General features: G+C 37.8%; 1 long non-coding RNA gene across 1 annotated transcript; it reads left to right on the forward strand.

Annotated features, from left to right (window-relative positions):
- Positions 1-26378: 26378 nt before the first annotated feature.
- LOC139704447 (uncharacterized) lies at positions 26379-40553 on the forward strand. Its single transcript, XR_011706357.1, has 3 exons — positions 26379-26507; positions 28936-28979; positions 40355-40553. It is a non-coding gene; the product is annotated as an uncharacterized lncRNA (long non-coding RNA).
- The last annotated feature ends 31536 nt before the right edge of the window (positions 40554-72089 follow it).

The following is a 72089-nucleotide window of genomic DNA, read 5'->3' on the forward strand; positions in this document are numbered from 1 at the left end:
TTAACATCTTTAGGTTAGCCACCAGGTGTGTTTGAGTGAGGCCCATTATCCTCATTGCATGGTCATTATACTATCTATTCTATTTTATACTTATTTTGTGTGAACAGAGAACCCTAGTTTTGGATATGTGAACAGAGAGCTAGAAAACTAGGGGTTTATTCTAAGACCTATGGAGAGCTAAACTGAAGTTTTGGATTTCAGATTTTGGTTTTGGATTTGAGATACTGCTTCTGCTACATTTAAAAATCCCAGGACTCATGAAGAGAATGAGTTAAAAGCCAGCATCATCAAACTTGTGAGGCCCTAAGAAATTCAAAGGGACCCTGTCTCTAAATAAAAATATTAAAAAAGGGGTGGGAATGTGAATCTGTGGATGAACACCTCTGGGTTGAATTTCTGGTACCAAAAAGAAGACAACATACACATAATAATAATAATAATAATAATAATAATAATAATAATAATTATAATAATAATAATAATAATATAAACAAGCAAGCAAGCAAGCAAACAAACCCTCATGAGTAACAAGCCCTAAAATTAACAGCCTCTCTCATGCATGAACACAATAAATGGATTTGTAGTTCTATCCTGGTAATTATCTCAGTCTTCACTATGAAATCTGGAGACATGCTGGACTCATGGCACATGGAAGCCCACAAATGGCTTTAGAAAGAAGCTGAAAACACCATACAATTATGGAATAAAATGCCCAGGTTTTCAACTGCTGATCTAAGCCTCACTAGATTAGTCAGAGGGAGGTGAAGGCTAAGCTACCACAGAGAGACCACAAGACTCTTGAGAGGACCACGAGGAGTCCCTAGCCATGACTGACAGTTTCCATCATGGCCACTCCTGTCAGCTTTAAGCCCCCTTCCTACACAGACTCAATATAACAAGGCACACTTACCATTTCCTGGCTCTCAGGGTTCTCAGCGTTCTCGCTGTGGTTTGTTTTCAGATTCTGCATAGCACAGACACCTGGGCTCCGGATCCAGAACAGAAGCCTACAAAAAGATTTTTTAAATGGCGGGTTCCAGACACCAAGGGAAGAGAAGTTTGTGGAAGCCCTCCCCCTCATCACTGGCTGCATGAGGATTGGACAGTTCTCACCTAAGGGAGTGATTGGTCAAGGCTTCAGGCACTGCCTCCAACCTGAGCCAAGTGGGCACAGAATCAATGTCTGAATGACAGGCTGCTCCATTCTCATTGTTAACCGACTACAGGTCAGGGCTGAGAATATAGCTTAGTCAGTAAAGTGCTTGTTTTGCTTATATAAGGCCATGGATTCAATCCCCTGCACTACACACATATACTCCCGCCAAAAAAAAATACATTAAGCAATGGACTTTGAGGACTAGGGTTATGGATCAGTGGTAGAGAACTTCCCTAGCATGTATGAGGTACTGGGTTGAACACGAAGCACCGCATTAAAAAGCCACCCAAGAGAGGGATGTGGCTTGAGCAGTAGCACACTCGCCTGGCATGCGGGCAGCCCAGGTTCGATCCTCAGCACCACATACAAACAAAGTAGTTGTGTCCGCCAAAAACTAAAACTAAATATTAAAAAAAGCCAACAAAGAAACTACTAATGATACTGTGTCCATCTACATCGAAAAAATATTCAACAACAAAAAAAGACTTTGTATTGGACTTGTGCACCCTCACTACAGAACTCATAAACACTTTTTATAAATAATATATACATATATGTCTTCAGAAAATGTATAAAATTCTCCTGTGATGTCTTTTCAAGTAACTTATATTACAGGTATGCTTCACAACCTGAAATCCTCCCCACCTCACTTCTTCTTCTTCTTCTTCTTCTTCTTCTTCTTCTTCTTCTTCTTCTTCTTCTTCTTCTTCTTCTTCTTATTATTATTATTATTATTATTATTATTATTATTATTATTATTATTTGAGGCCTGTTAATTGCATTAAATGCCTCTGTATGGGGTTATTTTAAGGCAAAGTTTTCTTCCAATAATAGGACCTCACCCAGAGAGAAATGTATTGACACTTATGACTGTTTATAAGGTTAAAGCAATTTGTGAATAAATATGTATATATATTTTTTATGAAAATGATATCACAATTACATATATATATATATATATATATATATATATATATATATATATATATATATATATTTAATTTTTCTATTCTTTGTCTCATAAAAAAATACAGTTTGAACTTTAAACTCTTTAGCAATGTTCTTATATCCCTTCCCCCAAAAACGTGACTCACAAGTATAATTCAAATTATTGAGACTCATAAATTTTTGATCCTTTATTTTAACTAGTGATGTCTAAAGATTTTCTTTTTATTTTCACCTTTAAATGAATTCCACTTTTTATAGCTTTCTTGTTGTGTAACTGACCTTTAATATTCTGCAATTTTTACCCCCATTCTGATCACTTTGGACTATTCATGTTTTCATGGAGGGGATCTCAAAGTGTTCATGCACAAGGTAGGAAATTGATGTAGTAAGATATAAGACTGGTGATTGCTGAGTATGTAGATTTTGCTATACAAAATAAGTATTGGTGGATGATATGGGGTAGGGAGAAAAAGAGCAATGAAATAAAGAAGAAAAACTTGAACAGTAGAGGGGTTCACATGCTACAAGTCTATAATGATAGCATGAATATAGAGGGTAGTGTTCTTGGAAGCAGCAATAAAATTTGAGGGAAAGAAAAAGGTAATTTTTTGCACAGTTCCCAAGTGAGAGAGCCAGGTGAGTGGGTTCTATGTTCAACTCTTCCCACCTAGGAGTGGAATTTATAGTTCATAAGGTATGTCTCAGTAAGTAGTAAAACACCATTTCTATGTACCTTTACACTTTTTCATGGCTACAAGCTGACTTTGACAATTCCAGTCACATTACATCTTTGCACTTGTTAGCTATTCATTAATTAATTCATTCATTACATTATTTATTTGTTTTTTATTAATTCACTTTTTCTTTAGTTGTCATTGTTTTTACATTACTGGTGATTACATAATTGCATAAATATTCTGAAGGTTGACTTTTGGTTAAATATTGTTTTATGTGTTTATTCATATATTTACTTTTCATTGAAATGTTTTTCCTTTACCAAGCCTGATTTATATTAGACCTCAATCTTCATTTATGAAGACTAGATAAAATCACATTATTCCAAATAACTCAAGGATTTATCATCTTTGCAGAACCCTAATCACCTGCTAAAGTTGACCCAGTCTGGGTCATCTAAAAGCTGTGTCAAAACTCCTCTTTTTTCTTATATACACTTTAATAAAGGATTTCTCTCTCACTTTTATATTTTGGAGAGTAGACTAACTTCCCAAGCAGTAGTTAGTAACCTAGATGAGTTTTCCAACTAGCTCACTATTACTTTTAAATTATTTACATCCTTGACACTAACTGCTGAGAGCCATAGCTAAGTAAGAATGACTCATGGAAATTTCCTTGTCAGCCTACCCCATGTTGCTTAGACGAGGACTCTCCATTGTGGAAATGGGCTTGCCTTGGACCCAGGTCATTTGCAGTGACATTGGATGTATGTTTGAGTAAGCTGACCCTGCTCAAGGACAAGGATGGATCCGGGTTTAGGGAGGATCCTGCTGGATTAGGGTGGGTCCAGGTTTAGGGTGTATCCTTCTGGGAATAGCGAGTATTCTGCTTCCTCAGGCGCCTGCTCCTTGGGTTTAGGGCAGTTCCAGGTTTAAGGAGGACCCTGCTGTGACTAGGGCATATCCTGTTGCCTCAGGCGCCCGATGGCTCCTTGAGTTCCCTTTGAGTTCTCGCGGGATTCAGAGAGTATTTTGGGATGCAGAGCCCAGTGGAAGTGCTTTTTCCCAAGAACATGTGTGTAGAGTGCTGGTGACAGTTCAGGAATAAAGAATTGCTGTTTGAATCTACAAGGCTGTGAGTGGCTCGTGATTTTGTGCCCAGCCAGACTGCGGCAACTAACAGTGTCACTGATTACTTTTTTTAATTTTTGCAAGATCTTTCTCTCTCTCTCTCTCATATGACAAATTGAAATCAGATATGCTTTTTTACTAAGAAACACTCTCAGCCTTTAATAAAATATTCTATAAAGAAAAAGGGTTTCACTGATTTTCTTAGAGCCTCACTAAATTGCTGAGGCTGGCTGAATTTAATCTAATGTTATAGAAGTTTGCAATATATATATATATATATATATATATATATATATATATATATATATAGATAGATAGATAGATATAGATATAGATATAGATATAGATATAGATATATAGATAGATAGAGAGAGAGAGAGAGAGAGAGAGAGAGAGAGAGAGAGAGAGAGAGAGAGTAGTGTTCATTTGACTCTTTCTCTTGGGGACTGTGCCAGAGTTACCTTTTTCTTTCACTTCTACCTTATTTCTGCCTCCAAAGAAACTACCCTTTACCCTCATACTACCATTGATCCACCATTAGACTTTTTAAATCTGAACTCTTGAGCTGGTCATTCTTTCCCTCTTTCCTTCACAGCACTTTTTTCTCTACCCATACCTATTCCACCAATACTTTTTCATAAATACTCACTACTACATATTCAGTATCCACCAAGGTCACATCTTGATCCATCCCTGTTCTGCCTTTTCCATGGATCACTTTGAGATCCCCTCCACCCAGATATCAATAGTCCAGAGTAAGGTCAGGTAAGGGTGTTATATATGCAGGTTTTTAAAAGTCATTTACATAACAATAAGCCTATTAAAATTGGGATGTAGTTTGTCTTAGGTTAAAAAAGAAAATCTACAGACTGCACTGTTATACTGAATTGTTTAAAATTTATTAATCTCAATAATTTGGAAAAAGAAATTCTATAAAAAGGAGAATAAAGGAAAGAACATAACACATAAAATTGACAAATTTGAGGACACACCAAGTGTACATATCAAAGAGTGTCATATATCAGTGCTTTCAAAAGACAAATTAATTTGAAATAAATGTAGTTAATGTGAGATGTAGTAATCATTTATTAATTATTTATAATGGTAGTGTACATGTATATGTACAAAATGCATCTCATATAATTATGAGTATACATTGAAAAAAATGAACTCTACAGTATTTATTTAATTTTTCTGACAACACTATAAATACCTACATCTAGGTTTATGTATTACCAAATGTTCAGGATAGATTTTGTACTTCATAAAGTTTACAACTCACCAACGGACATTTTTTTTCAATTTTTCATTTCTCTGGTTTTATACAAATTATATTTACATGAATTCACTTCTTCATACATATACTTTATATAACAATATACATCATATTCCACCATCATTTTTAACCCCATGATCCCTCCCCTCACCTCCCAACCCCCAAAAGGTCATTTTGATACACAATGATGTATGCTATAAAGTTATAGAAAAAGAGTATATACCTTATAATAATATGAAGAGATAAAGTTTTGTAACTAATACATAGCATAATAATAATAATAATAATAATAATAATAATAATAATAATAATAATAAACTTGCCATTTAGACATTAATAAATTATACACCTAGCACTATTGACATCTTTTCCAAAAAAATTGACATCTTTTCCAAAAAAAATGGGGAGTTATTTGTGGGGAAAATGGTATTCTATGCTTTCTTAATATCAAGAATAAATTATTTTCAGAAGTAATATATATTTCAATATAAAAACAAAATAGAACCAGGTTCCATGGCACACTCTCTAATCCCAATGGATTGTGAGGCTAAGGCAAGATAATCCTGAGTTTAAAGCCAGCCTCAGAATCATAGCAAGGCCCAAAGCAACTATGTGTGACCCAGTCTCTGTGTGTCCCTGATTTAAATTTCCAGTAAGAAACAACAACAACAAAAAGAATACAATGTATTGATGAGGACACAGAACAAATTATCATGAACTAAAGATGGAGTAGAAATTGCTGTTATTTCATCATGAAAACTGTATATATATACTTCTCACCAAGCAGCTTAGACCTGTAGAAATTATAGTATGTGTGTAAAATGACAGTGTACAAGTATGTGATAGCATAAGACTAGAGCTATACTTGTCAATACAGTAGAAATGTGCGGCCTAGGAGGAAAGAGGAGGTGATTCAGAAAAATAAAAATAATAAAGTTTGAGAAAAAATGGTTCTGGAGCCCAGAAAGATTTTTGGTTTAATTAGAGTACAAAATACCACATAAGTATTATACTGAAGTTACATCTGTTAAATACATCACATGTATAATGGATTTCAAGGAAAATATGTGGAACTTATCTGAAACAAAATAAAAATGTACAAAAGCACATAAAATAGCATGTGTGTAAATAAAACTAATCATTAAAAAGACAACTATTTTAACTCAATTTAATATATAATATTTTCCTATCAAAATTTTAGCATGTTTTTCTTTAAATTCAAGAAGAGAGCTGGACCTGTTGGTGCACAATTGTAATCCCAGTGCCTTGGGAGGTGTATTGTGAGCTCAAATCCAGCATCAAAAAAAGTGAGGCCCTAAGCAATTCAGTGAGATACCGTGTCTAAATGTCATACAAAATATGTTTGGGGATGTGGCTCAATTCCCCTGAGTTTAATTCCAAGTACCAAATAAAAGAAAAGAAAAGAAGGGACCGAAAAAATTATCTTAGAAATAAAATATATGTAAAATACCCCAAAACCTTTAATAAAAAAAACAACAAATAATATAGTTATTGTTATGAGACACATTTAATGTATATTATGAAACTATATTGCAATAATACAGACCAATATATCATAATATAAATCAAATCTGAAACCATATGTAGATCAATAGTATTGTTAAGAGCAATAGAAAGGCATATGTTAAATGGACCATATGAAAAATAACATTAGACATGAATGAATGTATCTATCCAACCTAAAGTTAGAATTGGGACATAGAGGCAAAGTTCACTGTTAGAGTGTGTGTGCAGAATGTGCAAGATAGTCAGTTCCAAACTTAGCAACACTATAAAAGCAAATATTAAGAGGGAATGATGTTGAAAATAAAGCAGAATATTAAATGAGACACTCTCCCTCCATCTATAGATAAATTTAAGGAAAAAAAACTACTGTGAGTATCTCTTTGGCAAAATCATGAATGAGTAGAGAGATTTAGATACACTGGATATTAGTCCGGTCTTAAGAAATGTACCACATTTGCGACAAAATTCCCAATTACCATCATCACCTCTAGTGAACAGAAATGTGAGAGAGGGGCTGAAGATGTTGCTCAGTTTTTAGAGTGCTTGCCTTGTATGCACAAGGCCCTGGGTTCAATCTCTAGCACCACAAAAAAAAAAAAAAAAGAAGGAAATATGAAGGAAATGATACAAAAAAAAATGGTAATACATAGGAGCCATAAAATTTTTCACAAGTGTTTCATCAGCTGTGACCAAGACACAAAAATACCCAAATATCAAAGCTGTCAATTTATCTCAAAAAATTCTGCCAGCATATTTTCCCAATAGCTGTTGCTGACAGATGAAGTTCACTCTAGCTTGTATTATAGGTGAAATAGGGAGGAATCCAGTAAACTATTCTAAGTGTGAGTGAGATTTTAGCACTTCCTGAATCCTGCCCAACACTGATACACTAGTAATAAGGCCAGAACTACCAATTCCTCCTAGAAAAAGTTTTTTTTTTTTTTTTTTTTTTTTTTTTTTTTTTTTTTTGTGGGTGTGTGTATGTGTGTATTGAATGTTTCACATTTAACATATTTTGTTTATGTTACTATGTCCCTGATACACTAGTAATAATGCCAAAACTAACAATTGCTCCTAGAAAGTTTTTTTGTGTGTGTGTATGTGTGTGTCAATGTGTGTACTGAATATCTCAACTTTAACATATTTTATTTACCTTACTATGCCCTGAAGTTCCAAACTCTAGAACAAAAGGTGATTGAGCTTATGTAAATCTCTGTAGATTTCAAACAAATGAATTTACATCCTTTTCCCAGCACTTTTATGAACTATGATACCAAACAGCTGTTCAGAAAGGAGCTTAAAAAACAATGATCCCTGTTTATTCCAACAAATCTTTACAGAATAGTCCTACATTGGCTACGTCATATAAACTTTCCTCAGGGATAAAATGCATCAGTCAAAGAGATTTTCTGTAGCCTGGGCAGTATTGTTGAAAAGATTATTATAATAATCTAAAAGAGCGAGGTGTGGTGGCAAATATACTAGAGGCTGGAGAGGCAAGTCAGGAGGATTGTGATTTGAAAGACAGCCTTAACAACATAGAAAGGCTATAAGAAACTTATTGAGATATTAGTGATATATCACCTGTCTCAAAAAAAAAAAAAAAAAAAAAAGGACTGGAGACATAACTCAGTGGTAAGCACCCGTGGAGTTCAATTCCTAGCACCAAACCACACAAAACAAAACAAATATCTGAAAGATAGTAGGGACTCCAGAGTATAGGTGTATATGCATAGATAAAAATTTTGGTTACAATATAAAGTTAATAAAGATACTTTTGAAAAAAATTTCATGGTTCTTTTTTTAAAGAGAGAGAGAGAGAGAGAGAGAGAGAGAGAGAGAGAGAGAGAGAGAGAGAATTTTAATATTTATTTATTCATTTTAGTTTTCGGCAGACACAACATCTTTATTTGTACGTGGTGCTGAGGATAAAACCCAGTGCCACATGAATGCCAGGCAAGTGCACTACCGCTTGAGCCACATTCCCAGCCCCTATAATGGTTCTTAAGAGCTCAAAATAAAAATGCCATATAATCCACTAATAATATTTTTTTTAAGCTGGGTATCATTGTGAATGTCTGTACTCTCAGTGGCTTGGGAGGATGAAAACGGAGGAACTTAAATGCAAGACCAGCCTCAGAAACTTGGCAATGGCCTAAGTGACTCAGTGATATCCTGTCTTATTAAAAAAAATAGGGATATAACACAGTGGTAAAGTGCCTAAATAAGTAAAAATAAATAACAATAACAATTCTTGGTTTAAAAAATGCCCTATAACCCAGTAATTATAATTCTGGGTAAATATCTAAAGAAATTGGAACACTTTTGTTAAAGATATTACTTCACTTCCATTTTTATTGTAGGTTTATTCACAGTATCTAATAAAAGGAATCAAATGAAGTGCCTTTTAGATGCAAGGTATTGATGAAAAGGTTTCTTCCAGCTGCAGATCATCCATCTACTTGCCTTAAAGGCTGCATACGTATAATTCAAACTGCTCCCGAAAAGGCAAGACTCAGATATGGATTCTTCTGAGTACTCCAATAAATTTTGGTACCTCCGGAAAAATTCTATAAGACTTTTCCAAAATTAAGGAATAGGTAAATTTTGGAGTTTGGAATGTGGACAACATACAGTAAATTCTTCAAGGGAGAATCTTAATTCAGACACTGTGATAAGGTGTCTGGTCTGGGGAAGAAAGAGGAAGTAAAATCAGAGTTTGAGATAAAACTAGACTTTGCTTCACTGATTTCTAGGTTATTGATTTAATCCAAACAGATATTGGAAAAGGGTTAAAGCTACTAATTAAAATTTATGTAAAACAGGTATTTAAAAAGTACCAGGAAAGAGCTGAAGGTGTGGCTCAGTGGTACAGTGCTTGCCTAGCATATATGAGGCCGTGAGCTTAATTCTCAGTGCCCAATATAAATAAATTAAATATAAAAAAAAAATTTAAAAAATACCAGGTAAGGATTTAGGGTTGTTGCTCAGTAGTAGAGTACTTGGCTAGTATGCATGAGGCAGTGTGTTTGATACTGGACCCACATTAATAATAATAATAATAATAATAATAATAATAATAAGAAGAAGAAGAAGAAGAAAGATATTTTGTTCATCAACAACTAAGAAAAAAAATATTTTAAACAAGTACAACAGCTCTATGGCCTGTAACCTTCTAATTATCTGTGTTCTAATTAAGCCCTTGCAATTCAACTTTCTTGTTATTTAAATTAAAGTCCAGTTCCACTTTTATTTCCTGCCACACCAGGACAAAGGAGTTTGCTTGAATATTAGGAATGCTTCTAAATGTCACTTTAATAAAGTTGTTTTACATATTTAAAAACTCAGTTGAAAGCAAACTTGGTGGCACAGGCCATAACCCCTGTGGCACAGAAAAATTATACATGAGTATCATGAGTTCAAAGCTACCATCAGCAAAAACAAGGCACTAAGCAACTAAGTGAGACCACCTCTCTAAATAAATACAAAAAAAAAAAAAAGACTGGGGATGTATCTCAGTGCCCCTGAGTTAAATACCTGGTACAAAAAAAAAAGAGAAGAAAAATGAAAAAAATCAATTGAGGACAAATACATTAAAGAAACAAACAAACAAACAAAAAACACCTTAATTTTGGACAAATTAACTACACTATTGTGAGGATGGCCTTAGGCCTGGCCTAAAAAACTCCATTTTAAAAACTTCAGTTTGAAACATGCAGTCTCACCAGGCATGCCTAAAGAAGCCCTGAAGTATTGCCTTCAGACATAAACAAATCACTTCCCCTCACCATAAACAGAGTGAGGCCTCTGGCAGGTTGTCCTCACCTAATAAGAGGGAAGGTTGAGAAGACCAAGGTGCAGACCACCAGACCAGATGTTTCTGGCCCCAGAGTAAATGATGTCATGGCAAAATCTGGTGGTAACTAACAAGGTTTGAAAAAAGGGTAAAAAAGCTGCAAAATTTAGTATAAAGAGTAGAGCAAATGAACAGACGTTCAGCCAGCTCAATAAATGCACTTGAGCTGGGGAGACTGATGAGGACTTGGAATGACATCTCATCACTTCTCATCATTTGTATTATCCTCACCACTCTTAAACTCTACAGCCACACCTTAGTGAGGGGGGGAAAAGTAAAAGACTATATTGTAAGGGTCCTGCGAAACGTCGGAGAAAGAGACCACCAAGTGACCACTCATGCAATTGGCAGAAGGGGGATTTATTGAACCAGCATGCTGGGGCTCCGTGCCCACTCAAGAAGGGAGAGCAGCCCAGAGCCCCGAACAGGGGCTGAGCACTGCTTAAATACACTTTTTGGGGAGGGCAGAGGGCTTTGTATACATCAGAACAAATCATCATGAGGCGCGGGAAAATTGAACAACAACTCCTAAACATGATTAGTTCATTCATTGGCGGGAACAGGTCAGGCTGGAGTGATAGGTCATTCCTAAGGAGGGGGTTACATTTAAACTGATTGGTCCAGGCCCTGCAATGCCTATGTGTGACCACACAGAGCCCTTATTAAACAACCAAATAGTTAGGGGAAATATTTACTGGGCAGTTCCAAGCATTGTCTTAACAGCTATAGAAATTTCAGGTTTTGCAGGTAGCATAGAAACCTAACAATACCTAATCCTTTCCATTTTAACTCAGACCTTGCACCTTAGAAACTTTACAACACCCAGCCTTTTACCCTTTAACTTTTACGCTTTAACTTCAATTTCTTTTACCCTTACATATATGATGTTCTTCTCATGTGATGAAAACTTAATTTCAGTGGGGAGAAACCCAATGGGGAAAATAAAACCAAGAGGCAAGATCTCCCACACACCCAAAATATATACTTCTATGAATAAAAATTTTATCAAAATTACTTTAAAATTTCATTTAACTTTTGTGCTGTGTGGTCTTATGAGAAAGCAAATTTTATTTTAAACTTCTAAGCAATGTCCTAAGGCATTAATATTTTCCCAGAGGGAAAAACAATATAATGCATTAGTATAATTTAAAAATTTCTAGTATTCATAATAAAAATTAAGAAGGAGAGCTTAAATCAATTTAATAACTTAAACCACTATATCCAAAATATTATTATTTTTGAAAATATAAATTGACTAATAAATAAATGTATTTTTCAAGCTTCATCCTAAAACTCACTCTTGACCTCTCAGGGATATCTATGTTCACTAAAGCTATATCCTATGTTTGAGATTCATAAATACCCTGACCTCAGCAAGGTGAAAAAAATGGACAACTCAGTTCTGCATCATAGGTTATGGAATAAATATACCAAACAACATTCTCTTACGGCCAAAGAGCAGGAGAGACTCTGCACTTTGAGACAGAAACCATCTACAACTCAGAAGTGTACAAAAGTGGAAACTGTTTCTCACAGGATTCTGGGCACAGATCCATTTTCATTTTAGATATCATACTTTAACCAAAAGAGGTTGATATCACTGGAGAGAAGACTCTAGGTAATCAGATCATCAGTAACCCAGAAACTAGAGTCTAAACATTTAAAAAAAATTTATTTTGCAGTTTTGTCTTTAGCCTAATGCAGGGTTGTTATTTCAATTTTCTTCTTTAGGATGGGGTACTCTGAGAATATCATCAAACATTAAAGGCATAGAAGTCTACACATATTTCCATATAATTCAATAAAGCCTGTCAAGAGATTAAAGTTTAAATTTAAATTAATAAAAATTTAACCAGTACCTATAAGGCACAATATGTTTTTCATATAACTTCTGTTCCACATGTGATTGAATCCTGGCATTCAGCCCATGTTTAGTGAATTAGATATCTATCACTGAATAAGAAGAAAGCATATAAAAATTATTGTCTCAAGTATGGGCTTATCATCAATTAAGCCTGGGTTCATATGGGATCCTTTTACTGGATTAAGTGATAGTTGGTAAGGTTACTGAACTTCAGAGGGAGATATGGTTGCCAAAAAAAGCACCCTTCTTCTCAGAATCAAATAAATTAAGGTGGGCTCATTCTCATGGAGGTGACAGTGTTATGAAAGTAAAAACAAAGTATTCAAAATGTTTCCTGACTAATACACTTTCATAGTCACAGATTTACATAAGTCACACACACAAATTAAGAGCTCAGATCCAAAATTTGTGAAATATACTCTGCACTTTGGCTACAAGAGGAGTAAAAACTCATTGTCAACTTTATGTGTACAGATAGGGCTAAAGAATTGGTAATATGTTGACACTCGGTATCATTCTGCATTTTGTAATGGATGAGGTTTACATAGCTGTTCAGTGTGAAAGAATATTTGAAAGGTCTCCTGAATATTAAGCAACTTTACTGGAATTCAGGAACAATTCTCTGTGACCCCAAAGCCACAACTCACATCCTCTAGACTACATGAATTATCAGTCTTTCATTATTGTCTTAGAAGTTAGATAGTGGCACAAAAAAGCAGAATATTTTTTTGTACCAAGGACTGGACTCAGAACACTTTATCACAAATCACATGTCCAGCCCATTTGTTTTTAAAGATAAGCCAAGTTCTCACTAAGATGCTTAAGGCCCCACTGAGTTGCTGAGTCTAGCCTTGAACTTAAAATCCTTCTTCCTCAGCCTCTTGAGTCACTGAAATTACAGACATGCATTACAATATTGGCTCTTGTTTCCTGGTTTATGAATAGGCAAAATTGAAATGATAAGAAGAGAAGCAGCTGTTATAATCACCCCTTTATTAATTCTGGCTTAATTCCTAAGGTTTAAATATTGAAACCCATATTTCAATGTATACTGAAGGTAACATTATCTATTATAGTCAACAGTCTGTTGATCTCCATTTTATCCAGACAATTTTTTACTGCCTAAACTTTGATTTAATTTGAAAATGTTACTCAATATGTTTGAACTTCTGGTTTTTCTTCTGGCATTATTAGGATACTAGGTTCAAACCATGCAGCCTAGGGAAAATTATGGTGTGGTTATAGCTAAAGAGAAGACTATATGATAAAATTTTAAACTCATGAAGATGAGGTATTTTCTTTATTTTTATGTAACCTTGGTGAATAAGATACAGAGTACAGAGCCAAACCTTAAATCATACAAAGCAGGCTCTAACTCTAGTTAATAAAGAAAAATATCAAATACAAAAAGTTGTGTTGCAAAATCACATAGTAGTTGGTTTGTTATCAGCAGCACAGGAATGGGTTTCTGCCATATAATAATATCAGTATGACTTCAATACATATGATATCTTTAGATGCAGCCACGCAGCAGTTGATCAATGATAAGTTGCAAGAATGATGAGCTTGTTTAGATACCATCTGGAGATGGGTTTTAGTAATCCTAGACAGGGGGATTGTGTTCTAGTCATATCACAATACAGCATAATTTTTGAGGCCTGTGGATGCAGAGCTCTTACCTCCTTGCTAATAGATATTTGCAGAAGACTTCAGGTGTGTAGATTTTTTGATGATGAAACCTATAAGGGTGGATCATTGGAAAGGCCAAACATGGCTATAGCTACTCTGTTGTTGATGCTTCCAACAGGTTTCTGTGATGATGATGATGATGATGATGATGATGATGATGATGATTAATATTATTATCATTTATTTAAGTAATGAATACCTTGATTAAGAGTATACATTAATTGTCATAAACATTTTCTTCTGAGCATGTGTTCACTATGTAAAATATTGATCATGCACCTTCATTTTCTGGCCTATATATGAAAAGACATATGGAATGATGCAGGATTCTGAGGGCTGGATGCTCTGGGCTACCTGGGAGCTATTGTTACCTCTGCATAAGCATGACTACACTGCCAACTCTTCCTCACATCTCTCAATTGCTAGAGACCAAAATTTTACATCCTGGGTCTCAACACCCACACAGCAACTCGCATAGTCTTTAGGATATTTGCAGGTGAGAGATATCTCAGTCCTGATAGATTAATGGAGATTTTTAGGGGAGTAGTGGCACCTATGGACATGAAGAAGCATACAACACTTTTTTGCCTCAGTCCAATTACAGTGAACTCCTGTGGAGAGCTGTGACATAATGGGATTAGTTCCTTGTAAACAGAAATAAGGATTCGGACTGCACTGTGTGGAAACATGAACCTTGGAAGTTGAACTATCAATGAATTGCTGAAGCCCAGGCTCCAGCCCCTGGCCAAAGAAAAAAGTGGCAGCAATGGCATAGATGATTTGGAGAAGTAGTCAAATGAGTCATGTGCAGCTGCTGTGGTCATGGGATGAATGGTTTCTATAGATCTGACAGCAAAAACTGATGCAAGTGTAGGAGAGACTACCAGAATGAGAAATTGCAAGATAATCAAGAAGTATAGGAATCCAAAGTATATCCAGTAGAGTAAGATGTCTGTATTTTGAAAATACCCATCAACATTTTCCATTGTGATGATTGAGTCTGGGGAGAAGAAGAAGGATAAAGGCCTTCAAGTCCAGTCAATGGATGATGCATAAAATGAAACAACAGCAGCCAATGGCTCCAGCGAACAACTGGCATGGCCAGCCCAGGTATCCAAGTTTACCCCATTTTACCTGTTAATCAGAACTGGTGGACTTAAAAAATAATTTACCCAGGTGGCAAGAGAGCAAGATTATTATTTTTTGTCTGTAAGAATTAGAGATAAACAGCATTCTGTGTTGCACCTTAAGAATGGAGAGGTTAGCATTGCTCCTTACAGTAGAAGTTGTAAAATGCTCAATGCCATGAGGCATTTAAGGACAAAAAAGACCATGTATGTTAGTAGCTGGCCAGGCTTCCAGAGGGCTGTATTTTTAGCAAGTAACCAAGGTCATAAACAATCATATTCAATCTATGTACTCAAGATAAAAAAAAAAAAAAAAAAAAAAAAACATTTATTTGTGAGCATGCTCTTACAATCAGTAAAATGTTGTTGATATGCTTTCTTTGTCTGACCTGCATTAAAAAAAAGTTCTATTTAATAATTTGGGGGGCTGAGCTGAGCGATAGAAGCTAGAGTTTGGTTATGGGCTATTGCTGTCTTCAAAAGTAGCATGCCTACCATCCCAAAAGTTCCTCACATCTTCATTCAACTGCTTGAGCCCCAAACCTTGCTTTTTTGATATAAGCCCCTGCACAACAGCCACAGATGTGAAATCATTTTTAATTTGATACTATCACAGATCCTCTGCTTTATTCAAGGAGTATTGTGTTGTTTTGTAGACATACTCCCAGATAAAATTCATATAGTGGAGATTTAGTATATTATTTATTTTAGATTACACATATGGCCTTAATGTTGTCTCACCCTCACTTTTTTAATGTAGTGTTTCATATTCTCCATTTACAAAACTTTTGTGATACAGATACAGTCCTTTTGTTGCAGTTTCCATAGCATCCTGCATTTTCATCATGACTGAAATGAAATATGGCTGTTTTCAAATTTCTCCTGATAAGAAATTTAAAAAATATTGCTTGTTCTTGATTTTTCAATTCAATTTTCAGCAATTTCCCAAGTTTATTTTAATTCCTTGCTATAAGCTTTAGACTTTTTTCTCAAACATATTATCCCCATTGAATAAAAAGTTCATCAGATGTAAAAAATTTGTTTTTCTTTTTTTTTTTATTCTTTCTTTTCTTTTTTTAAGGGGACAGGAATGAATACTTAACCCAGGGTAGTTCTCCTAAACCCCTATATCATCAGGCTTTTTAAATTGTATTTTATTTTATTTTTAGTTTTCACACAAAGTCTTGCTTAGTTTCTTAGGGCCCTCTCATATTATTTAGGCTGAATTTGAAATTGTGATTCTTCTGCTTAAGTCTCCCAAATTATTAAGATTGCTGACATGAGCCACATATGTGTGTAACCCCCCTCCCCTTTTGAATAAATGTCACTACTTAAAAATGTCACTACTTAAACATAATGATGAATCATGGCTTCTAAAGGAGGTAAGTTTTGCCTTTGTGTCAGGCATATTTGATCTTGATATGTACTTAAAAATTGTGGGCACACAACAAAGCATCTTTGTAAGATCCTGTTTCAAAATAAAGAAAAAGAAAAAGAAAAAATTGAGAATATAGCTCAGGAATATTAATTCCTTCAGTTTAACCACCAGCACTACACTCATATAAACACACACACTCACACACACACACACACACACACACAGTACTTATGGGATTTTGAAAATATTTTTTGACACTGAAAAGCTGTATTAACCTCATCTGTTACAAAAGGCAGAATTAGTGACATAATATCAATAGTCCTTTAGCCTTATCTGTGTACAGAAATTTGGTAATGTGATTTTACTCCTACTCTAGCCAAATGCAGAATGCATTCTACAAACTTTGGGTCAGGGCTCTTCTTTTTTTATGGCTTTTGTAAAGTTGTGGCTATGAAAGAGTACTAGTCAGGTATCTAGTCAGGAAATATTTTTTAATGTTTTTGCTTTTTCTTTTAGAACACTGTCTCCTCAATGAGAACAAGCTCACCTTAATTTATTAGATTCTGAGATATCATGTGAAGAAGATTCAGGGTCCTTTTTCTTTTGGCAGCCAGATCACCCTCTGAAGTTCAGTAATCTTAACAGCTAAACATATGCAGCAAAAATATTGCAGATGAATGCAGTTCAATCCAAATGTGAACTAGTAAGTTTTAGAGTGACTTCTTATACAGTTATAGACAACAATATACCCACTGGAGGGAAAATGTCAGGTTTTAATCATATGTGGTACAGTGAATATCTGGAAAACAGCAGATATCTTATATAAAGTATTTTAATTTCTTTTATTCATATCCCCAGCCCTGATACTTAGTCTTTTCACAATGAAAATGGACCAGCTTGCATTTTGGACTTGATTCTGGGCCCACTCGGCTTAGGTTGGAGTCAGTGCCTGAAGACTTGTCCAATCAGTCCCTTAGGTGCCATTCTTTTAATCATTTTGTAGGCTTTCTGTCATGGATCAAGAGCCCAAATTTCTGTGCTAAGAAGAAGCTGAAAACAAATCACATAGAGAACTCTGAAAACCCTGAAAGCAAGAAAATGATAAGTGTGCCTCGTTATCTTGAGACTGGATAAGTATGTTGTTTGAAGCTGGCAAGAGTGGCAATGGTGGAAAATGAAAATTGTGGCTAGGTACTTGTTGTGAGGGGGCAACAATTGTGATATATGCAGTACAGGAGAGAAATAAAGAATTTCCATGCACTTATGCCCCTTTCAATGCTTTATTCACTCAATTACTCAACACAATTTCACTCTATAGGTTCTTAATCAAGAAAACAACAATTCTTAATGCTAGGTACTGCAATAGACATAATCTATTCAGAGCTAACAATTATAAATTAATTCTAAGCACTGCAAAGCACACGTAATAATGACAGGCTAATTACAGACATTCCCTCTGCATGCTAAGTTCAAAAGTCTCAAGCCTTAGGCTTTATGTCCAGGATATGCACACTCACTCAGACCAGGGTGATCAGGACAAAAACCAAGGCAGGGCTTTCCTGGTATGGAGCAGATGACTGGTTGAGGAGAGAATCATAGGGAGAAGTTGCAGCACTCACCATGGTCCAGACAAGGGCATAGAGTTGGGGAGTGGTGAGTATTATGCAGAGGATCAGGAAATGAAGACAACTAATGGGATGTCAGGTCCTCATCAGGCTATCTATCTCAAGTGCATCTTTGTTTTGGCTGGCTGAATCCCTGTTCATTAGCTGTATTATTTACATAAAATTTTGGGCTTTTTGACCCCCCTTGCAATCTTCTTCAGCTAACACCAGGTTTCTCATTGTCATTTACCCTGGGGTCAGAAACATCTTGTCTGGTGGTCTCCACCCTGACATTTTTGCCTTTCTCTCTTATCAGGCTAGGAGAGCCTGCCAGGGGCTTCACTCTATTTATCAGGTTGAGGGCAAATAACTTGTTTGAGGCCATACTGGAGTGCTCTGTGTCTGTGTGCCTGGTGAGACTGCAGGTTTGAAACTAGAATTTTTAAAATAGAGTTGTGTAGGCTCAGGCCTAAGGTCATCTTCACAGGACTCCTCAGAGGGTCTCTGTGGCAGATAAACCTCCATCCCCAACCCTTACTAGTCTAGTGAAGCTTAGATCAGCAATTAAAAACCTGGACATTTTGTTCGATAATTGTATGGTGTTTTCAGCTTGTCTCTAAAGCCCTTTGTGGGCATCCATGTGCAATGAGTCCAGCATGTTCCCACATTGTTTGGTGAAGACTGGAATAATTATCTGAAGAGAACCCCAACTTCATTTGTTGTTTCCATGCACAAGAGAGATTGTACTTTTAGAGCGTGTTATGGCGGGTTTTTTTTTTTTTTTTTTTGGTGTGTGTGTATGTGTGTGTGTGTGTGTGTGTGTGTGTGTGTGTGTTTGGTACCAGGAATTCAACCCAGGGGAGTTCAGCCACTGAATCACATCCCCAGCCCTTTTTAAATATTTTGATATGGAAACAGGGTCCCTTTGAGTTTCTTAGGGCCTCATTAAGTTGCTGATGCTGGATTTTAACTCAATGCTCCTCATGACTCAAGAGCTTTTTTAATGTAGGGGAAGTAGTATCACAAATTCAGAACAACAATATAAATTCCAGAACTTCAGCTTAGCTCTTCCTAGGTCTGAGAATAAAACTCTAGTTTTCTAGCTCTCTGTTCACATAATCAAATCTAGGGTTCTTTTTTCATAGTGAATTAGTATAAAATAGAAGGGATAGTAAAATTACAGTGTAATCAGGATTATGAACCTCATTCTAACACAGCTGGAGGATAACTGGAAGATATGTTAATCAGCACCATTAAGGCCTATTTCAAATGTAAAAAAACCTTAATGCCCACTTTTGGAAACACCTTCAACAAAGTCCTTTGTCCGGTGGTGAAGTTGCAAGAGGAAAGATGGGTCATGGAAAAGATGAAAATGAACCCATATGGTAGTCAGGATGCCTTTTCTAAAACCTATTTTAAATAATTTTTTTCCATTTCTGCTGAAAAACATATGTAAACTTTTAAGATGGCACACAAAAATGAGTTTATCTGGTATCATTCCCCATCCCACATGGTGGGAGTTCTATTTCAACTTGCTTAATTAAATAGATTTTATTCTTCAAAATTTGTGAGACAAGTACCCAGATGCAATTGGCAAAGTAAGAAATTTTGTTTCATCTCAAAACTCCACTTTCAACATTATCAATGACTATTTTCCCATATTTCATTTCATTTTTCTTCAAGAACTAGAGAACATTTTTAAAAGATTTGATTTATCATCTGTGTAGGAATGGTGGGAAAGCTCCATAAACTCAACAAACAGGATTGTAGAGGCCTGTCACAGAAGAGAAGGGGGAAGGTGGAAGAAGAGAGAGGGAAGGGGGAAGAGAGGGGGATGGGGATGGGGAGAGGGAGAGGGAGAGGGTATTGATATTTATGAGCTCAATGGGGGATGAGGAGGAGCAGGGGGGAGTGGGCTCTTACTTCTTTATTGGCTGAGAGTTCACGCCACTTTGGGGATTTGGAGGTGTGCCATTGTGCCATTAAAAGTTCACGCCATTCAGTGTCATGGACCTGAGCTCCTGGAAGAGAAATGCTCCAGGCACCATCTTTTTTTTTAAGAGAGAAAGAGAGAGAGAGAGAGAGAAGAGAGAGAGAGAGAGAGAGAGAGAGAGAGAGAGAGAGAGAGAGAGAGAATTTTTTTTTATTTTTATTTTTTATTTTTAGTTTTCAGCGGACACAACATCTTTCTTTGTAGGTGGTGCTGAGGATGGAACCTGGGCCACACGCATGCCAGGTGAGTGCTCTATGCCTTGAGCCACATTCCCAGCCCCTCCAGGCACCATCTTTACCAACAATCGGAGCTTTTTACATATGAATAAAGCAGAATAAAATTAGGTGACATTTAAAAGAATTAATCTCTTCTAAATGAGGTAGTGTAGTTTATGTGTCCCAATAAAGGTCCTCAATTCATTTTGTTTTCATATGTAAGACCTTTTTATTAAAATGGCCCTGAACCATAGAAACATTCCAAACATTTCAGTAAACACCTTTCTCTGGTGTGGCAGGAAAATAAAAGTGGGACTAACTTGAATTCAAACTACATGAAAGATCAATCTCTCTCTTTCTTTCCTTTTTTTGTTTTTTGTGGTACTGGGAATTAAACCCAGGGCCTCATGCTTAGAAGGCAAGCACTCTACTAGCTGAGCTATATCCCCAGTCCCATATTTTGGGAGGCAAAACCAGGGATTGAAGTCATGGGCACTCTATCACTGAGCCACATACCTACCCTTATTTTTTTATTTTTACTTAGAGAAAGGTTTTCACTGAGTTGCTTAGCTTCTCACCATTGCTGAGACTGACTTCAAATTCAGGATCCTCCTATCTCAGACTCTGAAGCAGCTGAGATTACAGGCATGCACCACCATGCATGGCCAACTTCCATCTCAAAAACTAAAGTACACAGCAAATTAGGTCACAGGCTGTCAACAAATAGGTACACTTTGTAAAAAACTATTTTTAGTTGTTGATAGACCTTTATTTTGTTTACTTATATGTAATTCTGAGAATTAAAAGAAGTGCCAGACAAGTTAGCTACCACTGAGCTCCAGCCCCAGCCCCCTGGTACATATTTTTTTTTTTTTATGGTGGATACTAGAGATTGAAATTAGGAACACTGGACTACTGAGACTCAGTGTCAGGGTTATTTTTTACTTCATTAAGAGATGAGGTTTCACTGAGTCATTTAGCACCTCACTTTTGCTAAGGCTGTTTTGAAATTTGATGCTTTTGCCTCAGCCTCACCAGCAACTGGGATTACAGGCCTGCACCAACACAGCCAGCCTTTGGTATATTTTCAATACCTATTATAAATAGATTTTAACCAGTAGCCTTAAGTCTTTTCTAATATATGTTTGTATTGAATCCATAACCCAGAAATCAGTGAAACAGGGAATCTAGTTTTATCTCCAAAACTGTTTCATCTATTAGAGTGTCTGAGTTAAGATTACCCATTGAAGAATTTACTGTATATTGTGGTTTCATCTTGACCTCCCATATGTACCTCGTTCTGAATTTTAGAACAGTCTGAAACAAGGTGCCCACAGATACCAAATATCTTGGAGTACTTTAAAAACACCAGTATCTGAGTCTTGCCTTCTAGAGACCAGTTTTAATTTTAAGTGTGTAGTTTCTAAAGGCATTAGTTGAATAATCTGCAGCTGGAAGGCATTTTCTGATAATACCTTTTATCTAAAAGACACTTGTTTCCTTTTATTGGATACTGTGAATTAAGATACAATAAAAATAGAAGTGTAGCAATATCTTCAGCAAAAGGATTTCAATTGCTTTACATATATACGCATATTTTTTTTAAAAATTTATTTTGAATTTAAATTACATGATAGTTCAATCTATCTCTTTCTCTCTTTTATTTTATTTATTTACTTATTTGTGGTACTGAGGATTGAACCCAGGGATTAATCATGGGCATTTTACCAATGTGCTACATACCCAGTCTCCACCACTTTTATTTATTTATTTATTATTGAGACAGGGTTTACTGATATGTTTAGGACTTTGCCAAGTTTTTGAGTCTGGTCTCTAACTTGAGATCCTCTTGTCTCACCCTTCTAAGGCACAGAGAGTACAGGCATGTACAACCTTGTGGTAGTACCCCAAATTATTACTAGTGGATTATGTAGCATATTTATTTTGGGCTTTTAAAGAACCTTAACACTTTTATCAAAAACATATTTATTAAATTTATGCTGTTGCCAACATTTTTTACATGTTTTTGTACCCTGAATCCTTATGTTTATTTATTTATTTTTTAATTTTTGGTTTGGTGCTGAGTATTGAACCTGGGGGTGCTTTCCATTGAGCCACATTCACTGTCTTTTTTATGTTATATTTTGAGACAGGCTCTCACTAAGTTTCTTGGAGCCTTGTTAAGTGAATGAGGCTGTCTTCAAACTAACAATTCTTCTGCCTCATTTTCCTGAACTTCTAGGATTCCAGGCATGTTTCATCACTCATGACAATTTTACATTATTATAATAGCCATTACAACAGCACTGTACAGGCTGCAGGAAATTCATTTGATTTATGAATTAAATCCCTGAGGCAAGTTTATGTGAAGTAGCCAGTGTAAAAGTGTTGTGTAAAGATTCCTTGGGAATAAACAGGGATTTTTTTTCTAACCTCTTTTGTGAATGACTGTTGGAAACCATAGTCCATAAAAGTTCTAGAAAAAAGAATGCAAATTTATTTGTTTGCAGTTTACAGATATTTGCACATGCCCAGTCACCTTTTCGTCTAAAACTTTAAACTTCAGAACATAGTAACTAGAACAAAATTTGTTAAAGTTGAAATAGTGCACAAACAAATTTCTTTTAGGAGCAATTGGTAGTTGTGGAGATATTACTGTGGTCAGCAGAATTGGGCCAGGGCTCTGGAAGGTCTCGCTCAGGGTATTGGTGATTTACTTTATTCTACACTATTACACCCACAATTCAATACTCCCAGCAATAGTAGTTGAGAAAATATGCTGATAATGTCTTGAGCTAAACTGGCACCTTTGATATTTGCCTACTTCTCTGCACTGATCCCAGCTGAGTAATTAACATGGAACCAGAATGTGAATAGGGTATTTCCTGGGCTTATTGTTTTGGGGTCAGCTGCTCCATTAGGTTTGGGGGGGGGGTCTGAAACCAGGCTGGTGCAAGTATTTTTGTATATGTTCCTTTGCTCTGGCTGAGGTCTATCATTTTAAATGACAAAAGATTTAGAGTAATGTGCTTGGACTTATTTTTCATACACTTCACAGTTTACATCAAGAAGAAATGCCGCAGTCTGGCTGGGCACAAATAACTGAGCCACCACAAAGCCTTGTAGGTTCAAACAGCAACTAATTTATTTCAACTCTCACCGGCACTGCACTCATACTTTTTCGCCAATGCCACTCACATAGCCCTTCCAGCAACCCCCCACACTGGAAATCCCCCCTCCGGCACTTCCCCAACCAATGGGAACTCTCTGGGAATCCTCAGGAGAACTCCAAAATAGAGCAAGAACTTCAAATTAGCAGGCGCCCAAGGCAGCAAGAGCCACCCCATTGCCCGACAGTAAAGGTCAAATATTCAATGCAATCAATCTAGCATCACAGCAATTAGATATAGCTTAACTCAAATCATCATCTCAATGGTTCCCTGGCTTAACCTTTCAAACATTCCTTGTCACCTTTCAAACATTCTCTCTGGCAAATGCCAGGCTTCATTCTGACTGGCTGTGGCTCTCAACAAAGAAACAACAGCTAGAATTTATCTCAACACCCCTTTACATACAAAATATAGGTTGTCATTGAATATGTTGGAAGTTTAATCAAGGTTTATTCATTAGAGAACAGGCTGATCTAGAGAGAATGTAAAGTACCACAAAGTCCTATGTTTTCAAAACAGAAAGAAATGTGAGATATATAGGCATTGAGAAGAATTTTTTTTTTAATTTTTTCTTTGTTTATTTTATTTCATTTTTTAAATAGAAAGCAAATAGAGGAAAAAGGAGACCAAGGTGGGAAATATAATTACTGACAGGACTATGAAACATTAAAAAATAGAATCTAGATTTCAGAAAAGAAAGATTTGACATATTGTATTTGGAGATGTGAATGGCATGAGTGTCCATGATAAGAATGTTGTAAGCTTCTGAAAGAAAATTGATATGGTGAAAGAAGCTTATGTAACTCAGATCCTCACTTAAGCCACTTTCTGCCCCCCAAATAAGCCATGCTAGGTAAACCACTGCTTGACTCTACTGCTGAATACTGAATAAAGAAAAGATTGCCAACAAAAGGTTTGCTTCATACCTTCCACCTTTGTCATGTTTGTGTCATTTATGCTATTGTTAATCAATCCAAAATTATACAAACAGTAATGACATTTCAGCCCCTTTGAAATTTGTCAGTGAATTCCTGACCATTTTGATGGAGGCTCACAGCAGGCCTAGCAGGTGCCCTGGAGAAGACTTGGACCTGAATGGCAGCATTAGAATCTTATTTTCCTCCTTCTGAAATTAATCAATATTTTGAGATGACTTTGTGGCTGGAGGCAGAAATCAGGAATCATTTCAGAAGAATTGAGTCAGCTCAGAAATGTGTCAAACCCAGCTGTGCACTTGGCTCAGTAGTTGACTGGTCACAAATATCTGCAGTGGCCTCATGATTGGCAGCCTTGCACAAAGAAAGATCAACTTGGTGCTTGTCAGGTTTCCAGGTAAGTCACATGGATCCCAGGCATTGGGCACTCACTTGCCTTCCTAAAAAACCTGCAAAGCCACTATCCAGTTGTTCATTCTTATGAATTATGTAATGCTGTTTGCTATGAAAGAGTATTAGTCAGGTATCTGGTCAAGAAACATTTGAATGTTTTCGTTTTTGCTTTCAGAACACTGGTACCTCCATGAAAACAAGCCCACAATACTTTTTTAATCATGAGTTATTTGGGGAAAAAACATCAGGGTGTTTTATTGGCAGCCAGATTATACTCTAAAGTTCATTGTATTTACCAACCATCACCTAATCATATGCAGCAAAGATTCCAGATGAACTGAGCCTAAATTGACGACCATCCCAAATATGAGCTAATAAGTTTTAGAATGAGTTAATTAGTGACAGATAATTAGTTAATTTATTCACTATAGGCTGGATGCCAGGTTTCAATCACATGATGTGCAGAGGTTGTATGAAAAACAGCAGTCATCTTATAGACAGTGATTTATTTTTTCTTCATTAAAATTTTGTTGACTCTCTTAGTAAACTGTATTGAACTATAGAAAAATATTTATAGACATATATGCCTTTAATTGTGAAAATATTCTCCCACTACCTTATAAATTTGGTGTGAATATTAGCACAATTATGAAAGCCAAATATCTCAGTCCTGCCTCTAGACATTATGGAAAATATAATTTTTTTAAATAACAAAAAAGAATTCGTTGAATGATTTTAATGGAGGAAAAAATGATTTGTTGAGACACATAAGGAAAATTGACAATATTAAAATCATATTTAGGATAGACTACAAAGAAATCATAATTAATAAAAGAATAAGTGCAAATCATCCAGAAAGATTTTTTAAAATTTGAAAATGCCTTTCCCCCATAAGCCTGCAGAACCATCATTGGATGATGATAGCAGCATAAAATATTTTAGGTTCTAAGGTGGAGACTAAAGAAAAAGAAAAATGTTGATGGCTTCAGAAGTTCTTTTTCTCCTTATAAGTTTTTTTCTTAATTTTTATTACTTTTAATTTGGTGGAGAGATACTGAAAAACTTCCATGGCCCAGGGAGAATTGCCCCACCTCTCCACCTCCTATGCCCTCCACCCATATTTTTTCTTTTTTTTTCCTCAATCCACCTTTGTCCCCTCCTCCACACTGTCCTTTCCCCAGTGACAGGACTTGGCAGCCGTCACTGTTGGGGAGGAGGAGGGAGGGACGGCCTTGCTCCTGAGCCCCCTCCTCTGCTCCAGAGCTGGTGTGGTCCAACTCTCTCATGCTGAGATGAGGAGGAGGAGGGGGAGGGTGGAGCAGGGAGAGGAGGAGGAGGAGGAGGGGAGGAGGAGGAGAAGGAGGAAGAAGAGTGGAGGAGGAGGAGGAGCGGGAGGGGTGGAGCAGGAGGAGTTGCTAACAGGAGGAGATATAACAAGGGAACTTGGCGGCGGCAGCCTCAGCTACAGCTTTGGCAGCGAAGGTCAGCGCCCTGGGCAGCAGGCACCTGAGGGACCTATGACAGGAGCCAGTCACCGCGCCTTCCTCAGGGGCTGCGAAGGCGGGTGGGAGGTAGGCGGGGTCTCCGGGTCCCCACCCCGGGCTGTGAGTGCCCACACGGAGCCCCGAGGAGCCGAGCGCCCCCAAGAGGGCTGTTTCTGGGTGCGGGCACCGCTGCCCGAATGTGCGGAAAAGGGGAGCTGCATCCCAGAGGCGCCATGGAGCTGGGGAGTTGGGGTTTGGGGTGGGGAGGGCGGGAAGCGCGGGGGAGAAGCGGAGTCGCGGGAGAGAAAGGAGGCCTCCAGCGCCTCGGGAGAACTCCGGAGACGAGTCCCGGAGCGCGAGGCGGGGGGAGGCTGCAGCCCCCGGTGCAGGCCAGAGGTGAGCGCCGAGGCGGGGGCGGGGGGGGGGCGCAGGCGCGGCCCCCACTGGAGAAGCGAGCGCCTGCCGCCCAGACTGGTGCGGGGTTGGAGACAGCCTAGGCTCCAGCTCTCCCCAGGGCAGCCAGGGGAGGCAGGACTCGGGAAGTGCTGGGGGTGTGTGAAGGTGAAGCGGAGTGTCAGAGGCAACCCCCGGCTGAGCCTCTAGGAGGAGAAGGAGGAGGAGGGGAGCCCCGCCCCGCAGGCGGCCGCCCTTGTCCGCGCCAGGGGCAGAGACAGGGGCGCCACACTACAGGGCCTGACAGGAGGGAGCTGCAGCGGGCAGGGCGGCGGAGGCTCTGGCAGAGGAGGCCAGTCCGTGGATGGGAGCCAGGCCAGCAGCGGTTGGGGCGGGAGCCTGGGGCGGGGAGCCAGAGCCAGGGGTGGGGAGCCGGAGCCAGGGCCTCAGAGGCGACAATCTCGCTCCCCCATGACTTAACTTTCTGGGTGGACATGTGTGCCAGAGGTGCACTGGGGCCAGCCGGGGCAGGAGGAGTCCACCCATATTTCAGCTCAAAATTGTATTCATGGAGTTCTTGATGTCTAAAAAAATTTGCTTTATGAAAAGAACCAACTACTCTCAACTTTTATTCATTGTAATTAAATTATTCCTTTGTACATGGAATAAAAAAAGAAATTATTAAATTTATTTGAAGACATCCGAATAACATTTGGTTATGCAGTCTGCCTATTTTAATATGACTTGCAAAATTGAAAACTGCAGAGGAATTCAAAGTCAATAGAAAAATCTCTAAACTTTTTTAAGGACATTCATCTCAAAATGTGGTTTTAAATTAGGCACTTCACCATCTGACACAGGAAGAGAAAGATAAGAAACCAAATAAAATACTAGCAAAGTCTGATAGAAACTCTCTTTCCAAAATTAGACTTATTAATCTTCACATGAGAGACTCCATTTTCTACAGAGGGCTTATTTTTTAATATACAAGACCCCCTCTCCTCCCCACTAAACTTAGAAAATTACACTGGTTTCTTGGGGCTTCTGCCCAAGTTTCTTCCTTATGAACCACTGACATTTCTGCAAACCTCCTCTAAATATTGTGAGAGATAGAAGTGGCTTTTTATTTGGAAAAGTAGTTGTGATTTAGGATTATCAGTGAAACCCCTTGGGGCTTTATTGAATCATGTCAACAGCTGTCAGTAATAATATGTACTTTGCTGGCCACAACATAATGTATTGATATGTATAAAACAATGTTATAAACTGGAAAAAAAATATGTTTTTTTATAATTTATATGCAGTCTTATGAATAATACAGAGATCTTTGTGAGCATTATGGTGCTGTAGATAATAAATTTACCCTGTTCTCTGGCCTGCCAAGAGAGTTGTAAAGCAGAATATATTGGTTCACCTTTGTGATAATAAGCAATTTTAGTATGTCAGTTCTAGCTACATTTACTTCTGAGGTCTTAAAGAATAGTGTGCTCTAAATGGTTCTTGGAGTGTTTATACTGGCTCTGACTCTCCTGGGTAATGTTTCAGTGAGTGATAGGATCAGATAACAAGTGGCACTATTTCTCAAGTATTGATATTGTGATATCTCCTGTAGTTTTATTGCCTGGAGTAGCTGATTTTTTCTTAACTGGATCTGTAGTTGTTTGTATGTATTTTTAATATGATTTTTTAAAAGTGGTTTATAGACTTGTGTACATTTTCTAAGTGATATCACCCTTCTTTCTCAGTTATTTTTGCATGGATCAGGAATCAATAAGTCCTTACTGTTCTTGTTTTATCTTCTTGACAAAATACAGACACCCTTATAGGAAATGTTTCTCTTGAAACTGAAATAGCGATCAATTCATGACCTCTTCATGTGTTCCAAATGGTAACAAGACATCTGCATTGGTAGCAAATCATAATTGATTATATAAATTTAATTTAGAGTAACATGTTTACATAAACTTTGTGAGAATAGCCAAGCTTTCTGTGTTTATGAATTTCTCCTACAATAACAGTAAGGGTGGTGATTTTTGCAAAGGAAGAAAAACTCTGATATTCAATCATTCTTTTGGCTGATAACATACAACTGAATTTTCAACATGTTGTAATTTCCTCACAGGATAACAAAGAAGAAATAAATTTATAAGCAGCACTTTATTGAAGGTAATAGCTTTTCTACAAGGGGTGAAACATTTCATTTTGTTCTTATTTTCTTAAAACAGCATAGACTAATTCTGCGAAAGTATTTAAGCACTTTATTTATTTATATACATTTTTGGATGTTGATGGGTCTTTATTTTGTTTATTTTGTTTATATGCAGTGCTTAGATGAAACCCTGTGCCTCAAACATGCTAAGAAAGTGTTATACCATTGAGTCACAATCCCAGCTCCAGGCACAAACACAGGTCTTTCAGGTCTTTCTTGATGTGTAGAATTTCTCACCCATGCCTCTGCTGTCTTGATCTAAGTATCCATACTTTTACTTCACACTGATACAGTGATTTGATGCGCATACACAATACCATTTACTGCAACAAAACAGCATGGTTTATAACTTAAATCAATTTGAAGCATTCAAGCTAATTAGAGTCATAAAGCTATAAGAATAGGGCCTTTTAATCCACTGGTATATTAACCTATTTAAGATGGTTGGGCTTTTTATACAAAAAATCCTGAAGTAGTCCTGAAGAATATTTGGATTGAAACAGGTGAAAAAAAATGGTTGAGGCCCACTGCTCTTTTGTGTTTCACTAGTATTAATGCAGAGACCATTAGGAGCAGCACACTAGCTGAGCTGAATAAAGATGGCCAATTTAAAAGAAAATCAGAATTTATATAATACAGGACCTTTTAGATCACATCAGGTTGACTCCTTTGGAAAGCAACTGTGTAAGCTATGCAGCTCACAAGACATGACATGGATCATCCACATTCCACATGGCTTGTGAGGCCTCTGTTTGGCAGCAGAAGACCCTCAACACTGGCTCCCACAAAAGAGGATCCTGCAGTCCAATATTGGGATTAGAAAATTGTAGTAAACTATGGTGAAAGCAATTTTGAAGACAGATGCCTTCTGTTTGTTTCCAGAAAAAAGACAGTAAGGAAAATATGAGTGAAAAAGTCCTTTTCCATGAACTTCTATTTGTTTTGCTTTATGAGCATACCCTATAGAAGAAAATAGAATTCTGACTGTGAGGGGAAATCTGGACCTTCAGTGATTGTTATAGAAGAATAGGAAATGTTGACACCAAGGGTATGCTATCAAATACTTAGCATAGGACTGCCTACTTCTTTGAGAGAGGCTTTGTGGTAAATAGAAAATGCTGGTAAAATCTTTTCTTTTGGTTTCATGAAGCCTAGAGCTTTATTTGATGTTTGAGATCCATTGTGCTTTGAAATATAATCTTCTTAGCATCCCTGCCATAGGTTTATATGAAAGGTGATTTAGCGTACTGTGGTGGGCTAACATCCATTGCTTCTTTCCATGGGAAATATTTTGTACTAAAAAAAAAATACTCTTTAATAGGGAATTTTATTCATCATTGAGTGGAGGCTTTCTTAAAATGCTTTTATTCAAACACACCCTTTTTGAGAGAGAGAGAGAGAGAGAGAGAGAGAGAGAGAGAGAGAGAGAGATTTTTTAATTTTTTTTTTTTAGTTTTTGGCGGACACAACATCTTTATTTGTATGTGGTGCTGAGGATCGAACCCAGCCCCATGTGCATGCCAGGCGAGCATGCTACTGCTTGAGCCACATCCCCAGCCCACTCAAACACACCTTTTATTTAAAATATAGAAATGACTGGCTTACAAAGCCAGTTATGTAAAAAAAAAATTCAGACACTTTAAAATAAAGTAAACAGATCACTCATATTATATTTTCTACAAAAATATTTCATTTACCATTATATTTAGAAAAATATAAAAGAATCAAATTATTTCACATACATAGAAAAGTTAACCTTAGATAAAACATATATACATTTATACATAGTGTTCTAGAGTGCACATGCACATACATATTCTAAAATATATATAAGATTTCATCGACTTGGAGGAAAATTCCAGGAAGTATCTAGTATTGATATTATTTAATAAACTTTCATGAATAAGTAATTACAAAATCGTGTCTAAACTTGTGAGTAATAGTTTCATATGTGATCTATATCCCAAGAAAATAGGTTTTCAGAGATTTATCAGAGGATAAATAATCTGTCGTTTCTCACAGTCTTATCATGCATTCACTACTTTTCTTATTTTTAGCATGGATTCTCTAGTACATTAAGACTTCTTTCTTCATTTGTATATTTAGTTTTCCACTTCTACCTATTTTGTTTTACTTTGTTAATCACTCTTTGTATTCTGTCTTTCTCTATCTCACTCAAAGAATAAATTTAAATGAGACAATATATTATTTTTTAATAAATGAATATATTTTAGTTGATTCAAAAGTATTTGCTTTTTTCCATAATATGTTACACTTATTCTTGAGTATTACAAACTCCACAATTGAATATATAAAACATTTCAACATATATAAACATGTTTTTTTTTAATTTTTGTATTTAAATATTTTATTTCCTCTGAATTTTCTCACAATCTTTTATAACATAATTTTTAGATTTTATTCTAATTTGTTATAAAATACAGTAGAATGCATTGTAATTCATATTACCCAAATAGAGTACAATATTTCATATCTCTTGTACACAACAGAGGCACACCATTCATGTCTTCATACATGTACTTAGGATAATGACATCCATCTCATTCCATCACTTTCCTATCCCCATGCTCCCTTTCTTTCCCTTCCTCCCCACTGCCTTATCTATAGTTTTTTTTCTATTCCTCCCATGCTTCTCCCTCCTTTCCATTACATATCAGAAATTTTATGTGAGAGAAAACATTCAGCATTTGGTTTGGGGGGATTGGCTTACTCCACTTAGCATAATATTCTTCAGCTCCATCCATTTACTTGCATATGCCATGATTTCATTCTCTTTAATGATGAGCATTATCCTATTTTGTATAAAAAGAACATTTTCTTTATTAATTCATATACTGAAGGGCATCACAGCATACTACAAAAATGCAGCTACAACAATATTTATAGTAGCACAATTTAAAAAAATGATTTTAACTATCAGATTATAAATGCTTTTTCTAAAAATCTGATATAAAGGTATAAAAATGCTACATGGTTTCTATTGAACATTGTGGATGTTGAAGGTGTTGAATATTTTCTTATATATTTATCATCAGACATACTATTATTTCTACTAATAAAATGTTTCTAAAATGAAAATATTAAATGGAGAAGCCAATAAAGTAATAGCCTTGCCTCATAATGTATTAGGTGTAAGACTTTGTGAATATTATAGTATTTTTAGGTGTAAAACCTTAGCTAGATTTCATTTGAATCTTAGCTTTTCTCACTTAGTAACTTTATAAACTATGACATATCACTTAACTCTGGGATTCTCAGTTTGCTTATCTGTCAATTATTAATAATTGCTCTCAGATTTTTCTGGAAAATTTGAACATGCCCAACATTGTTTTCTTTTTTAAAAATATTTATTTATTTATTTTTTAGAGAGAGAGAGAGAATTTTAATTTTAATTTTTTTGTTTTTTTTTTTTAGTCTTTGGTGGACACAACATCTTTGTTTGTATGTGGTGCTGAGGATTGAACCCCGGCTGCACACACTCCAGGAGAGCGCGCTACCTCTTGAGCCACATCCCCAGCCCTGTTTTCTTTACTTATATGTTATAAAAGAATTTTTCAGAGTTCTCTAAAATAAAGTAGCCCTGAAAAAAAGCAAGTGCTCTATACACTGTAGACATGCAGTGGTCATAACTTTTGAGATCAGAACTACATGAAGCTTGGTTTGTATACTCCATCAATTCAAATTTTGTAAACAAGGGACAAGACAATGTTTTTATACCATGAAGAAGACCTCATAGCAGGACAGGTACACACTGCAGTCACTTATCTCCATGAAGTCCCAATATCACATCCACTTATCACATCCACCACATTTGCAAAAAGACATCTCATTACATCAAAACGGGTATATGAGATGTAACCTCACTAAAAGTCTCACCAAGCACAAAAAAATTTGGACACCATACATGGGAGGGAGGAAGCCAGGACCAGATCAAACAGAAACTGCTTGCATTAAGACCTGTAACCACCTTGGTGATGTAGCTGAACACAAAGAAAAATCAAAGCATGAGTATTGGGGTTTAGAGATAAGTGTGCAAAAGGCTTATTTGTTCTAAGGCAAGGAAGCAATGTAAACCATAATTGTAACTATACACTTATAAATCACAATTTTAAACAAAAGGACAGAAAAACAGGCAGAAGTACCGAATTAAAGAACAGGATAGAGTTTTTAACTCATAATAGAAGACTTGACAATCCTTACCAAAGGGGTGAATATGTCCAGAAATTTTCCTTTATGAAGGTAATTTGTGGAAGGAGTGAGTTTTTCGTTTCTGAAGAAAATTTTTGCAGAAATTATAGGATAAGAGAAGGAATAGCAAAAGCACAAAAGTCACAGAAGGAAGCTAGAGTCTAGTAAGATGTTCAGTTATAGGGTTGGGGATATAACTCCGTTGGTAGAGTGCTGGCCTCACATTCACAAGGCCATGGGTTTAATACCCAGTACCACCAAAAAAAAAGTTCAGTTACAAATTTTTATTGTGTTTATCATGATGCCATTTAGAATTATTATTAGTATTATTATTTAAATCAGGAATTGAACCCACAAGTGCTTAACTACTGAGCCAAACCCCAGCTCTTTCTTTTCTTTTTTCTTTCTTTCTTTTTTTTTTTTGAGACTTAATCTTGCAGAATTTCTGAGACTGGCTTTGAGCTTGCAATTCTCATGCCTTAGTCTCTAGAGCCAACCAAGATTACAGGCATTCGCCACCATGCCCAGCTTGGAATTTTTTTTAAGTTATTTTATTTTTATATATCAGGACTTCATCTGACAATGATTGTATTTTCTTTTGCTAATGTTTTGAATAGAATCTGTACCTTATACCACAAATAACCTAAAAACTCACTCTTTATGTAAATATGATATCATCTTGGCGTGAGTGGAATGACTACAGTTCTTGAAGTGACTCCCCAAGTATTGTCAAGCATAATGTCAAATCTTTGATATTGTTCCATAAGAAATTTGGAAAAGAATGTGGCACATTAAATGTATATTCTAAAAAATTAAAAAAGCCTTGAAAAATATGTTCCAGATGCTTGTGCTTTAATCCATTAGGAGTAATGTTTTAGACTGTATAGTTGAGAAAATAAATGTTGTTTAGAACCCCACATCTCAGTGATTTATTTAATCAATGTTTATTTCCCACTCTAAAAGGTCTAAAGTGAACAAAATCTAATGGTCAGGCAGGTCTACTGGGTGGCTTACATCTGAGATAGTTTTCAGAACTCTGGGGTTCCTGCATTTCATGGGTTTTATGAATCATTTTTCCTCTACAATTTGTTAGTATCACAAGAGTAGGTGTTTCCATCAAAAATATCCACCTTAGTCTCCCAGACTTTAGAAATCTTCACTTTGTGATGGTGTGCTGTGGGAGAGGCATTAGCTTTCAGAATCAGTTTCAGCCTTCAGCACACTTGTTTGTGCTACTTGCCATCTTGAAGGATTTTTCCAGCATAAAGTATGCTTAGACAGTTATTTTGTGTATGGAGAAAAACTTGAATTTTTATTTAACTTGCCTCTTGGCTGACTCATGTCTCTTAACCAGTGATGAATTTCTATTAATAATTTTACATGAATAATAAATGAAAAGGCATATTTAATAGGATAAAATTATAAGTAAAAATAGAATGAGCCATTATGCCTTCATTAAGATTGCCAAATGAGAAAGAAAATTAATGTATTTTAAATATTTGTATTTTAAAATTATTGTACTTAAAATATAGCAAATACGGTAATTTTAAAATTGTTTCTTTATCTTAATATATATGATTGAAACTTTATAACTTAAAGATTATTTTTTCAAACGTGAACTCAATGAATCACACCTCACCAGGTGCAAAACTCAAAAATGAAGGCAGAGAATTTGTATATTAAGAACAAGATTAAAAAATTAAAAAAAAAAAAAAAGATGGCTATTATAAAACCTGGAAGATAATGTTGAAAAAATTCTTCAGAATGAAAACAGAAGATTGGACAAGGAGAATAAATTTTCCTAACATGATTCTAAAATGAGAGAAATGAGATATGGAAAAGGGGAGATAGAACATGAAAAAATAAAATTCCCTACTGCTGAGTGGGAATGTGAATCTTCAAAGAGTTTAAAGTCTTTCCACAAAGTAAAAAGTGATCATGAATAAAGGTGCCAAACCCACAGTTGTCCCTGAGTTACCACCAGTCTCCCTGTCTAAAGACACAGGAGAAGTTCTTTCAAGTTTTTTGAGATAAGGTTTAAAACTAAACATCCAAGCCACTCAACCTTTCTTTAAACTAGGAGCTAAACATAAAGACCATGGTGTCTACACAGACTTTATATCCTGTGATATTACTGTGTCTGTGTTTTAAATAATTTCATCCGTTGCTTTATGAATTTTAAAAAATGACTATATTCTGTAATGGAGTCCTTTGTAAATTACCTGATAAATGTTGAATAAGAAAAAGTTATCTACCATAGCTAGAATATCAATTAGGACATGGTGAAAGGCATTAAAATTAATTAATCTAGAGAACTAGAAGTAAAAGTGTCCCAGAAATGAATGTAAATTTGCTAGTTTACATTTAACTTCTGGATTCTTACCATGTATCCATAAAAATATAAGATTTGAAGAAAAATATGTTTTAAGACAGTATGTACTAGTCCTTTGTCTTGGCTAAGGGAAGTCAGACCTCTTAAGACCAACTCCATTCCTCTTTGATATAGCCCTAAATGCTGTGTGGTCCTGCACTGGCTTTTGCCTTGTTTTTCAGTTCCTACTGTTCTGTAGCACTTTTTGTTCTGACATTATTTAAATAGTGCTCTCATTCTGGGTGGTTCTACACATTCTGTATTATGAGCAACATGCACAGGGTAATCATTAATTATTGAAGAAATACTAAGAAAATTTACTTCTAAAAATAGATAAAGAGAGCTAATTATTTTCTTTAACTGTTTTAAGACCTAAATATAATTACTCAAAAACTTGTTCTTCATTTTTTTTTTTTTTTTTTTTTTTGATGTCACAGTGGAAAGACGTGAGAGAGACACATGGACAGGCACAGGGGATGTATAAAATTTTCTGAGGTTAAACCTTGTTGTGCACACCCATTTCTCAAGTATTTGCTTAGAATTCTGACTTTTTTTCTCTAATATATTAAATCATTAAGATTTGGTAAATTAGAATGCTTATTAGTTTTGACTTTACATCAAAATTGATTCTGATATTTTCTTGCCAAGAATTTATTTATTTCATGATCCTCAGATTTTTGAGGCTTACTTAATATTCTTATCATCTTTCTCTTCTGCTTGCATTACTCAGAGACAGAATTGCTGTACTCTTTCATATGTATTTCTTAAGAGTAAAAACTTCAGAGTATTTTTTCGGGTATCAAAAGTATTTTAAATTAATCTCATGGTAAAACAACTCTAAATACTCCTTTCTATGTTTTTACATTTTCAAATTGAGGTTTTCTTCAGAGCATATTTTACTGAATATTTGTGTTTCACAATAACAGACTCAGAAATTTCAGTCACTAAAAGCCATTTATTTACTGATATATGTACAATTTGGATTTTTAATTTTGTGCAGCTACAATAATATTTGATAATAATATTTATGATGCTTTCATGAACAAAAGTATATTACAAAAATAGATGTATTTCACTATACCTTAATAAAAATGGACATGTGCATTTATCATTATTTAAATATTTATTTTCACCTCTGGGTATATTTTACCAATATTATTATAAAATAAATCATATAACATTTATTACTTTATGTTTATTTCTTTGTACCATATTTATTTATTATGTTATTGTTCTATACATATTTCTGGTTAACACATTCTTTTTTTTAAAAGAGAGAGAGAATTTTAATATTTATTTTTTAGTTTTCGGTGGACACAACATCTTTGTTTGTATGTTGTACTGAGGATTGAACCCAGGCCGCACACATGCCAGACAAGTGCGCTACTTGACCCACATCCCCAGCCCCAGGTTAATACATTCTTAAAAAGAAAATGCTATTTAATAACCATAGCAATGGTATATTAAAGAGATTTTTAAGCTACTCTTTTAATACATATTTTCTTTTATCTTTCTAAAACCTTCTAGAATGTGTAAATTTATAAATATACACATTGAGAAACAAGAGATCCTATGGCAATAAGTAATATACCAAAGTGTCAAAACCTGATAAATTCAGTGCTAGAATTAACAGTTTTCCTGAATTGCAGGTCAATGATGTCTCTAATGCAGTTAGTAAGCAAAACATTAAAATAACTGTAATTGAAATGATTCAGCAAACTATTTGGCATGACTATATATGTCCTCAATTTTAATCAAATATATATTAGATTTATTTATAATATATAGGTTAATTTATTCCTTTATGATCATTATCTCTTTTTTGAGAAATGACCTCTAGTAAACAGCCTCATTTGGCCTCAGGATGTGTGTACAGTAAGAAAAAAAGTCTCAAGAGTTCTCTCTATTATATTCATAATATATTCACATATCCCCAAGGCCTTTCCCATACTGGTCAGTCACACACAGCAAGCAATTTGAAAGTTCATGAAGTTTTGCAATATAACATTGTTATCCTTTCAAGCTATTTCTAAGAATTCTGTGTGATTTATTGAAAACATCAAGGAAAATGAATATATCTTTTTAAACCCAGAACTTGAAATGACACTGGACTCAAGAGATCAAGTTTATGAAGACAGGAGTTATGTGTTATGGCTTCTGTTTATCTGCAGAAGAGCTGTCAAGGTGAAAGGGGTTGTGTGAGAATGGCCTTAGGCCTGAGCCTAAGCAACTCCTGTAATGCCAGATTCATGGGACCCCAATAGACCTCCAGGAGCTGAATCTGATGCAATCACACAAGAGTGTTTATTGTAAGCTCAAGCCTGGACTCACAACCATTTCAGATACAGTGGTCCCAAAGAGTGAGTCTTGACCCTTAATTCAGTGAGGATTAATAGATTTTGGGGGACACTGTATGCATCACAACATCACACAGCCAATCATTTCACATCACAGAAAAATCAAACAACAACTCTTAACATTGATTAGCACATTCATTGGCAGGAACAAGTTGTGTAAGGGTGATTGGTTAGTTCAAGTTGTGGATACATTTGAACTGATTGGTTTAGGCCATGAGAGGTTGCAAGAGTGTATATGATAAACTTGCCTAATCATTTTACCAATCAACAAAACTACTGGGAAGGTCACCTGATGTTTCAGGTATTTTCTGTGTCTCATGCATTTTGTGGTAGCTAGGGGGTTGCTATGGGTCCTAACCTAGTGTAACTGAGTCAGGATCACTTGGCACGGAAGATCTCTCCAGTTATTCACAGACAAACAACTCGGCAGGGTGGGTATAGTCCTAGTAGCATGGACAAGGGTAACTCCCCACTTTGGACAGGCTTTGCTCTGACGTAGAGGCTGGTTTCTCAAAAATGGAGTCACATCAGTTTCTCACTCCATTTAAAAAACTCAATTTTGAAACCTGAGGTCATTATTAGAGGTCATTTATCACCAGGCACACCCACAGAGCCCTCTAATATGGCCTCAGACAAATTACTTCCCCTCACCCTGATAAACTGAATAAAGCCTCTGGCAGGCTCTCCTCTCCTGATAAGAGTGAAAGGTGAGAATAGCAGGATGGAGACCACCAGACCAGATATTTCTGACCTCAGGGTAAATGAGAAATCTGGTGGCACCTGATAATTACAAGGTGTGGTAAAAAAAAAAAAAAAAAAAAAAAGTATAAAACTAGAGTGAATAAACAGGGATTCAGCCAGCCTAAACAAGTATGTACTCCAGCTGGAGAGCCTGATGAGGACCTACACTGCCATCCCATCACTTGCCATCATTTTCCTATTCTCTGTGTGATCCTCACTGCTCTCAAACTCTACCGCCTTGTTTGGACCTTTGTGAGAGCTGCAACTTCTCCCTGTGACCCTCTCCTCAACTGGTCATCCACCCCCCACCAGAAAAAGCCTGTTTTGGTTTGGGACCTGATCACTGCTGTCTGAGTGAGTGTGCATCTACAGGACATAAAGCCTAAGGCTTGAGAGTTTTGAACTTAGCATTCAGAGGAAATGTCTGTCACTAGCCTGTCATGATTAAATCTGTTTTGCAATGTTCAGAATTAATCTAAAATTGTTTTCTGGGAATTAATTAATCTAGAATTGCTTGCTGTTATTTGATTATCTCCATTGCAGTGTCTATCACTAAGGATTGTTGTTTTCTTCATTAGGAACCTATAGAGTAAAGTTGTATTAAGAATTTATGTGAATAAAGAATTGAAAGGGGCAGAAACACGTGGACATTCTTTATTTCTCCCCTTGACTGCATATGTCACAAATTTGCTCCCTGGAAACATGTTGTTATTATTTTTAAATTATCAAATTAAAGAATTCTTATCACTAAAGATTATTTTTATCTTCAATTCTAAATATTGACTTTATTTTTGGCATTATCTCTGTCCCTTAACTGTTATTGTTACTGCTGTTTACTGGTAATGAGGTCTTGCTTTCCCAATGCTGAAGTATAACACCAGAGAAGCACATCAAGGCAAGTTTAGAATGGAAAGTTGAAGCTTTATTAAAGGACAGCAGAAAAGAATTCTCCCTGGAGGAAGAGGGGGACCCAATGAAGTGGTACCCCCTTTCTCCACAGAAAAATCCTCTTCACCATGGCTGATTTGGGGACTGTCAGCCAAAAAGTCTCTGCAAAAGAGTTCAATGTAGCTAATGGTAGAGCACCACTGATTTAAATCAGTAGACACACCCCCCCAAAAAAGCAAACCAAAACAATAACAGCAAAAACTTATCTCTAAATTCTACTGTCGAAGGAGTACTTGATACTCGGTATTTGTTGATCTTTCTGGCCCCTCCTATGTATGCTAAATCTGTGTTTTGCTCTACTTTGTTTATATCTAATGAGTCTCATAAGCTACTTGCTTTTATGTTTAACTTCATCTCTTCTTTTTATTTGTGTCTCTTATTTTCTACTGCAGAATTGAATAATCTTAAATAATATGGCAAACACACATTACAAGAGATTATTATAGAATTAAGAGAGTTTGAAAAAAATGTTTGTTTTAGAAATGATGATGGAAGCTACTATGTAAAATTCATTTAGCTTATCTATCTTTGGAAATAGCCAAGAGGAAAACTTTTTTTGTTGGTGGTTTGTTTTTTCTAGGAATTTTACCTCTGAAAGAGAGGGCTTGGATCAAAGCAGATGTGGTAGAATTAAATTCTAAGTTGGTTTGTGCAAATGAAAAATTGGACCCAGGGTAAGTCCATTGATTTCTATTCATATCATCAGTGCGACAGGAACTGTGACCATCAGATGAGATGCAAGAAGTCAAGCGAGGGAGGAGGCAGGAAACCAAATGGACTTTCCAGAATTCCAGCTTCTACAACCACAAGAATATTCTTGGTGGAGTTCTGTCGGGCAGCTCAGTATCAAGACCTATGGTTCCTTAATGGAGGCCAATACCTGCCATAGAAGACGTTCCACCAGGGGGAGCCGATTTACCTAAATGAGTGAGCCATTTCATTTCGTAAATCACTGCTGGTAATTCACCTGTTTTTCTTGAAACTCAGCCACCTCTGAGAATTCTGTATTGAATGAATAAAACGAAACAAAGAAAGAAAGAAAGAAAGAAAGAAAGAAAGAAAGAAAGAAAGAAAGAAAGAAAGAAAGAACTGTTTCTCTTGGAGCAAAAGAAGACAGTAAGAATGAAAAGCAGTTACCAAGAAGTTTTGCTAATGTAGAGTCTTATAGGTGGATCCTCATTGTGGGATTCAAATGGGCTGTTTATGAGTATGCACATGTCTCAGTTTCACCCTAGACCTAGTCTGTTGAATTGATTCTGCCCTGCAAACAAGCTGCAAAAGGTGTTCTGCACACTGACATTCCATCACAGAGCTAAGGAATTATTTTAATAGCACAAAGAGAGAGAAGTTTTGTTTGCATTTGTACAAAATTAAAGCCCATTTTTGTAAATTTGACCTTTACCATTAGAACCATGAATGGGTGCAACTGAAGTGCAACAAATATTTCCCCATCATTATTTTTAAAAATGGGTTTCTCCAGGGGTGGTGGCACAGGCCTGTGATCCCAGCAACATGGGAGGCTGTGGCAGGAATATCACAAGTTTGAGTCCAGCCTCAGCAACTTAACAAGGCTCTAAGAAATTTAATGAGACCCTGTCTCAAAAATACGAAATTATAAAAAGCTCTGGGGATGTGGCTCAGCAGTAAAGTGCCCCTGGGTTAAATCCATGGTACCAAAAAAAAAAAAAAAAAAAAAAGAAATTAAAAAAAAAAATAATAATAAGTTAGCTATCATCACCTGATTGTGCCATAGAATACTAGAGTTTATTCCTCCCATCCAACTGTAATTTTGTACCCATTAACCAACTTGTTTCCCACTCCTCCCCTTCCCATTCTATTTATTATTATCATTATTATTATTATTATTATTATGTGTGTGTGTGTGTGTGTGTGTGTGTGTGTGTGTGTTTACTGGGGATTGAACTCAGGGTGCTTTACAATGGAGCTACATTCCCAGCCCTTTTTATTATTTATTTTGGGACAAGATCTCACCAAGTTGCAGAAAATCTCCCTAAATTGCTGAGGCTGGCTTTGAACTTGCCATCTTCCATCGTCTGCCTCCTGAGTCACAGATTACAGGCATGAGCCCACGTGCCCAGCTTGATTCCGTATCTTAAAATCTAATGATTTTTAAAAGGCCTAAAGTGACATTTCTAGATTGAGAGATTTACCTAAATGACAGTTTTAAGCTAAGATTCCTTCCTATCTCTTCAGCTCCCATTAGCTCTCCTACTATTTGATTCCTTGTGCAGGCTGCTAAACTCTTTGTGCTTTGGAATCTTCATATTGTGAAATGGGAAAAGTAACAGTGCACACCTATTCTTGCTTTCAAGAAGTTTAACAGTAGCCACAAAAATTATGGTCCCTGATCTGCAATTCTTGATTTTACATCTTGTGCTGTAGCCACTAAGAGCACAACTCATCTCCATCAATGTCAGGAAATAGCTGGGAGAACTTTTTTTCTTAAAGACAATAATAAGAACCAGGACTCTTCCAATTACAGGTTTGTCTCAAAAAGTGCATTTGCATTACAGCAACTTGCTAACCCAAGTGCCACCTGTTTCTGTGGCTTTTTAGCCACTGAAACAAGAAGTACCTGCGGGGCAGAATTTTCCAAACTTCCCTGCTCAGAAGACTCACCAAGAGTGTTTAAAACAAACAAACAAACAACAACAACAACAACAAAACCCCCCCACACAATTCTAGATCTAGAATACAAATATAGATCCTCATCTGATTTAGTAGGTGTGGGAAAAGAGGCAGGCATCCGTGTTTTAATGAGAGTCCTCAGGAAAGCCTTATCTGTTGAGAATGTCGCTGGAGGACATTGCTGTCCCTTATAGTTACAAAAATTGATTTCCTTTGTGTTATGGTTTGGAGCCGAGGTGTTTCCCCAAAGCTCCTGTGTCAATGCAGGAATATTCAGAGGTGAAATGATTAGAATATGAGAGCTGTAACCTAATCCTTCCCTCCTAGTTTGAATGGAAGGACAGGATGGTAACTGGAGGCAGGTGGGGCCTGGCTGGAGAAGGAGGTCCCTGGGGGCGTGTCCTGGAAGGTGCATCTCCCACATAGCTCATCCTCCTTCCCTATCTCTGCTTTCTAGCTGCCTTGAGCAGAGCAGCTTCCCTGTTCCACGCCCTTCTGTCACGATCTTCTGCCTCACCTTGGGCCCAGAGCCACGGGAAGTCAGCTGACCATGGACTGAACCCCTGAAATCTTGAGCCAAAATAAACTTTCTCTCTTGTCAGTTGTTTTTGTCAAGGTATTTTGGTCACAGCTACAAAAAGCTGGCTGAGGCAAACTGGTTTGAGTGGGAAGGAGCGGGGTGGGGGGTAGCTTTTTTATTTGACCTTGACCTCTACCTGTCTGACCTTGTGTTTGCTCATGCTCAGTTGTTGAAGATGGGGATAAGCTGGCCTTGGGCAGGGGTGTGAGGAGGTTAAGCAGCTGTGGCTGATAATAGGCATTTAATAATCAAAGCATATGACTATAACTAGTGTTTCTCGAATGTTCATTAGAGGTTTCTCAGAGACAATGCCTAAAAGGGGCTGTTCTGTTTCTTACTGGGCCAGCCAGCCTTGTCTGGGCACAGGCAACTTTCCAGAATGAAACCACATGTGGTGAAGGGAAGCTGGTTGGAGGAGTCCCTTCCACTGTGCTTCCCGTCACCCTCCCTAGGTCAGCTTGCTACAGGAGACAAATGATGGCATGGTGGTACACTCCATTCCAGAACTTGCCTTGAACTTTTCTCCTGTTCTTTGATGTTAGATTATCTTGCTGAAACCATTCAGGGAGCCAGACTCGCCTCCTGCAGCCTGTTGTCCCTATGTCTTCTTTTGGCAGGTGGCAGAATGTCCACCCAGAATGATCACTAATTCAGGGTGCCCTACTCAAGAGAATATTATCCTCATCCTTAAGGAGTGCTTTGGTTCCTCTCCATTGGAAGCCGACTGCTCTCACTGCCTGCAGGGACCTGAGTCTAAGGCTCTTCTCCAGGCCTTACCAGACAGCATGAAACCTGAGCCCACGTTGCTCTCTCCAAGAACAGGCCATAGAGAGAGAAAGCAGAAGCGGTCTTGGGCTCCTGTGGCAGGAGGAGGGCTTGGGTAATTGGATGTGGAACAGGCTGATCACCATGCAGATCCATTATTGTACTCCCCTGGAAGACCAAAGTGGCCCTTGTCCTGTTCGCTGGCTCACGTCCATCCTGTCTAGGACCTGAGTGTGCCTGAGTTATCCATGTTGACATTCTTGGTCCTGGGACTTGAACTTTATTAAGCACCTGTTTGGCTACATCATCTCATTCAGCACCTACCTTGTCTCACTAAACTCTCCTAGGAGCCTTATAAGCAGGTGTATGTACCATGTCATAAGCATTTTGTGAAGAAGCAGGTATCAAGACCTGTGTTCAAATTTCAGCTTCTCTGCTTACTAGCTGTGTGACTTTGGATAAATGACATAACCTTTCTGAGTTTCAGTTTTTTATTGTATTTTTGGCAGTACTGGGGATTGAACCCTGTGAAGCCAGATTTAAAGAGAGGTAGTTAGTGTAGCTAGGTAAATCAGGTCTGCTATCCAGTGTAATAGAGAAAAACGGAGTCAGTCTAATAACGAAAATGGAGTCTGGTGTGAGTCCAAGAAATCAGAAACTGCAAGTGGAAGATTGAAATGTTAATGTCCCCAAGGCCCCGTGCCCCGGCCTAAAGAACTGTTAATGAAGCAGCTCCTAGCAGATAGAGAAGTGCTAATCAGTTCACCCCAGGCCCTTCCTGCCCCATCACTCCTCCCCCAGCTGCATGGGCCCACCTGTTTCCCACCTTTGACCTTCCCTCCGGCATCCCCCATCCCAAGTAAGATAAAGACAGGAATGCAGAAGGACAAAGAAAACCTTAAATATAAATGGGAAGGACTTCCTCATACCATGGAGAAGGGTCCCCTTCTTCCTCTGGGGAGAAATCAGTTTCTAGTCTCCACTTGCCTGGGTGTTCTTCTCTGATGTTGCGGAAACAAGGACTCATCAAAGTAACCATCATCTGAGTTGCTCTACCACTGAGCTACATCCACACTGATTTTTTTTTTTTTTTATTTTGAGATGGGGTCTTGGCCAGTGGCCCCCATTGGCCTCAAACATGCAATCCTTCTGTATTGGCCTCCCGATTAGCTGGGATTATGGGTGTCTACCACCATGGCTGGCTTCAGATTCCTATCTTTAAAACACGGGTAAAAACACTTGCCTCTGAGAATTCATATGGGGCTTAAACATCTTCATCCCGGGGGCTTGCTAGACTCACTGGGGCATTGTTATGCTCAAATTCAGGACCCCCAAAACACCACCAGAAACCAAGATCGATGTAAACAGGAAAGAGGTGTTTATTGTGAGCTAGCTCAGTCCTCCGTGCACACACACAGCAACTGGTGATGCTGAGAGGCCCTGAGCCCAGGGTTTGCAGCAGTTTTATACATTCTTTGGAGAAGGCAGGGACCCCCACATACATCATAGCATCTCTTAGCAAATCATCACACACCGAGGGAAAATCAAATAACAACTCTAAAACATGATTAGCAAATTCACTGGTGGGAACAGGTTGGGTAGGGGTGATTGGTTAGTACAAAAGGGGTATTCATTTGAACTGATTGGTTTAAGCCAAGAGGGGTGTTCATGCTGAACTACATGGTTTCCCAACATGTTATCAACCACCATAAACTACTGGGAGGGTCATATGGCATCCCAGGTATTTCCCTGTCTCATGCTGATTGGTGGCTGCTAGGGGGTTACTATGGATTCCCACCTAGCCTGACTGAGTCAGAGACACCTGGAACAGCAGATCTCTCCAGTTATTTGTAGATAAAACAAATTAGCAGGTTGGGAATGTGCCTAGGAGTGCTCTGTGGGTCTTTCCAAGGACAAAGGTCATGTCCCTTCCTTGGACAGGCTTTGCTCTGAGGTAGAGGCTGGTTTTTCAGCATAGTGTTTATATTCCTGAAAGTGGTTACTGCCATTCCCCCGGTATGCTACCTGGCATGTAGTAGGTACTCAATAAAAACTTCTTCAGAGAGTACACAAAAGAGTGGCAGTTCATCAGTTGATCAATAAGAATGAACTGTCTCCTTGAAGCAAAACCCTGTCCTGGGAACTGTGGGGGTCCAGGTGAACAATGGTGAAAATTTGTGTTTATGTAGTGTTTTATAACTTACAAAGTACACTAATATTCTTTCTTTTAAAACTCCCATCAAACCCAAGACAAGAAGGGTATTCTTATTAGTGTCTCTGGAGTTATCCCAGGAGAGGTTAGGGAATGGCTGAGACCCTTAAGTGCTTCCCACAGACGGAGGAGAATCATTACAGAGCAGAGGTCAAGGGATCTAGCAATAAGGAGGCACTTGGTGACCTTCCAGAAGGCCCTTTCATGAGAGTGGTGGTGACAGATGCCAGGGCTTGGTCACTAAGGAAGGTGTGGGCAGGAGGAAATGACATCAACCTCTTGGCACTGAGGCAAGGCAGAACTGGGACAGTAGCAGATCCAGCAATGGCTTTTTCAAAATAAGGGTGACCTGTGCATGGTTACCCCCTGGAAATGACTTGTTCTAGCTGATTTATGACAGCCCAAACTTGGAAAGGGATAAATCATGGCAGCTGAAGAATCACTTTGAAAAATGACTCTCCTTCACGAGAGAATTCTCCATAGAATCAAAGTGGCTGGTACACAAAGAAAAATACACTCGGCCTCCATGTAAAGTAAGCACGACTTTGAGGAAGAATGAGAGGCCATTTTGCTGATAAGATTGACCAAGAGGAAATAGTGTGATAGGACAGACAGGTGGTGAGAAAGTGGGCAGGAGGCCACTGTCACCCATCCTGTCGGGAGTGGAAGTGGGTGCACTTTTGGGGAGAATAGGATTTTGAAAATGTCTGCTGCATTTGATGTGCACATTGTCCACCTAGTAATTTTACTTTTGGAAAATTATCCGGTGAGTATACTATGTATCATCCTATAGATATATGCATATCTCTTGCTATGGTGTGAGTATGGTTTGCCCCCTCTGAAACTATATTGAAATGTAATCCCCAATAAGAAAGGGTGGAAACTTAATCCATCTATGGGGCCCTTTGAGAGATATTTAGATTAAAGGAGATCATCAGGATAACGTCCCCATGATTAAATTCTGGTGTCCTAATAAGAAGACACAGGGAGATCAGGACAAATACATAGTGGGTGTGTGCTCTTTCTCTAACCATGTGATGCTCTAGGCCACCTCAAGACTCTGCCAAGCAAGAAGACCGTCCATAGATATGACCTTGTGGTATTGTGTTTTTAGCATCAGAAAATAGACTAATATGTTTTAATAAATGTATAAAGATATATTCACAGGCACTATTTGATGTGAAAAGTGGAATCTAAGAAAACACACTGAGAGTATTAAATATGCTTCTAGTCATTATGTATTGCTTTCTTCCACAATTAGGAGATCTGTATTTCTTCAAATATTTCACTAGTCAGCTCATGAAGAAATAATTTTTTTAACAAATTAAAATTAACTAGGTAGAAATGTAGAATAAACTAGACATAATTACAGCTGTTAAAGAAAAACTGTATATGTGGCAGTTTGCCAAAGAACACTTGTCTTATTCAAAGACTAAAAGTATGTAATATCCCAGAATGGTTGTTTTTCTTTATGTGACAGGGAACATTTTATTTTCATATTGTTCTATGGATTTTACTTGATTTCTTTTTCTTTTTTTCCCATATGTCTTGCTCACTGAGACGGTATTTGCTAGAGACAAACATGGTGAGATACAGATCAATCAATGGCATTTTCAACTAATGTTTAATAATACATTTCTGATGCATTTCAATTGTTTCCATTTTATATAATACCATCATGAACATTCAGTATGAGAATAGATTGCTGCTTAAATTCACTATTCATATTGTGTTAGGTACTTTTAAATGATGTAGGGAAAATTATAACTATAATGACAAAATCTCCCAGTTTGTTGTTTCCATTTTTCCTGTGCTGCTGCTGCTGCTACTAATATCAGCATGCTGGCTTTAATTTGCATTGTCCATATAGTTTCTCAAAAGATAGGATACTTAGAATTGAGGAAATCACGTATGACTTGTTTGTTTTATACACTGATATAGACTCAATGAGAGACTTCAGCATTATTATTGTATATTTATCAAAATTCTATTAAATCCCAATATGATGTACATTAACAAAATTTCTTACAGCTAAATATTTCATTAACCAATAAGTGATAAGGCACCATAAGCTAGTATGCATTTGTAACTATTCATTTACTGAAATCCCTTTATTCACAATATAGTATTAAAAAACACACACATGTCAAAGTGCTTGTTTTTGAAAATCTGTTTTGGTGAATTACTAATGCAGTATTTACTTGTTATCTATTATAAATGGATCATATTTTACCCACATATTAAGATTGTTACAATATTCAATGAGTTATAGGCAAAACCAAAAAATGTCACACACCACATTTTACAGATTATTTAAAGCACTTATTCTTTCTTCATTCATTATTTTTTTAAAAAAATTATCAGGTATTTACTATAGGCTAATTGGCATGAAGTGCATCCTAATTATTTCAGATATTTCAAGAAACTGCAAGACCTCATTTCAGAAGAGCATTGTAGATATCAGAAGTAACTACTCTTCCTATAGTGACTATTATATATAAAAATCTGCTAAGTACATGGGGTATGCAAAGATATTTGAGATGTATTGCAGAAATGCATAAGAAAAAATAGTACTATTTTTCATGTTAGATAAATGAAGACAGATATCATACTAACAGCCAAAATGGATTTTTTTAAATTTATACATTACAGTGGAATGCATTGTAATTATTATTACACATATAGATAACAATTTTTTATATCTCTGGTTGGATAAAAATTATGTTCACACCAATTCATGTCTTCATACATGTACTTTGTATAATAATCATCATCATGTTCCAACATCATTTCTAACACCATGCATCCACCCTTCACCTCTAAAACCTCTGCCCTATCTAGAATTTATCTATTCCTTTCATGCTCCCTCTCCTTATTCCACTAAGAATCAGCCTCCTGGGCTGGGGATGTGGCTCAAGCGGTAGCACGCTTGCCTGGCATGCGTGCGGCCTGGGTTCGATCCTCAGCACCACATACAAACAAAAGATGTTGTGTCCGCCGAAAACTAAAAAAACAAATAAATAAATATTAAAAAAAAAAGAATCAGCCTCCTTATATCAAAGAAAATATTTGGCATTTGGTTATATGGGATTTTCTAACTTAGCATTATATTCTCTAATTCCATCCATTTACCTGCAAGTGCCATGATTTTATTCTCCTTTATTGCTGATAAATATTCTATTGTGTATACATGCAACATTTTAAAAATCCATTCATCTAATGAAGGGCATCTGGGTTGGTTCCACAGTTTAGCTATTATGAATTGTGCTGCTATAAACATTGATGTGGCTGTGTCTGTGTAGTATGCTTTTATTAAGTCCTTTAGGTATAGACCAAGGAGAGGGAGAGCTACATCAAATGGGGGTTCCATTAAATGGAAATTTAATGAAGAAAAGACAAATTGTGCACTGGTATTTTAAATAATCTAATAATAATTTTGACTATAATCTGTTGTTTCTGGGTCTTATTTCACCCTTTACTGCAATGACATATCAATTATATTTTGACTTAAGTACCCCTATGATGTTAAAATATGTAAGGTTAATTTATTGTGGTTTGAGATGTCAATTGGAAATATTGGCATTTAGTAGATAATTCCACAAAATTTCTGTTATGCTGTACTAAAAAGCTATTTCAGGTTTATTGAAAAAATTAGGTTTGTTTCCATGTAACAGTAGATTCCAAATGTACAAATTACTAAGATAATTCTGGATGTGCTCAAGGAATATGTAACACAATATTTGCTAATCTTTATGTTATAGTCTATATGAAATGTTGCTTCCATATACCCAAACTAGACCTCATTAAAATGTCATTTGTTGGATCAGTGTATCTTATTATAGATGGAGATTTTTGGCAATTTTTCTCTCCTTTCTTCCAAACTACAACCTGGATAATTTCTCATAGCAATGTTTTATGCTTGCTGATCCTCTCGCAAACCTCAGAATAAACTGTAAGATATCCATTACAATCTAGAAACAAACATATGTGTGATATTGTATAGATTAATATATAAAGAATTCCAAAAAACTTATTGATCTGGCCAAGAGATGATGTGGTAGCTATATACTGATCTAAAAACTGAAATTTAAATACAACTAATACTGAGAATCACTAACAATCATGTAGCCATTGAAAGCAGATATTCTAAGTAGGAAGCTATTGCAAATGATGTCCACTTCATCTTTCATATGAATATTTGCTCATTATGAGGGTCACCAGATTTTAACCAGCACACTTTTGAGGTCTCCATAGAGCATATTCAAGAAAACCAGCATTTTCTTTATGTACATAGGTATGATTTCCTAAATATCCTTTGAGTTTTTGCACTATTTACATCTTTTAATACAATTAGCCCATTATTCTTGTCCTATTCAAATCCATCCATACTTTAAAAAGTAGTTGAATTAAATCCCCGATGATCTTTTTAAAGTCTCCACTAAAATATTTTTCAGGTTCTCAAGTATTTTTATTGAAGTGTCTAGTATCTTCATGACCACTAAGTAATAGCCTTTGATGTTTCATTTGTACAGTGTGTCTCTATCATTACTTCCATTATGATTTGAATATGTTGTTCAAAGTGTCATGTGCTGGGAGCTTGGTTTGCATTGTAAGAGAATTTGTAAATAGTGGAACTTATAAAGAGTTCACTAGGAGATGGTGGTTAGATCATTTGTGAAAATTCCCTTGGAAAGGAATAATGTAGCTCTCATGGTACTCAAGTTAATTTTTATTAAAGCATGTTGCTACAAAAAGAGCAAGACTTGTCCCCAATTTGTCTGCTTCCTGTCTCTTTATGTTCTCTCTCCCTCGTGAATTGGCTGTCACCATCATGCCTTCTCATGTGTGATGCAGGTGAAGGGGGCCTCACAGAAGCTGAGAAGATGCTGGGAAAGTGTTCTTAAATCTTCATAACTATGTACTCAGATAACAATTTTATGTATTTTTTTTTTATTTTTATGCATTGGCCTGCCTCAGGTATTTTTGTATAAAATTATAACACAGACTAGAACAAATTATGTGTCTTATTTTTCAAAATAATTTCTGGGGAGACAGTGTAGTGCATTACCAGGAGTTCTTAAAAAAAAAAAAAAAAGATTAGGAAAAACATCTGTTCTGCATTCACTGAGTTATCTTTAGTGAGTGATTAAATGTCTTTGAGTCCCAGGCCTCTCATTTATGACAATGAGTAGGACATCTATGATTACATTTTAAAATACCTTTTGTAGATCAGATGGTAAAGGGTTCAGTTTTTATGAATGTCATTTTTTTGTTGTTGTTCAGAAGAAGTATCTTGTATTTTTCATATTCCCCATGGTACTTAGACTAGTTTCTTGCCATTTACATTGAAACTGAAATATGTGGAGTGATTTTGCTCAGTAAGCAAAAGGAATGGTGACTTCTTAAATTTTAGCAAAGACTATGTGAATGTTCTGATATGTAATGTAATGCACTGTCCCCTTGCTACTGATTATAGAGCAAAGTGGCATTTATCGCTAGATCTTGATGGCACCCATTAATCAGAAGTGGTTTAAATTGACTTGATCAAAACTGTTAGAAAACCACAAATAAAGAGGCTGATCATTAAACAAATTTAGGTTTTGCCAGCAGCAGTTTGAGTCTTCAACTAGAGTACAAGTTATGTGTATTTGTACTAGTGAAAGGACTCTAAATTATGTATTTACTCTTTAAGCTACTTTTATTAACATAAGTCAAAATCAATTATAATACCAGTGTAGAAAGAGATATGAAGATCTTCAAAAGCTGAAACATGTTCAAGTACAAACTCATATTTGTATTTGAATGCAAAACAGCTCTCTTGATTCACATCATACCTCTTTGGGCTTAAGATACTCATCCAGAAGAAAGCGAATTTTGTGTGTTTGTGCACATATGTGGGCAGGTGCTAGACACATTAAGAACTAACATAATTAGAATGTAAAGTAAACATATTTTTATTTTGGGTTCATTTGTTCAAAGTAGGAGGAATTGCCCAGGAAGAAACTGCAAGAGATTTTTGTCATCCATTTCACCAAGTTTATATGAGAAAATCAATTGTCTGTCAATTATAAGTGGAACCCACAAGTAATCAACAGCAGGTATTGAAAGGCTGTCACGAGAAACCAAACTAAAGCTGTTTTTCTCGTTTCCTCTAGCACTGATTGATGTGCAATTTGATTTGGATGTTTGCTATATTAAAAATTGTATTGAAAATAAACATGACAGAATATGGCGGCGAAGGGAGTGCATCAGCCCCGTGTACCGCGTCACTGTGCGGGAGAATGATGAGTTAGAATGGCTAAAAGCTATCTTGTTAAGAATTTCTAGCAAAATTGGGGTGCTCCAAGACCTAGAGGAAGGATTTCCATCACACGAGGATCAGCTACGGGGGCTCAAACGCGAGAGATTTCTCAACACAGAGGGTCACGCTGCTTATTCAGCAAATTGCCCTGTGGCTAGAGTCTGCATCGCACGCTGGGAAACAACGAGATAGCAACGCAAAGATACAGCTCTGAAGATTCTGCGGGCTCCTGCCAGCTGTGCAATCACCGTGCTCAGGGCTGAATTCTGGGTTTGAGACGGGGGAAGGAAGCGGTCCAATTCGGTTCTCCACACCGGTCAGACCACAGAGGAAGCCAGTGGCCACCATCTTGGAGAGCTGACGTCACCATCCCTGTTTTCGACTGATTGCAGCTCATTCAGCCATAGAACAGGTAATTTCAGGCTGCCATTCGCCTGCATCTCGCAGACAAATTACTCAGGCTCAGTACTAAAGAACCTGTGGAAACTGCTTCTTGGAGCCTGCTCCTATCAGAACATACACCGAGCCCAGAGTGGATGAATTCTGGCTCCCAGAACTGCTCTGGCCCAGGGCTAAAGAACCTGCGGAAGCTACTTCTCGGTCCGGGTCCTGCTGAATACAGTGAAAGTAAATACCAACCGAGCCTTCATAGGCAGTGGCAACAGGATTGAGATGGGGCTTGTGAGGGCCGGTCAGGACTCACCCGTTGCTTTGGTCACCCGGCAAAGGGAATGAAATGCTGCCATTCGCATGGGATACCAACATGGCAGAGATCAGATGTCATCAGAAAGCGGCAGAGGAGAGAACTTCATCGATACCAGCAGCGACAGAAACAGTTGGTCTCCTGGTAAAGAAAGTGAGTCACAAACACCCGAGTCTCTCTCACTTTGTCATCAAGCCAGAGGGGTAGAGCAGAGCTGCCGCCCGCACCCGGAACAGGCCCAGCGGCCCGCCAGCGCGGTAGTCACGTCACCCCAATTGGAGTAGGGGCAGAGCATAGCCGCCACCCGCGCCAGCAAGGTAGGCAGACCTGCGACCGACCAGCAGAACAGGCCCAGCGGTCCGCAGGCATGGTAGGAGGGGCAGAGCAGAGCCGCTGTCCACGCCTGCAAGGTAGGCAGACCTGCGACCAACCGGCGGATCAGGCCCAGCGGCCTACCGGCGTGGTACACACGTCACCCCAATTGGAGTAGGGGCAGAGCAGAGCCTTCGCCCGCGCCTGGAACAGGCCCATCGGCCTGCCGGCGCGGTAGTCACGTAATCCCAATTGGAGTAGGGGCAGAGCAGAGCTGCCACCCGCGCCCGCAAGGTAGGCTGACCTGCGACCGACCAGCGGAACAGGCGCAGCGGCCTGCTGGCGCGGCAGACACGTCACCCCATTTGGAGTAGGGGCAGAGCAGAGCCGCCGCCCGTGCCCGCAAGGTAGGCAGACCTGCGACTGACCGGCGGAATAGGCCCAGCGGCCGGCCGGCATGGTAGACACTTCACCCCAATTGAAGTAGGGGCAGAGCAGAGCCTTCGCCTGCGCCCAGAACAGGCCCAGTGGCCCACCGGCATGGTAGTCACGTCACCCCAAATGGAATAGGGGCAGAGCAGAGCCGCCACCCACGCGCACAAGGTAGTCAGACCTCTGACCGACCGGTGGAACAGACCCAGTGGTGCGCAGTTGTGGTATACACGTCACCCCAATTGGAGTAGGGGCAGAGCAGAGCCACCGCCCGTGCCTAGAACAGGCCCAGAGACCCGCCTGCATGGTAGTCACATCACCCCAATTGGAGTAGGGGCAGAGCAGAGATGCCTCCCGCACCTGGAACAGGCCCAGCGACCCAACAGCGTGCTAGACAGGTCACCCCAATTGGAGTAAGGGCAGAGCAGAGCCACCACCCACGCCTGAAAGGTAGGCAGACCTGCAACCGACCAGTCGTCCTCAATAAAATTCTGGTAAATCGGATATAAAAACATATCAAAAAAATTGTGCACCATGATCAAGTAGGATTCATCCCTGGGATGCAAGGCTGGTTCAATATACGGAAATCAATAAATGTGATTCACCACATCAATAGACTTAAAAATAAGAACCATATGATCATCTCGATAGATGTGGAAAAAGCATTCGACAAAGTACAGCATTCCTGTATGTTCAAAACTCTAGAAAAACTAGGAATAACAGGAACATACCTCAATGTTGTAAAAGCAATCTATGCTAAGCCTCAGGCTAGCATCATTCTGATTGGAGAAAAACTGAAGGCATTCCCTCTAAAATCTGGAACAAGACAGGGATGCCCTCTCTCACCACTTCTGTTCAACATAGTTCTCGAAACACTGGCCAGAGCAATTAGACAGACGAAAGAAATTAAAGGCATAAAAATAGGAAAAGAAGAACTTAAATTATCACTATTTGCAGGTGACATGATTCTATACCTAGCAGACCCAAAAGGGTCTACAAAGAAACTATTAGAGCTAATAAATGAATTCAGCAAAGTGGCAGGATATAAAATCAACACACATAAATCAAAGGCATTCCTGTATATCAGCGACAAATCCTCTGAAATGGAAATGAGGACAACCACTCCATTCACAATATCTTCAAAAAAATAAAATAAAATACTTGGGAATCAACCTAACAAAAGAGGTGAAAGACTTATACAATGAAAACTACAGAACCCAAAAGAAAGAAATAGAAGAAGATCTTAGAAGTTGGAAAAATATACCCTGTTCATGGATAGGCAGAACTAACATCATCAAAATGGCGATATTACCAAAAGTTCTCTATAGGTTTAATGCAATGCCAATCAAAATCCCAATGGCATTTCTTGCAAAAGTAGATAAAGCAATCATGAAATTCATATGGAAAAATAAAAGACCCAGAATAGCAAAAACAATGCTAAGCAGGAAGTGTGAGTCAGGCGGTATAGCGATACCAGACTTCAAACTATACTACAGAGCAATAGTAACAAAAACAGCATGGTACTGGTACCAAAACAGGCAGGTGGACCAATGGTACAGAATAGAGGACACAGAAACCAATCCAGAAAACTACAACTATCTTATATTTGATAAAGGGGCTACAAGCATGCAATGGAGGAAGCATAGCATCTTGAACAAATGGTGCTTGGAAAACTGGAAATCCATATGCAACAAAATGAAACTGAATCCCTTTCTCTCACCATGCACAAAAGTTAATTCAAAATGGATCGAGGACCTTGATATCAAATCAGAGACATGGCGTCTGATAGAAGAAAAAGTTGGCTATGATCTACATACTGTGGGGTTGGGCTCCCAATTCCTCAATAGGACACCCATAGCACAAGAGTTAATAACTAGAATGAACAAATGGGACTTACTCAAACTAAACAGTTTTTCTCAGCAAAAGAAACAATAAGAGAGGTAAATAGGGAGCCTACACCCTGGGAACAAATCTTTACTCCTCACACTTCATATAGAGCCCTGATATCCAGAGTATACAAAGAACTCAAAAAATTAGACAATAAGATAACAAACAACCCAATCAACAAATGGGCCAAGGACCTGAACAGACACTTCTCAGAGGAGGACATACAATCAATCAACAAGTACATGAAAAAATGCTCACCATCTCTAGCAGTCAGAGAAATGCAAATCAAAACCACCCTAAGATACCATCTCACTCCAGTAAGATTGGCAGCCATTATGAAGTCAAACAACAACAAGTGCTGGTGAGGATGTGGGGAAAAGGGTACACTTGTACATTGCTGGTGGGACTGCAAATTGGTGCGGCCAATTTGGAAAGCAGTATGGAGATTTCTTGGAAAGCTGGGAATGGAATCACCATTTGACCGAGCTATTCCACTTCTCGGTCTATTCCCTAAAGACCTAAATAGAGCATGCTACAGGGACACTGCTACATTGATGTTCATAGCAGCACCATTCACAATAGCAAGACTGTGGAACCAACCTAGATGCCCTTCAATAGATGAATGGATTAAAAAATGTGGCATTTATACACATTGGAGTATTACTCTGCATTAAAAAATGACAAAATCATAGAATTTGCAGGGAAATGGATGGCATTAGAGCAGATTATGCTAAGTGAAGCTAGCCAATCCCTAAAAAACAAATGCCAAATGTCTTCTTTGATATAAGGAGAGTAACTAAGAACAGAGTAGGGACGAAGAGCATGAGAAGAAGATTAACATTAAACAGGGATGAGAGGTGGGAGGAAAAGGGAGAGAGAAGGGAAATTGCATGGAAATGGAAGGAGACCCTCAGGGTTATACAAAAGTACATACAAGAGGAAGTGAGGGGAAAGGGAAAAATAATACAAGGGGGAGAAATGAATGACAGTAGAGGGGGAAGAGAGAGAAGAGGGGAGGGGAGGGGAGGGGAGGGGTGATAGTAGAAGATAGGAAAGGCAGCAGAATAAAACAGACACTAGTATGGCAATATGTATATCAATGGATGTGTAACTGATGTGATTCTGCAATGTGTATATGGGGTAAAAATGGGAGTTCATAACCCACTTGAATCAAAGTGTGAAATATGATATATCAACAACTCTGTAATGTTTTGAACAACCAACAATAAAAATTAAAAAAAAAATAAAATAAACATGACATATTTTTAAAATTATTTTAAGGTTATTTTAAGACCCATAGCCTAAGGTCACAATACACATTATAATTACCTCTTATTTGTATAATGCACTCCAAAGATAAACCATTTGGAATATATCCTTTATGAAAAAATAATCTCATTTTTCTGAGTAAAACTAAGTTGTAACATGCATCATATTTTTTATCTGAAATATATGTTTGATCTTAAGATTAATAGAAGAAAGTGTTTTGATGGAGCAGCCAAAAGATTAATATGATCTTGACTGGGGGGAATGTTGTGGCAGGATAGATGGAGGATGAACCAGAAGTCCTCGGGGATCATGTAATTTTTTGGCCAAAGACAAAGAAACTAACATCATTGTTATTAATGAAAAAGACTGGCTAGAAACATCACTGTTCTTTAATTTGTACATAAGGGAAGAATTTCTTTGTTCAACAAAAATTCCCTGTGCAGCCAGCAAGGCTGAAATACATTATACTGAGATTTTGGGAACCTGGGTTCTATTTTTTTGATAGTTTCTGTAACTAGTAAAGTGACCTTAGCCAGCTCAATAAAACTCTCTATATCGCTTCATTTGCTTCTAAAACCAAAGGAGCAATGCTTTCTAAAAGAAGAGGAGCAATACATTTCTTTTGTTTATTTTTTTAAATTTCTGGATTTTTTCCCAATTTGACTAAGATAAAACCTGAAGAAATATTTCAGAGTGTATCACACAGCATACAAATGGGATTTAATAATCATTGCTAACTCTATTTATGACTCTTTTTTCTTTCAAAGGTTGTCCTTGCTCAAATGGTTTATTCTCTTACTGCAATTTACTCAAACTGATTATATATAAATTTTCCCTCTTCTTTAGCCATACTATATCCACTAGTAGTCTCTTGCTTAAATCTGTTCACATTTTTTTTCTATGTTGTTGTATATAAACCCAATTGAGCTTGCCTGTCATTCAGTCATGTTTGGGGACATAAATGTTGTCCATATAACATATTTTATCATGTTCCATGTAGAACTAAATTGGAAAAAATACATTTCTATATTTTAGAGTCTAGTATGTTCCCATAGCTTGTTTTTAGCCATATGTTTTTGTAAACTTAGTTCTTCATGAATTATAGGTAATATCAAAAAAATTCATAATTTTGGAATATGATTGTTGTATAGACCCCATGTGTGAGAAGCTTTTACCTTATTGTAACTGGTAAGCCAAAATTTTATTATAAGAAATTTAGAATTATTTACATTCAACCTGCTCTGGTTATCTTTTACACTTTGGCCACAGAAAATAAGGCTCAGAAACATACCTCACTGTGTATTTTTTCAGATATCTAAGGCCTCAACCTTGATTCAAGATCCATTTCTCTGATTCGTGCCCTGAAATCACACTACATATGGAACCACAGTGATCTCAGAATTTAATAGTGTACCTTAAAACACTATTGGCCACATTCACAGCAAGATTAAATATTGCCACCGGGGCTGAATTCTAGAAGGCCATTATGCACACACAAAAGAGAGCAAGCTGTTCTCTCTTATAAAAGTCCACATTTAAGTCTGTGGAAATTTTATCTTTTCAAAAAAATTCCTGCTCATCCCAATCAAAATGCATGGCTCTGACCAGAGTGGCAGTTCACAATGGACAGGAAGCAGCTGCTAAATTTATCTAGGACACAACACATTCTGTGACTGAAAATTGGGCGAGGAAAGCAACCTGCTGCTGCCACTGGTCAATTTCTACCTGAACTACAAACTTCACTTCACAGTATTCTTACTCACACCTTCTAAATTCTACAACATATGTAGGTCTGAGAAACCATTAAGAAATATTTAAAACCAAGAATTAATAAATGGAATGGATTCAACTAAAAAGTCTCTTCCTCACCAAACAAACAACACACAAACAGAAAAACAATCTGTGAGGTGTATAGAGAGCCTACATCCTGGTAGCAAATTTTTTACTCCTCACATATCAGATAGAGCACTAATCTCTAGGGTATATAAAAAACTGTAAAATTCAAGCACCAAAATACCAAAATAACCAAATCAATAAATAGGACAAGGACTGAACAGTCACTAATCAGAAAAGAATATACAATCAATCCACAAATATATAAAAAGAATGTTCATCATCTCTAACAAATGAAAACTACTCTAAGATATCTCACTTCAGTCAGAATGGCAGCTATTATGAAACAAACAACAATAATTGCTGGCCAGGATGTGGGGCAAAAATACATTCACACACTGCTGGTGGGACTACAAATTGGTGCAGACAGTATTGAAAGCAGTATGGAGATTTTTGGAAAAATGAGAAATCACCATTTGACCCAGCTATCCTCTCCTTGGTCTATACCAAAAAGACATAAAAACAGCATACTACAGGGACACAGCCACATCAATATCTATAGCAGCACATTTCACTATAATCAAACTCTGGAACTAACCTAGATGTCCTTTAATAGATGAATGGATAAAGAAAATGTGGCATATATACACAATGGAATATTACTCAGCAATAAAAGGGAATAAATCATGGCGTTTGCAGGTAAGTGGATGGAGTTACAAAAGATAATGCTAAGTAAAGTTAGCCAATCCAAAAAACCAAATTCTGAATGTTATCTCTGATATAATGAGGCTGATTCATAGTGGGATAGGGCAAGTTAGCATGGGATTAATAGACAAACTCTACATAGGGCAGAGGGCTTGGAGGGGAAGAGAGAGGGCATGGGGTTATTAATGGTGATGGAATGTGATGATCATTACTATTCAAAGTACAGGTATGAAGACATGAGTTGGTGTGAATATAATATGTATACAAGCACAGATATGAAAAATTGTGCTCTATATGTGTAATAAAAATGTAATATATTCTGCTGTCATATATGAATAAAAAAAAGAAAGAAAAAATCCAAAATATGAAAAAGAAAAAAAAAAAAGATTTGTTTATATTCTAGGTGCATTTCTTCAAATAACAAAAAACCATTAAATAACTAAATATAATATAATAGACAATAAATTGAGAAATACTATGCTACAAAAATACTTAAATAATAACTAAAAAGAATATCTTCTTTTACAATGTAAAAATCTTGAAAATTTTAATAAAGTGGAAGTTATAACCTTTTTAACTTTTAGTTTTATTTGTAAACATTATGGAATCCCACTACATTATTTTTGTACTTATAAAATTATGTGTGTCAAGCAAACTAGTGAGTAAGGAAAGAGATTTATTGAAAAATTAAAAGAAACACCTTTGTAGAGGCTGTCCTACAAACAGGAAAGCTTCTTACTCTGAGGCTACAGAGAAAATTCAGAGGAAAAGTGGTGCCTATAGCCAAATTCTGAAAACATTCTGAATTTGTTTTGTTTTGTTTTGCTTTTTGGATTGGCTAAATTCACTTAGCATTATCTTCTGTAATTTCATCCATTTATCAAATGAGAATGGTGCATGTGAAGTGTGATCTGGAAATCCAAAGATAGGGCAGGAAGTCTAAGGAGAGAACTGAGCAGCATAAGTAGGGGATGCATTTAAGTATTACAAGAAGATAGGGTCCTAATGAGTTTGGATGATAGTTATGACATAAAGTCATGCATGTCCATAGTATAGTGCCATTGAAAACAGATTAGGTCCTATTTCTTTGGAAGGACTAGATCCAGGTTTGTATATACACAAACATGTAAAAAATGTTTATTTGCACTGAAAAAGGCTAAGTGAGGTGGATTTTGGTCCCATGAATAAAAGTGGATTGAATCACTCATCAAAAGAAATTAAAGAGTGTTTTCTGGAGAGAAAGAGGTACAGGGAATTCCAATACTAAATGGAGAGTCCAACAAGGGAACTCCTGTTCCTCTTGATTCAATGATTTCACAAGTCTATTGTCTCTTGTCCAAGATTCCTAATTTTTCATAGTGGTAACATGCAGTTTTAAATGTCTCTCACATATCTCTTTAGTTCATAGATTTTTATCACATTTCCCGTCTATTTTCTGAATGTACAACATACTAATGAAAAAGTATAACCTTAACAAGCATACTAAAAGAATACACGTATGTTGCTGGGATTCTTACTATGAGTCAACATTATAAATGTCTCCTCATTACTATCATTTTAATATCCACCCATAAATTTCTTCAGAACAGATTGAGATAAAAAATGTATTTTTGCTGAACAAGGTGACATTCCAGTGCTTCTAGATACTTAGAGAATCTCTCTTGAAAAGAAGATTCATAGCACCAAGTGCTGGGTCTGCTCAAATGTCTGCTCTACCTTACTGGGATACCTAATCTGTTAGTTTCCTCACTTGTAAAATGAATGATAATACCTGCCTACTGACATTTTCATGAAACTTAAATGGGATAATTTATGTAAAGTACACAACAACATTTATATCCCAGTTTAATTATCTTTTGAGATTTGCCATATTTTAACTTGTATCATGGAAATCTTTATGCGTCTTATCCCTCATGGGGTAGCTCCATGATGTACTGTCCTGGTTATATCAGTAACTCTCACAATATTTTCTTACCCTAAAGTTACTTCAAAAGAGTTAAGTTGGATATTAAGAATAAAAAGCTGGGCTGGGACTGTGGCTCAGCAGTAGAGCACTCACCTGGCACAGGTGGGACCCAGGTTAGATCCTCAGCCCACATAAAAAAAAAAAAATAAAGGCATTGTTTTGTGTTAATCTACACCTAAAAAGTAAATAAAAAATATATATATATATATTTAAATAAAAGGCTGGGCATGGAGGACCATGTCTAATTCCAGCAGCTCTGGAAGTTGAGGAATGAGAATTGTGAGTTCAATGCCAGCCTTACAAAAGTGAGATGCTAAGCAAATCAGTGAGACCCTGACTCACAAAAATACAAAAATACAAAATAGGACTGCTTTTATACCCCTGAGTTCAATCCATAGTACCCATTCCCCAGAAATAAAAATAATAATAATGTTAAAAACAGCTAGGGGAATAACCAAGTAGTAGAGTAGTTGCCTACCATGTGGGAGGCCCTAGGTTCAATGTCAAGCACCATAAAATAAAATGACATAAAAGTAATGTTACATGACATAAAATGAAATGAAGTACAAAGAGTGATAATGAGGAAAAGCATACATTTTTCTTAAGAAAAGTAATATCATATGTTCATTTAAATGTAAATTAAGTAAAAAAAAAATACAGATTAAATCATAAAATCTAGCACCTAGGCTTTAATACTTCAAAATAAGAGTAAAACAGAAACACATCCACAACAATCTGGATGAGGAAAATAATATTTAAAATATTGATAAGGCACTTTGAGAACAAAAACTTCTGAATACTAATGATACATACAGTGAGGCTGGGTTTGTGGCTCAGTGGCAGAACATTTGCCTAGCACATGTGAGGCACTGAGTTCAATCCTCAGCACCACAAAAAAATACATAAATAAAATGAAGGTATTGTGTCCTTCTACAGCTAAAAATATTAAAAAAAAAAAGATGCAGGAGACGATGGTGTATATCTATAATGACAAATACTTGGGAGACTGGAGGATTACAAATTCAAGGCCAGCCTGAACAACTTAGTGAGACTGCCTCAACATAAACAATGAAAAGGTGTGGGCATGCAACTCAGTGGTAAAGTGCCCATGAGTTCAATCCTCAGTACCAAAATATCGTTTAAATAGTTTAATTGGAAGGATAATTCAAACAACCTTTTAAAAAAGTTAATTCTATAGCAATGCTTGCTGCTTTGTTATTCCCAGGAAAAGGCTGCTATATTGCAGAAAAATTGCAAAACAACAGTCCTGAAAGGTGTCTATGCAAGTTACAATGTAATAAAACTAGTGTCTAGACAGAATGCAGTGGCACTCACCTAAAACCCCAGAGAGTATGGGAACAGAGGTAGGAGAATTACAAATTCAAGGCCATACTTGGCAACTTAGAGAGAGTCTGTTTCAAATTTTTAAAATAAAATAAAGAGGATTGAAGATGTAGCTCAGTGGTAGAGTACTCCTGGGTTCAATCCCTAGTGACAAAATAAAACAAAAACAAAACAAAATTAAAAATCTAGGAGTCTACTAAACACTAAATATGCAGATTTGATCTCAGTTCTCACAACAGTCATCCAAAGTTAGAAAGGTAATTATCTTTCTTTAATGGAGGTAATTATCCTCATTTTCAGAGGAAATCACTGAAGTTCATGGAAATTAACTAACCTATGGACACATGGGTAATGAATAGAGATTAGAAGACTGAAGTCCCATCATGCCTGCTTATGCATAAACAGGATCAAAAGAAGACAGACTAGATACATCAGGAAAGTGACAAGTACCAAAAAACGTAAGAAAAGACTTCAACATATTCACTACAGATTCTGACAGAGTACAATATACTCACAACATTAGAAATGGTGCATCTTTAAGGCAAATCTGAAAATTTTAGGAAGACACATTTAAAAAGTGGCATTGCTGGGTGTTGTAGTGCACACCTGAAATCCCAACAGCTTCACGAGACTGAGGCAGGAAAATGGCAGGTTCAAAGCCAACCTCAGCAACTTAGTGATGCACTAAGAAACTTAGTGAAACACTATATTCAAATAAAAAATAAAAATGGCTGGGGTTGTGGCTCTGTGGCTAAGCACCCTGGGTTCAATTCCTAGTACAAAAAAAATCTTTAAAAAATTGTAAAATAAAAAGAGAGCTATTGATAAATTCCAATATTAATAAGCTAGTTCTTTAGTTATTATTAAATTTCTTAAATCACAGGATCAAAGTTTTTAGCTTGTTTACTAAGTAAAAAAATATTCTATGCATGAATTCTATAAGTAGCACTATCATACAAACAGAAGGGAATTATGGTTAAGTGGGAGTTCTTAATGTAACCCAGTCTTAGCTTAAACAAGAATATAAAATGAGTCTGGAATTAAGCATCCTCCATTCCTATCCTCTAGTTATCAGACATGATGTCTCTGTACATGAAACCCGCTCCCCTGCCTGCCTGCCACCTTCTGTTCATCAACAAAGATGCAGTTAAAGTGCCAGTTTCCTAGGAAGCTTCCCCCTTGATTTACCAGGAAAGAGAGGGAAATATATCTAGCTAACTTGAAGCACAATGATCCTTTACTTTGGTCACAGTCCCTCTTTGAGACTGTGTTGAAGTAGACTGTCCTCCTAGAAAAAATATGTTCTCTCAAAAAATTTAAATATTATTTCAGTGAATTCTACAACACCTAAGGACACAGGTTAATAACTCTTGCTATAGAGAAACAAATGAATATCTCATAGATAGCAGCACATGAAAGTGTGACTCCTGTTTTACATCTTGCTGAAAATGGGCTCTTTCCTCCTTGTCCCCTGAATATGTTCCACAAGAAAGACCTGGAAAAAAATCTAAATCCAAGGAAAAAATCAGTTAACCCAAATGACAGACCCATGATATGGTATGTGCATGTCATAGAAAAACTGCAATGTGCAGACACCATTCAACAGGTTCTGTTCATAGAAAACATACTGGGACTCTGAATTATCACCTAGAATAATGGTTAAACCTCTGGGTAAGTTCTGTGTTTAGCAGGGAGAATAATCAAGTCTAAGAGTGTCTTAGGCTAACTAAAAATGTAATGATGTTTCTCACTTTAGTTACTTCCTATGTGACTATCAGAAGGACAGTTTCTCCTTTAGATTAGCAAAATTTATTAAAAATGAGCATCAGCCTTCAAATTGCAGAATGGTAATAATGAAACTCATTAGATCCTCCCGCATTATATCCTAGGTCTTGCTTACACTTTTTCAGTTTAAGTTTTTTGGAACAATATCAGTGACTATGACAAGATTTTGACTTATAATATTTTACACATCACCTAGAAAAATATCTTAACATAAATAACACAAGTTTATCTACATCTACTCTGTACCTTTTCATTTCTTCTTTTCAGTTGTTCAAAACAGACAAGGGACAGAGTTTCTGAAAAGGTACCTTATCATGTAAGCTTTCTGCAAATAAATACTGAGCACAATCATGTGGAACAAAGCAAGAAGGCAGTTTTGATCCCATTGTTTCCCCATTAGAAACAACAAAGAAGTTTGCACAAACACAGGGAGAGAGCACATACTCTTATATAATTGCTTTATAAATAAAGTATAAGAAAATTATACTATTTTCTACACAGTAGGAAACTAGTACATTCCTAGAACAATATCAGGTAAGCCTCAGTGAGCTTGCCAAGGGAATTGATAGTATTCAATTACTTCAGGATTTAACAACCAACTAGGTTCTATATTTATGTAACTGAATATGTAATGCAAAGAAAAAAGTCAAGAAAGAACAGAAATCAATTAAACCAAGGCACATAATGGAAAAGAGCAGGAGTATTTTGAAAATATTAAGCCAGAAATGCTAAGACCTGATTGCAAACAAGATCGACACATTGTGGTCTCCCACATTGCCCTGGCTGCCCAATGAGAGTGCTTTCATTCCTCCCCAACTTTCTCCCAACTTCTATGTTCTCCTTCCTTCTGTATCCATAGATGGAGTGTCTTCTACTGGTTCAAGTTTTAAGATCAGGTTATATGTGAACAAAACTGATAAAACCTCTTGGTCTTTTTAGATTGGTTAGTTATAAGGGTTTTCCTAGCTATTTACTGAAGCTTTTGAGTTTACTAGTGCTGGAATTTAGTTTTCCTGACAAATTTTTATATAGGGAGCATGTTATCTCAATAATAAAATTACAGGAAGCCTCAGTGTTCCTCATGATTCAGCCTACACTGAAATCCAAAGAACTGTCTCTGACCTTCTGCTTTTTCTGAGTTGATAAGAATCCGAAGCCATCTTATACTCTAACTTGACAAAGCCTGGGTTTGAAAAATAAACATGCCTATTGCACATATATCTCTATTGCTAGGTACAGTTATAACATTAATCCAAGGATGTTCCCTATTTTGATACCCCAAACTGCTCAAAAAATGGCAAGAAAAACAATCTTCAACATCAGAAGTCTTAAAAGATCTGAGAGTGCTTCTGAAAGGCCCATGATGCATTGTAATTCATAGTGAGGTCATTGGTAGCTGGCTATGAACACTAAATGAAACCATCTTTTTAAAGTTAAGAAACTAAACACAAATTTGAATTTCTAGGATATTGTGAAGGACCAAAACACATTGGAGGAAATGAACATGGAGATCACCCAACTATCTGCATCTCAGCAGTAATGACTCCAGAGATCAAGAGTCATCCTTCATGATTGAGGTTCCATGGTAATCTCATTAGCTTGGGAAGTCCACAGGCAAAGTGTTTTCTCCATTTTCATGGCCCCTAGATATGATCTCTGAAGGTAAACAGAAACAGAGTGTACTATATCTTCTCAATTATAGGACATGGATAGCTGTCTTTGGTAGATTGTATTTCTATTCCCAGATATCCACTTTCTACCCTATGGGATTATTGTGCATCCTGATCCTTAGTCATTTTACTTTCTGTGTCTCTGAATGGCAGTGCTCATATGCTTTGTTTTGAAATGTGAATAGATATTATGTATAAGTTGAAGCTTTAAATGTGTCTGCTTACATTGTTTCTACCCCCTGCCATGAAACATGTAAAAGTCAGTTCACTTCCATGGTGATTAAAATCTTTCCTAAACCCCCATGTAAGTATTAATTCATATCATTTTCAAAAAAAAAATCTGTATGTCACAGTCTGGCTGGGCACAAATCATGAGCCACTGAAGCAGGAACAAACTTTATTTTTGAACTGCAGGAAAACACTTCACACAGCTCCCAGGGAATCCTCCCGAATGCCACGCGGCTCGTCCAGGAACCCCCAGCCGGAAATATCTCTCCCGGAAATCCCTCCTCCTGCACTTCCCCAACCAATGGGAACTCTCTGGGAATCCCCAGAAATCCCCACGAGAACTCCAAAATAGTGCGAGAACTCAAAAGTTGCGGCAGAGGCGGATAGTAATGCCTCGCCTGTCAATCAATACTGTTGGCCAAATGCCAAGGACCATACAGACTTGGCTGTGGCTCTCAGCATCTGTATGCATGTAGATATATGTGCATGTCTCTTAATGTCATCACCTGTAGTGGTGGAACTTCAGTGTTTGTGCATCCTTCTTCATCATGCCTCTTCATGTGTCCCCATATCTCATATCTCATTTCCACCTTAAGTCTCCACCTTAGGTTTTCTGCTATGGTGTGCATTTTACTAAGCAAATAAGGTAAAGATAACTGTTAAAAAATTAAATGTCTATGCTGCACAAATGTTTGCCTCTCACCACCTAGAGGTGCACTTATTATCTGGGAAAGTCATTGCTATTAATATTTTTTAATCTCATTTTTTTATTTTTTATTTTACTTAGTTACTAATGACAGTAGAATGTATTTTGGAATATTATATATACATGGAGTGTAACTTCCCATTTTTGTGTTTGTACATGATGTAGAGATACACCAGTCATGTATTTATATTTGAACATAAAAAGGTCATGTCCATTTCATTTACTGTCTTACCTATTCTCATCACCATCCCTTTGCTTTATTCCCCTTTGTCTAATGTAAATTGTGTCTTTTCTTCCCTCCCCCTGCCTTATTTTGTGTTAGTATCTTCATATCAGAGAGAACATTCAGCATTTTGTTTGGGGGGATTGGATTATTTCACACAGCATGATAGTATATAGTTCCATCCATTTACCAGCAAATTCCATAATTTCATTCTTCTTTATGGTTGAGTAATATTCCATTGTGTATATACGACACAGTTTCTTTGTCCATTCATCTGGTCAAGGGCACCAAGTTGTTTTCATAGCTGAGCTAATGTGAATTGAGCTGCTATAAACATTGATGTGATGATGTCACTGTAGTGTGTTGATTTTCAGTCCTTTGTGTATAAGCTGAGGAGTGGGATGACTAGGTCCAATGGTGGTTGCATTCCAAGTTTTCTTATGAATTTCCATAATTCTTTCCAGAGTGATTACACCCATTTTCAGTCCCACCAGCAATGTATGAGTGTGCCTTTTTTCCACATCCTTGCCAACATTTATTATTACTTGTATTTGTGACAATTAATGTTATGACTGGAGTAAGATGAACTATCAGTGTAGATTTAATTTGTGTTTCTCTAATTGCTAGAGATGTTGAACATTTTTTCATTTTTTTTAATCTGCCACTCACAGTGTTCTTCCTGTCTCCTGGGGGAGGACAGTATGCCCACACTATGGGGTCATGTTGGCCTGCAGAGTCGACCTGGGATGTTTTCTTATACATGTTCTTATACATGTTTTCTTATACATGTTCCTATACATGTTGTTTCTTACCTCACAGAATTAAGGTGGCAGCAGGTGTGAAGATCACAGACTTTAGAACTAGCAATGGAGACCAGTGGGCAATGGACCACAGCAGCACCCAGATGATTGCTACCCTGGCCTGTGTGAGCCACCACACACCCAGGGCAGGTGAATGCTGAGAGGCCCGAGGCCCAAGGCAGTTGAGGGACTGGGGACTGTGTGGGAACCCAGGGCTGGATGTGGAGTCTAGACTGATGCAGCTCCACTGAGGAGATGTGCTCTTCCCAGCCCAGTAGCCAGGCTTCTGAAGGGCTGTGGTGCAGGAAACATGAGGCAGAGCTTGGTCCTTTTGCTCTTCATGCACAAAGGCCTAATGAGGTGGATGGTCTCCAGAGCCACTGAGTTCACATTTATCACGGTGCAAGGTATAATATCTAGTTTCAGATCATCTTTATTATTGCTGTTTTTATTGTTTTTAACTAAGGGTTGATGAAGGTAGTGGGAAAAGCAGAACTGACATAAGAGGTGAGAGGAAAGTGGACATTTTATGGCAGACAGAGGGAAGCTCTGGCTTTTGGTCATTGTTCCTTGCCACCTAAATAGTCATTACTCTGATGTTACACCTGGGACTGGTGCATGTCTTTGGTCTTAAGCTAGGTCCTTGGCACTGCTGGCTGGCAGCCTCTCTTCTCCAGCTGGGGCTCGAGCCTCAGGTATGTGGGCTGTGCTCAGCTGTGCTGCAGAGAGAGGTCCTCACTGATGATGTTGCATCAGGACACCTGGTGGGAGACAGGATCCCTTGCCTGAAGTCTCAGCCCCTGCCCCTCTCCCATGTGTGGAGCAAGCATCTTCATCTTGTGGAGCAAAGTTTTTCAGGTTAATGACTATGACAGCTGTGCAGACACCATCGCAGCTCAGGCCTCACCCTGGGTGAGGCACCAGCTCCTCATCTGGGCACACGAGCCCCTCGGGCAACTGCTCTGTCACCCTGCATTGTCATAGTCTTTTCTCTTTCCTTTCTTCTCTATTAGAATCTTTGAGGACCACGGGCACAGGAGCTTTGGCAGGTGTGTGCATGGTGGGGACAGCCTGTTCCCTGGATTGGAATGGTGTGGGTGCCCCTTCCTTGTGACCCTGACAGCATCAGCTGCAGTTTCCCTCTGCCTGCTCTTTCAGGGGCAAGAGGGGCTCAGATGAGTGCTGGTCAGAAGCCTGTTAGGAAGCACTGACTAGGTGATTTGGACACCTCTCCCTTCAAACTCATTCCAGCAGCCTCAGGTGACCACAATGTCCCTGGAAATCTATGTCTATCTGCTTAGCACCCCCAAATGCTGGGCACCCCAAGTCCAGAGAATCCCCAAATCTTGAACATACCCAAATTCTGAGCACTCCAAGTCTTGAGCACACCAAATTCCTGAATGGTTAATATTAGCTCAGGGGATTCAGCTGCAAGTAATAGATCATCTGCCCACAGATGGCTGCTACAAAAAAATTTGGTCATCTCATGTCACAAGCAATTCATAGATGGTTGGTCCTGTTATTGGTAACACACTGGTACCACATGTCTGCTCAGTGTTTCTGTCCTTCTACTCCATTCCAGCCAGAGAACTGACCACCATCCTATACCTTATCTCCTCATGGTCATGTAAGGGTAAAAGAAATTGAAGTTAAAGCGTAAAAGTTAAAGGGTAAAAGACCGGGTGTTGTAAAGTTTCTAAGGTGCAAGGTCTGAGTTAAAATGGAAAGGATTAGGTATTGTTAGGTTTCTATGCTACCTGCAAAACCTGAAATTTCTGTAGCTGTTAAGACAATGCTTGGAACTGCCCAGTAAATAATTCCCCTAACTATTTGGTTGTTTAATAAGGGCTCTGTGTGGTCACACATAGGCATTGCAGGGCCTGGACCAATCAGTTTAAATGTAACCCCCTCCTTAGGAATGACCTATCACTCCAGCCTGACCTGTTCCCGCCAATGAATGAACTAATCATGTTTAGGAGTTGTTGTTCAATTTTCCCGCGCCTCATGATGATTTGTTCTGATGTATACAAAGCCCTCTGCCCTCCCCAAAAAGTGTACTTAAGCAGTGCTCAGCCCCTGCTCGGGGCTCTGGGATGCTTTCCCTTCTTGAGTGGGCATGGAGCCACAGCATGCTGGTTCAATAAATCCCCCTTCTGCCAATTGCATGAGTGGTCACTTGGTGGTCTCTTTCTCCGACATTTCGCGGGACCCTTACTGTCACAAGATGGCTGCAGCTCTTCCAGGCATTGTAAACTCACCCAGAAATATTCAGGGGTTGAAAAGGAGCAGGACTTGTCCTAAGTGTCTTCTTCTACAATCAGTCTCCAGTGGAGTCTTCCCTTCAGATCTCATCAATAAGCTCTGGGATCTCTGCCTTTGCCCAAGAAGCAGGTTCTCTTTGGAAGTACCTGTTGGGTAATATTTTGGGCTTTGTATAGGGAGATGGTCTCTGCCATCAGGAAATGAAGAGGGGAGAGTGGCCAATAGTACTCTTCAGAGTTGGCGTCTGTCAAGGGCTGTGACTATATTCTGTTTTGCACAGTTTGTGATGCAGCTTTTCATTACTCTGACCAGGATACTTGACCCCTACAACGCTGAGGAAAGAAGGTTTACTTTGTCTGACCATTTCAGAGGCTTCAGATCATGGCTGGTCAAATAGATGGCTCTTTTCCTGAGGTGAGGCAGAACATCATTGATAGAGGGTGTGGTGAGGAGAGCTGCTCAGTCCCAGGCCTTGGGAGTGGAGAAGGCAGGAGCTGGGGATGAGATGAACCTTCTCAGGCCACATGCCTAGTGAAAACCTTCCTCCAACGGGGTCCCACTCCCAATTAGCTATTCCCATTTTAAATCCATCTGCTGCATTATTCCACTGAGGAGATCAGGACGTGGGGATGGCATCATTTCCTATGAGCCAAACCTCTGGACATTGCTGCACTGGGGACTAAGCCTTTAGGTGCATGAGACTTTGGGGGACTTTCCAGACCCAAACCATAACACACAGCACTGCTGTGCATATTCCTGGTGGAAAAGTTCCTCTCGAGTGCTTGGTTTATCAGGTGGTTTTGTCCATTTGGTCCTGTAACAATGAAGGTCTTCAGGCAGGTTGAGTTCATGGTGGACAGGCACAAGGAGTGTTGGATTGGGGCTCCAACCTTCTCCTCAGAGCCTGTCCCCATCTTCCCATGGTTGTATTCCTCTCAGGTGCTCTCCATCCTGTCAGGGAATAGAAGGAAATTCTCCTTCAAAGATTAGCCTGACAGCCCCCTGGGAGACATCCTGCCTGGGCTGCATCCTGCAGCCACCTATCTCCCTGGAACATCCTGCGGTTACCAGGATCATCAGACATCTTGCACCTGGCAGTTTTACCACCCACATCCAGCAATTGTTGATTAGAGAGCTTCCCCATCCCCAGCATATAAATAGCCCTGTGTGAACAATAAGTTTGCAGCTTGATCAGACCCCTGTCTTGCTGTCATCCTTCTGTGTCTCTTGTCCCTTCATTCCTCCCCATCTAGGTTCGCTGCCCAAGTTGATGTGTCCTGCTGGATGGGACACCATCCTGGAGGAGGATGGTGTAAACTGACTACATCTGCATCTATCTGCTGATGTGGTCACTCTGATAGAAGCTTTTCTTCCCAGACAGGTCCAGCACAGGTCCTGGTTATCCCTGGCCCTAGGGATATAACTATGACATGTGATCCCCTATGCAGCTGTCATAGCCAGCCCTGAAGTCAGGGGTTCCCATCAACCTCAGCTGAAGGCCTGGATGGAAGGTGGGGGGGATCTGGGGGGCCATGGATTCTGATGGGGACTTGAGTGAGAGTGAGCCAGACAGTCACCACAGGGTCAGGGGCCCAGATACCCCCAGAGCATGCTGTGGGTGCCATCTGCCCTTGCATCCTGGGACACTGGGTAGGTGATGGTGTCCAGGTTTCATTCAGAGGGAATTTTGTTGAAATATTTGGTCAAACGGTAATGTTTCAAATGCAGACAACCACACAAGTTCTTGGAGGTGGTTGTCACTGTTGTTTTCTAAGAGCAGAGTCTGCAGTTCTTAAAAGTGACTGAGAA

The sequence above is a fragment of the Marmota flaviventris genome, unplaced genomic scaffold (assembly GCF_047511675.1).
Source record: "Marmota flaviventris isolate mMarFla1 unplaced genomic scaffold, mMarFla1.hap1 Scaffold_61, whole genome shotgun sequence".
Taxonomy (NCBI): domain Eukaryota; kingdom Metazoa; phylum Chordata; class Mammalia; order Rodentia; family Sciuridae; genus Marmota; species Marmota flaviventris.